At 33.8% G+C, this 72,089-nt stretch overlaps 5 protein-coding genes across 5 annotated transcripts; 1 reads left to right on the top strand and 4 right to left on the bottom strand.

The window, feature by feature from the left end:
* Window positions 1-7,784: 7,784 nt before the first annotated feature.
* On the bottom strand, window positions 7,785-10,497 carry LOC131598037 (probable F-box protein At4g22030). The gene is made up of 3 exons (XM_058870685.1): window positions 9,279-10,497; window positions 8,199-8,314; window positions 7,785-8,075 (listed from the first exon to the last, which is right to left on the bottom strand). Exons 1-3 carry the CDS (start codon window positions 10,495-10,497, stop codon window positions 7,785-7,787), a joined length of 1,626 nt encoding a protein of 541 aa, XP_058726668.1.
* A 14,613-nt stretch (window positions 10,498-25,110) lies between these two features.
* Window positions 25,111-26,433, bottom strand: LOC131599899 (probable F-box protein At4g22030). Its single transcript, XM_058872138.1, has one exon. The coding sequence runs from the start codon at window positions 26,431-26,433 to the stop codon at window positions 25,168-25,170; it is 1,266 nt and encodes a 421-aa protein (XP_058728121.1). The 3' UTR covers window positions 25,111-25,167.
* Window positions 26,434-31,193: 4,760 nt separating this feature from the next.
* LOC131599898 (probable F-box protein At4g22030) lies at window positions 31,194-32,522 on the top strand. Its single transcript, XM_058872137.1, has one exon. It carries the CDS (start codon window positions 31,234-31,236, stop codon window positions 32,497-32,499), a length of 1,266 nt encoding a protein of 421 aa, XP_058728120.1. The 5' UTR covers window positions 31,194-31,233; the 3' UTR covers window positions 32,500-32,522.
* An 8,616-nt stretch (window positions 32,523-41,138) lies between these two features.
* Window positions 41,139-43,002, bottom strand: LOC131599895 (probable F-box protein At4g22030). Its single transcript, XM_058872136.1, has one exon. The coding sequence runs from the start codon at window positions 42,916-42,918 to the stop codon at window positions 41,653-41,655; it is 1,266 nt and encodes a 421-aa protein (XP_058728119.1). The 5' UTR covers window positions 42,919-43,002; the 3' UTR covers window positions 41,139-41,652.
* Window positions 43,003-56,788: 13,786 nt separating this feature from the next.
* LOC131599894 (probable F-box protein At4g22030) lies at window positions 56,789-58,259 on the bottom strand. Its single transcript, XM_058872135.1, has one exon. It carries the CDS (start codon window positions 58,173-58,175, stop codon window positions 56,910-56,912), a length of 1,266 nt encoding a protein of 421 aa, XP_058728118.1. The 5' UTR covers window positions 58,176-58,259; the 3' UTR covers window positions 56,789-56,909.
* Window positions 58,260-72,089: the final 13,830 nt, after the last annotated feature.

Below are 72,089 nucleotides of genomic sequence, written 5' to 3'. Positions count from 1 at the left end.
TTGGAGACTTTTCATTTGTACAATTTTCATACTATTCATTCTTTTTTGCATAACTTGCTCATGACTTGAATCACAATTAGTTTTTCCTTTTTACCATAAATGTGAGGTGGCTTTCCATTGTGTATATATGTGAGTGACCGACATTTCTTGTTTTAACTGGATATTATTATGTTTAATCTTTCGTCTGTATTGATTTTGTGAATGCACGAAAGTGATCAAGGCACTTGTTTGATTTTGAGCACAACTACCATAAGCCAAATGTCATTTTACCTTGTGAGTGTGTGACCATTAGTAACCCCTTTTGAGCCTTTTTGTCAATCTCCATACTGTTTTTGCTTAATGCTTGTCTATGAGCGTTTGGTTTTCATATGTGTATGGATGTTTGATTCTTTGTTTTCTTGAACCCGCACCTATGATGTTTAGATGGATTTTTACCTTGCCTTAGAAAGTAGGGAGTATTCGCTTTATGTTATGGTTGAATTCAAGTTGGGGAGAAGGTGTTTGCCTCTTTATGTTGTGATTGATGTGAGGTTAAGAAAAGAAAAAGAAAAAGAAAAAAAAAAGTGAGAAAGAAAGAAAAGAAAAAGAAAGAAAAAAAAGAGAAAAGCTTGAAAAAGAAAAGAACAAAAAGAGTTTTGAATAAGAGTGTGCTAATAAGTTTTGTGTTTGGTGTGAAATTTGTGATGAAGAGAAAAGTTGGATTGAAATTGTATTGTTTGAAACTTTGTGGAAGTAATTACTCCCTTAGGTTTAGGCAAGTTTTTGTTTCGATTAGCTTTAGGACTTATCACTTGTTTGTTAACCGAGCCACATTACAACCTTGAAAGCCCTTGTGATTCGTGCCGTTGCATTTTCGATACTATATTTGGATGAAAGCATAATTTTGTCTATTGTTTGCAAGATTGTTGGATGTGTGTTCAAAGTCCTCACCTTTCGGTGTTTTTCATCTACCGATGAGTTTTTGCTAGGCGTGATTCATTATTGAGCTTGTTTTGTTTTAGGATGTTTTGTATGATTTTTGTACTTAGGAATCGTTTCATTTTCATGTTGTCGTTGTAGGATAGTGGTAAGTGTTTACTTTGTTCGTACGTTTTTGTTTGAACCGTACAACTGTTTCGTTTTTCTAAACTTTGTTGATTCTTGATTCTTTGGATTTTTACTTTTGCGATTTGAGTGTTTGGCCCTGTTTGAGGACAAACAGATTCTAGTTGGGGAGAGTTGTTAAGTGCCAAATTGTAGTTATTTTGTGGATGTAAATAGTGGCACTTATCAATGCTTTTTGTTAATACCGTTTGAATAATCCCCCGTTTTTGTGTAATTACGTTTACTTTACGAATACTTGTATTTTCATATACTTTTATACCGTTTGATAGTTTTGTTGTATTTTTGTAGGTATTCTTGCGTTTTCGGAGCCTTGAGGAATAAAGTGTCGAAGACACGGCTGCGAGAGCAAAGAGAAAATAATTCTGCTGTTCTGGTGCAGGGCGCTTCGCGCGCTGTAGGGCGCGTCGCGCCCTCTTTGAGTTTGAAGAACATAGTCTGGCAGAAGTTAGGGCGCGTCGCGCCGGGTTAGGGCGCTTCGCGCTCTAGGGCGGTTTGGTAAATTTATATAGGGCGCGTCGCACTGAAATAGGGCGCGTCGCGCCCACTGCGAAACTCAGTTTTGTATAAATAGTTAATAACAGATTTTTTAGGTTTTTTATCACCTCTTCTTGACAAGTTGAGCTCTGATCCTTTTTTGGTAGTTTAGAGGCTTAGGAAACACCATTGGGTGCGACGTCATGTGGATTGATCATGGATCTGACTCGATTTCATTGTACCGGTGAGATCTTTCCGGTTCATCTTCTCTCTTCCCTTTGTTTCATTCTAATGGTGGGTGTTGTATGTATGTTTCTACTCTTATTGTATGTATATTTGTGGATCTTGGGATCGTTTATATATTCGCTTTACAAATCATCATTGTTGTTGTTCTTGATCTTTTTGCTTAAATGCTCTGGATTTGTGTTGTTGCAGACATGGACACCATAGATCTTGATTAGGAATGATAATTGTTAGTTTCTGGGTTGCAGACATGGATTTAGGACTAACAATCGTAGTGGGTATCGAGTTTAATGCCTTCGTGTTGTTTGTGTTGGTGGAGAAATCGCTGATGTGAATAGTACGGTTGAGCTTTCGTCGGTGTTGCAGACATGGGCACCGATGTGGCATCTCGAGTGATGCCCGGTGATGTTGATGCGTATTGTGAGTGTCGAGCGATAGATCTTCAGATTTAAGTATTCGACGGGTAGAACGAAATGCAATTCCATAACTATTTCTCTTGGACTATTGAGATTGTTTATCTGCTTTTATTTACTTTTCCCGCATTTACCTTTCCGCACCCAATTCATGAAACTTAGAACACGAGATAGTCGAACGGCAGTTCTTCTCACCGATCTCTGTGGACACGATAATTCCCGGATGAATACTTCCAAATCTTTTGTTGCTTGCCGCTCTACCGCTCCAACAGTAGCTCGGCTAAAGATTTTCTGTTTGTTTTTGTGTTTTTTAATTGGGCGGAGTCAACGTTCACGTTCTTGCATAAGGGAAGACCTACGATGCGTACGAACGGAAATGACATTGCCCTTAGGTGCCAACGAGGCAAAAGAAAAAGAAATGATTGGTTTGTGTCTTTTAGGGTAGATGGGTGATGAACAGTTCCCAATACCGGGCCACTCACCACTTTCTCTACTTTGTTTTAGTCTGAACCATTGTTAGATGTTTTAAAGTGTTTTTGTTTGTGTGTTTTTTAAGGGAATTTACTTCGCGATTCGAATCACATAAAATGTATAATGATCGAGAAGCAGATTAGGGAATGAATCCCACTCACTTCCATCCCATTATGTAATGTTTGAGAAACAGATTAGAGAATGAATCTCACTCATTTCTCTCCCATTAATTAATGTTTGAGAAACAGATTAGGGAATGAATCCCACTCATTTCTCTCCCATTAAGTAGTGACCGAGAAACAGATTAGGGAATGAATCCCACTCGTTTCTATGCCACTAAGCGATTGAGAAATAGATTAGGGAATGAATCCCACTCATTTCTCAATCACTTGCTTAATGTGATTCGCATCTTCCGTTTATTAATGTTTTAAAGAGTTGAAAAAGAAAAAGAATGCAATAGGGGACTAATCCTAAATTCTAATCTAAGTTATTCTAATTCCTATTGTTAACTTGGTGATTAAATCCTAAAAGAAGCATACAAGTGGTATTAACAACATAGGCCTAAAATAAGGCCAAAAGTACAAGCGATAAAATCACAGAAGCATCATACAAAAATAACATGGAAATAGCACAAAAACAATTCAAGTACTAATGCAAAATTACACTAAAAATACTACTATTTTTATGGTATTTTTGTGAAGGAAATTAAATGTCAAAGTTAACCTAGAAACTACCATTTTTATGAGTTTTTAATGGGGATTCCTAATTCAAGTCTAAATATGTTAAAAACCATTAACCCTAAAACTAACAATTTTATTGTTTTCTACGTCATTTTTATTACCTAAAAATCAAACCAAAATTATGATTCTAACTATTGTTATTACCTAAAAATCTAATGAGAAAATTATGATTTTACACGTTTTTTATTATCTAAAAAGATTAGAACCAAAACTATGTCAAAAACTCCTAAATTCTAACAAGAAAAAAACATGTGAAAAGGGGGTTTAAAGTTGAAAATGGTAGTGTCAGAAAGTAGTAAGGCGCAGGGTCCAATGGGGAATAGCCCAACAGCATTGTTTTTGTTATAGACTTCTCTCATGTGCCAAAAATGATGGAACGGGCCAAGGGGGGTGTGCATTAGCAATTCGTGGCCCAGTGCATTCTTCTATTCAGATTTTCTAATAGATCCAATTGACTCAAATCTTATGCTAATCTCTAATTAACATCAATCAAATATCAAATTACTGTTGATTATCCCAATTCAGATTAATTCAATTAACAGCATCATTATATTCCAATTAACACTAAACTATATACTAGCCAAATATTTAAACCATATGTTAATTAATACGTTAATTGAAAAAAATAAAATAAGAGGGGATTAGGGTTGTTACTCTTGTGACGAATCATCTTCATTCACGAGTAAACTCTTCTTCTCTTCCTCAACGAAATTCGCGGCGGTGGATCCTTCCTTGCGCGACGGCGATTACCTCACCCTTTCCGGCGATACTCTCTCCTGCACTCTCTCGATCTTCCTTCACTCTTCCTCTTCGTCTGCGATGAAAGGCCGTCGTGGATGTGAAGCCGATGATGTCGTTGTTTGTTGTTGATGGACGATGGACGTTATTGCGAAGCGTTGACTATTATGATGATGAATGAACACGGTGGTTGAAGGTGATGCAGGGGATACTCGATGATGGATCGGTGACGATGATGAACGCAGTGCTGTTGCTCGCGGCTTTGAAGAATCGATGTGAAGGAAATGATTGATGATGGTGCCGTGTTAATTGGAGCAATGAAGATTGAAGAAGATCGAGCCTTAGGAATTGTTGGAGGTTGAAGAATGATTTGGAGAAAGTTTTGAAAATGGAGGTTGTATGAAGGAGATGGTGAAGGAGATGGTGAGGAATGAATGAAGAGGGTGAGTGAAATTGAAGGTTGTGAATCGATTCAGAGTTCAGAGAGTGTCCATGGTGGAAAGCCAAGAATGGTGAGCAAGAGGAATTGAAGAAGATGATCGAACCCCTGAGCAATGGTGAAGCATCTGTTATATAGATCTTCTCAGGTCAGTTTTCTCTCTGATTTTCTGTTACTGATTCTGTTATTTCTGTTAGGATTCAATTAACTGAATGTTAGGTTGTTAGGAATTGGTTGGAAAGTTTGTTATGGGTGTTTTGAAAGTAGTTATAAGTTTGTTAGGAGCTGGTAGGTAGTTAAGATGAAATTGTTAGGACAGTTAGCTAAAAGTTTGTTAAAACTGTTATGTGGTTAGAAATCGGTTAGAGGTTATGCTTGTTATGTTATGGGACAGTTGGTGGTTGCTTCTGTAGGTTTTTTTTTATGGCTTGAAAGGTTTATGCAGGGCTTTTCTCTTTGAAGGGTTTGATTGTGTACAGGCTGTTTCTGGATTGTAACTGTTAGCTGGGATTGTGGTTTTTGATAAGGCAGGGACTGAATGGTTTATGTAGACATGATGACTTTGGATGTAACTTTTTGACGGCACGAAGTCTTTGTTGCAGACCAGATTATGTAGCTGATGGGTGGCATAGTGTGGTTTTATGGAAGGTAGATTTTAGTGGGTATCTGAACTGATGTGAATTAGAACATGTATGAATAGCCTGAATTTGTATGCCCATCTTTTTTGAATTATGCTGAAGTTTAGTAGCTCTTTAGGATTCTTTGTACTTAGCCTAAGTCCTGACAATGAACAATCGTGGAGTTTTGAATGGTATTGTTAAGTGAAAGTTTCTGAATTTTTGTAATGATATGTTGCAGGTTTATTTGGCTTGAGTTTGCTCTGGTATGTCGCAAAAGCTTGCGGAAGAACACTAAAGAAATGGAGTCACAACACGGAAGACGAAGTCACGGCGAAGTTGAATAAAGACATGGCTTAGAATAACATCCAAATTTTGTGTCTCTGTTTTGTATATGATGTAAATGGTCCTGGTACTTGTAATGACTTGTATAGCTTTCTTGTAACATTTGAGAAAATGCATTTCAAAGTTTAGGTACAGAACTTGAAAGGTTCTTGTAGTTTCAAAGTTGAAGATGTATTCTGAAGTTTTTTATGTTATGGAACTTACATTCTTCTTGTATCTTGATGATGTACCTTAATGATGAATGATGAACACTAAGTGTGGATGTAATTTTGCTTGTATAACCTTTTTAATCAACTTGAGTGAACTTTGAATGGATGTTTGAATGAGATTCTATGGCAAGCTTCGCTTTTGCAACTTGAACTACGGTTCACATTTTAATCCCATCAAACTTGTACATTAAGAACTCATAGCCCCACATAATCACTTGAAATGAATATTTCACACAAATGAATCCAATTCTTGATTCAACTTCCAATAGCCACTCGCATAAAAACAACGAACAAATGCCTTAACAACAATGAATTCACAACTCCGTATCTTGTACCACGACAAAGTTCTTCCTTAATTGATGCCCTTAACACAACCGTAACGCCCCGAGGACTCTCTTGATGGAAAGGTAAGGATTGAAGCACCTGATCTCTTACCACCCGATCCAATTACCTTGGTGAACCTTGTAATTTGACGAATAGGATTCCATGAATCAAAACCTAATTTCGTGATCCCAATGCTCGAAGAACGACCAGATGGATCAAGTTTATCCCAAGTAGGAAACTCCAGCCAATAGAACCCTAATCCACTGGAGGACCTCTTATCCCATGCTTTAAATTATTGGTTAATGATGCATGCAGTGTTAAATGACCTAATGGAGGTATGCAGATGAAATGCGAAGCTAAAGCCAGTTAGAAATCAAGGGGTAGGACAAATTTGGGGTATGACAATGTTCATAAAGCTTGATAGTTTGCTTGTTGCTCAAGTCACCATGGAATTGGGTGGCTAAACCTTCTTGGTGTCAAGATTAGAGGTAGATGATTTGCTTTTAGTTTGTATTTCTTTTGATCTTTTGTATGTGAACAAGTGATGATATATATATGGTGAAAAACCTTGTGTTAATTTATTTATGAGATTTGTATTCTATTTGAGAAAATGTTTTCAAGTCTTGACCTAGGTTTTTTATCTATCAACAAGTAAAGTTTAGAAATAGCCTTGTGAGTTGATATTCACCTATATTAAGCTTTGAATGTTGTCATTTTGATAGTTAGGTTGAGAGATCATTTAAGGATCAAAATGGCAAATCTCACAATGTGGTTTAGACATGAAACATATTGAGAGGATTCTGATTATTGTATCATTCATGAGTTCACATATTTGATCAAGAAAATATCTTAGAAGTAAATTATCAAAAATCTAATCTTGACATTCTTTTACCATCTTTTAAAACCACATACCAAGTTTAACACTTTTTGCATGAGATCGAAGAACTACGTTGCCAAATCAAAACCAAACCCTATGTTAACTTTAACTCACGACAAAATAAACTATAGAACGGCGGTAATATCGCTTCAATCCCTATGGAAACGATAAACAAAAAGTACCACAATACTCTTTCAACAAAATGGCGCCGTTGCCGGGGATTGTTGTTTAGATATTGCAAGCATTGCAATAGTTTGTTTTGTATTGAATCTTATAATTAAATCTCTTATTTCTTAGCTCTTATCCCTTTGTTAATTTGCTTGGTTAGTTTTTCAGATTACAGTTTATGCGAGGACGTACACCTGCAGATCAACTCCTTTTTGATCCTGAGATTGAGAGGACTGCACGTAGAGAGAATAGCAAAACTCGTAGGAGGAGACAACTAGCTAGGGAAAGAAGACAACAACAAGAAGCATCTTCTTCTTCAACTCCGGTTGAAAATTTAGTTGAGGAAGAAATGGCTGCGGATCCAAATGTTCCACCTCGAGGACCATGTGTTAATAGCCCTCGACTCAATGCACAATTTGCTCGTGACCAAGCCAATGGAAGAAACTCCGAGATGAAAACGGGGTTACTTCAATTACTTTATCAGAATCCTTTCACCGGAGCAGATCATAGAAATTCTTCAAATTCAATGGAAGATTGTTTTATAATAAACCACCAGTTATTCTCCATTAAATAATAATAAAAAATATTTAGATAAAATAGTTATACCTCTCCCTGCCATAGTCTAAATGCCACATGATTGATATATGCGGAGGAAGGAATTATCACTACACTCTCTAGGGAAGCCCCCATATATTTGTACAATCGACTCTATATTAGCCAGAGCAGTCACTCCCGTCTCAGCTTGAGCCTTCACATCCTCACCAACCTGAGTCGTCGTCTCATTGTCAACATGGGTCTCCATCTCAGTGTCAGCTTGAGTCTCCACCTTAGTGTGTGCCTTCGTCACCTCTAACTCAGTTTGAGCCTCCACCTCAGTGTCAACTTGAGCCTCAACTCGAGTCTCTATATCCTCCTAAGCGTCAAGTTTTGCATCAAAATCTCTATCAGTGCAATTCTACCTCCCCATACGCTGGAAAGTACTGGGTGCGCATGACTGCTCAGCCATCCTCCTCTTGTGATAACTAGTGAAAACTACTCTACCCGTCCGGAGTTGCGAATCTTTCCCATCATCTGCCCCTACCCGACGAGAGCTCTCTACAGCTCTGTCAAGTCGTCTATAAGCAATCATGTCGTCTCGTCGTCTAGTTCCCACTATAAAAAAAAAAAGAAATATGAACTATCATATTTTTTAAAAACTTTAGAGATAATCATGGCTTATCGGATTTTTTGAAAAATCCAATCACCATTACCTCTTCTACCGGAATCGTTGAAATATCGATAAAAATATAAGCGGTTTAACTGGATTTTTCAAAATCTCCCATAAAAATGCATGTAATTATAGGTTTTTACCGAATATTCAAAAAGACGAAAAAAATGCATAATTTTCGTAAATATGCAATATACAACATTAAATATCCGATTTAAATTCAAAGAATGAAGATAAAAACGAACTTGAAAAATACAGTAGAATGCTAAAAATATCTAGTTAATTGAACAAGCTTTCTCAAAATTCTAAAATCTAGCTAATGATTTGGGATTTTTTTCAAATTTAAGTCAAGAATAATATAGGAAAGACAAATTTTTTAGGGGTGCTCGATAAAATTTTGGGTTAAATTCCCCGATAGTTACTTTTATCATAATATCTTCCTCTTCAGCTAGGTGCTTGCTTGGAAATGCACTGCCTATAAAATAATTCTTATTAAACAGGTTTCTCAGAGATAAAAATGGGTTTTTATTTTGACGCATTTTTTTTTTGTTTCATTTGTGTTCTTTTTCCGACAACAATTATCTCTTGAGTGTACGATAGCATGAAAAATTTATAAAAAAGCTTAGACTCTTTCATAAAGTGCTTAACTAATACAAATCCACGGATACTAGAACTCCTGATCTGCATGCATGCATTGTAATTTATAAAGAATGAAGAAAAACAAATATACAAGACCCAATCAAGAAAAACAAAAACAGAACAGTAACATGCATATGCGTCTATAACAATTTCTTTTCTTTAAATTATGTCAGATAAGTAACTACAAAGAATGAAATAATAAAAAAATATAAACAAATGACTTAATTGATATGTCTTAGAATATTTTGCTGGCAAATTCATCCATGTCACCAGTAGCTGATTTTGATGCAAGTTCTCTCAGATTTGATATACTTCTTCCCAACTGCAAAGCCATCTTCATTTCAAACAACTCTCCATTTTCTCTTTTCTCTACATCTTTCTCTCCCAGTGTTGATTCAATAGAGGTTTCTAACATCTTAAAGAAGCCACCAGAAGTTCTGTACATTTCAAAAACCATCCCAACTTGTCCACCATGCTCAAAAGTATTAACTGCAGCAGCCAATGAACCAGCCAAAAGAGGTACAAAAGCAGCCAAAGAACTTCCATTTCCTATGAATGAAGATCCAATAGCTGCCATTCCCGTGAGCAATGGCCCTGCAATTGCCAAACTCTTGTTTATCTTCAATGCTATGTTTCCGAGTCTGTCATAATCTTCAGCATCTTTTCTCTTTATCACTTCAACAACCTCCCTCATTTCCATTTCTAATTCTTCACTCCATCCATTATCCATTTTACCCATTTTCTTGCTTTGAGTTTTTCCTTTTTTGGAAGGCCACCAAACTGCAGGTTCATACTTTGCAGGAAACTTTTCAAGCATTGCTCCTAATAAGGGAAGTGGATAGGCTTTGTCAAGAGCCAAAACCTTCTCCATTGCACCCTTCACATCATCCTCAGTGGGATTTCCAATAGCAATTGTAGTTTGGATTTGTGTCTGAAGTTGTTTGAACAGTCTTGTAGCATTTCTTTGTTCCTCAGTGAGTTGAGAGGGTTGGATTTTGTTCATGATAAGTAATAATCCAGTTGCAGCTGAGAATAAAAGAGCAGAAGATAACTTCAGAGCCAAAAGTGGTGCACCTTCCCCACTTGTGACAGCAGCAACACCAGACATGGTTGTAGCAGTTAGAGTAATCATGTTGATTGAGTTTAATAGAAGGTTGTTCCAGTTGTTACGTTGTTCACCAATGTTTTGATGCATTTCAACTCTGTCGGATACAGCTTCTAAGACAGCATAAAGTTGAACTATGACTTTAGAATTTGTAGAATTCTCTTGTTGTTGATCATGTAATATCTGTGTGTTGTTTTTGTTATTGTTGTATTTTTCTAGTATTAACTGTTGATGATCAAGTAGTTGTTTTCTGCTGGTTTGAATCTTTGTTGGTGGCAATGAAATATTTGGGAGTTTGGGAAGATGGATAGCTGCATTAATAACTCTCTTTGAAGATGTTAAAGAGCAAGAAGTTACAACTGAAGTTTTTAACATTGAAGCCATAAAATATATGGATTATAATTCTAAGGTGATTCTTGGTGGTAAGGTTGTTTAGGATAGTGTATATGTATAAGGTTTGAAATGAATGTTTTATATGTGTAAGGTGGTATGAAATATGAATATTTATATAGCAATGCACCAATGGGATAGGTAAGGAAAGGGTCAAAATGAAATGAAGGAAACCCTGGTTGACCAGTTTAAATATTTGACATATTCTCTGTTCAAAATTTAATGCTATAGTTTGTGCTTTGTTGGGTCTTAAATCTCAACAAGCGACTTAGTAAAATTAAAACCATGATATAATGTCTGCACAACAATGTGGTAATTAGCCTACAACAAATGGTATGTACTTTTTCTATTCATTCACTAATTTTAGAAATGTCTTTCATATTAAGTTACTTTTTACTTTTGTCAAATATATGCAATATGGCTAGTGCTCCATTTTAGATTTAGAAATGTCTAATTTTTGTCTTTGGGTTTGACCGTACCAACTAAGTCTTAAAATGTTCAACATTTTAGTTTTAAAAATGTGAAGTTTCAATTCGTTATTATATCTCTTTGGTGGACTTAATTTCCTTAAGTTAATACCAAATTAATAAGATTTAAAGCAACTACCATCAAAATCATTTTTTTTGTCAAATAAAAACTATCAAATTCAACTTTTGATGCCAAAGATTATTATCATAACAAATTGTTTGAAAATATCAAAGATTAAAAATAACAAGGAATAGAAACAAATTTCATGTTTGTTGCTACCGTAAAATATAACAGAGTTGTCACTAAACATATTTATCCCATCAGGAGAAAGGAAATGCCAGCAAACCTCAGATGAGTAAGAACAAGGTCTCGCGACAAAGAAATGGATACGGAAGTCAGTTACGCGAGGGAAAGGTATTAGCACCCCTCACGTCTAGGGGTACTCCACAAGATTCACTCTTGTTGTTTCTACTCAAAGAGTGTGTCTAGAATACTACTTACTTGCTGAAGTGGAATTCAATGCATGAATAAACAGGTTTTAATAATTATGCTCGCTAGAGTATCATGAACTCTATGCCTACGTACCTCCATTGTACAAAGGAGAAGTCAGAGCGTCGTAGTTCTCCCAATATTTTCTGTTTTTTGTTTGTTGTATGTTTTTTTAGTGGACAACTGTCCTTATAAAACTTGCAATTGGTTGGTGTTTTCGTTAGGGGAACAATCTCAAGTGATTCTCTTAAATAAGAGAGACTTGAATCTTCTCTCCTTTATTTTGAAAATGTTTCACCTTTTTATGTGTTTTATGTTTTGCTTGAGAAAAGAGATTCTAGTCTTATTATATGCAAATGGGAAACATACAAGCTAAAGGAATTTTTTTTTTTAATAGACAATGGAATTCACTAAAAGGAGTATAAGCGGTACTCCACCCTATTACAAGAAAAAAGACGGGAAATCTCTATCTCCTAAAACATAAGAGAGGAATAGTATGCCAAACATAAAAGTTGCTATTGCCTAAAGGGATCTCAATCCTACTTGTTGTCATGCAAATAAATGGTGTTACATAAATTTTTTTAAAAGAGATGTTATAAAAGAATTTAATATGGCATATTTTTAAAAAAATTAATTAAGTATAAAAAATGGGTAGCTAACTTACCTTCGAATAAAAAACGTGGGTTTGAAAAATTTTAAAAATAAAATAAGAATTTATGTGATAAAGATAGTTTTAAGAAAAAATAAAATAAGAATTCATGTTTTTTTAATAAGAAATATGATATATTGAAACATAGAATCGAAGTTCTCAAAGAGAAATACAGCCAACGGTGAAAAAAACTCCGAAAGAAAAATTACATATCAATTGAAACTTATGACAGATAAAACTAAGAGTTCTTGCTAAAATCATAAAAATAATAATTTAGTTGGTTAATTTTTCCCATATACGCCCATTTCCAAACTAAAACTTTAATACCCTAACCAATGTCGCGAATATTCCATGTATCACTTCTAAAAACAATATAGTTCCTTACGGTCCACAGTTTCCAACATATGGCCAACCAAATAACACCTTCCTTGCCTTTTTATTTAATTTATAGGCTTTGCAAAAAGATAACCACTTCAAAAAGCTATCCACCCGGCAATGTATTTCCATACCAAAACAGAACAGTAGCAATCCAATAAAGAGTGCAAAGATGAATCGAAATTGATGCCACAAAACATACAAGTTCTGTTAGAGATTGAGCTGATACCTCTAGCCACAAGTACGTCCTATGTCGGTAATCTATTGATGAAACACTTCCAACCAAAAGCCTTTACTTTGTGAGGACCTCCAATTTCCTAATTTAATTCAAAGCAGAGTCGTACCTTTCCATCGGTCAAAAAGGAATTTGGCGCCGGTAGAGCATTCTGCAACAGGTGGCTACCCTAAAAAAAACCATCTGTACCCTAAAAATCGGGAACTCCTTCCGTAAGAACCAAATAGTGCAGCAGGTTGCAGATTTACGCAAAAGATACAACATCTATGTTCTGCATTCTGCTTGACAGCGGAATCCCCAAGTCCCCCCCACCTCCAATCACCATTGGTCCACCCTCTCATAGCTGCAATTGAAACATCTTGTAGTAAAGAAATAGAAAAAAGGGTAGGGAAACGATCCTTAAGAATTCCCTCCTCCAACCACCTAGTGTGCCAAAAAGAGGTTGAGAAACCGTTTCCTACACGAAAATGGCAGCCGCGAATAAAGGAATCCTCCCGATGTTTATGATCCATAGAAGTAATATCCAACCACCAAAAAGATTTACAAACCTTCTCTATAACCTTACTACATCCGTTCGCTACCTGAAACTTTATATAACCATACCAAGCCTTCAAGACTTTAAACCACAACTCTCTGTTTTCCCCCAAAATTCTCCACTTCCACTTACTCAAAAGAGTGATATTAAAATATTTGATTCTTCTTAAGCTAAGCCCTCCTCTCTCTACCGGAAGAAAAACCTCCTTCCAACTAACCCAATGAATACAACGATTCTCCTTCATTCCACCCCTTAAGAAATTACTTTGTATCTTATCAATCTCCTTCATAATTTTCTTAGGAGCTTTATAAAAGGAAAGAGTAAAAATCGCAAGACTCCCCAAAAACGACTTTATAAGGGTAATTATTCCTCTGAGGCTAAGAGAACTACCTTTCCAACTAGACAACTTCTTTTTGAGTTTGTACAATAGAGGATTCCACGTAGATAATCTTCTTGGATTGGAACCAATGGGTATCCCGAAAAACAAAAACTTTTTTCCTCCCTCCTACATGAAAGAAAAGTAGTAGCAATTTTTAAAAAGAGCGTTAATATTGATACTAATCAATTTTCTTTTGTGAAAGTTGATTCCAAGACCCGAAATAAGTTGAAAACCCCTTAAAACCGACTTGATAGCCCATAAATGGTTCCAACTTCCATCTCCCACCAAATGACTGTCGTCCGCTGTAACACCTCATTTCTACCCGGAAATTATTCAAGAATCAGAGTTTCAAAATTTCTCGACAAACAAATGAGGCGTCACATATTCATTTCGCAATAAATCACTTAATCGCATTTAGCGGATACATAGCACTTTCTTTGATCAATTAAACAAATACTTAGCATATAATACTTTTCAAAACGGGGTAACTTCTTTTATTAGAACATGGCAGAATCGTAGTCCTCAATATTTAAATCAATAACATCTTATTCAGCTAAGATAAAACAATAAACAACAACATCATAAACATCATAAATCATCCCCCCGAGTGCTACGTATCAGAGCGACAACCGACTCGATTAACGACAACTAAATCTTCATACTCGAACACCTGCACGTTACCAATATAAAGGCAACGGCGAACAAGAAAAAAGGGTGAGATTTCAAATCGTATAAGTGAGCGCATCATAAATTTTATATTAGGATTCATACATATATGGTTATCACATCACAAGTATTAATATTTCCATGCACTTCATACTTTCACTAACTCAGAAATCTCACATACTTTTCATCGCACCACAAGTCACAACACTTCATATTCACATCAATTACGTATATATCTCATTCATTTACTTTGCAAGTCAAGTCACGATACATAACAAGTATAAGTCACAATTCTAGTCACAAAACATCACATATAAGTCACACATCTAGTCATAAAACATCACATATAAGTCACACATCTAGTCACACCAAACAACATGAGACACGACTTGTGCATATGCATGTGGTACCAATCGGAGCTTCATCCCCCATCACCAATTTCCCAATTCAGAGGCACAAGGCATAAGCCTTCGTCACTAATTTTGCCAATTCAGGCCGTCCCAATATATATGCAAATGTATGCGACTCGATGAACCGGACATCAGACAACATCATCATCATCATCATCATCATTTTTACTTCACAAAATATTCGTCACAAGGCATACGCCTATATCACAATTATTACCGATTATTAAAGGTAATAACACTTCACACATATTCCAACAACTTCATATAAACAGCGGAGCAATTCCAATAATTCACATAATCAACGGTCGATGCCATTAATAAATAATCACAAAGATATCCACAACAATTCATAAGATATAATCACAATTCGATACCGGTTAATCGGATACAATTCAATTACTTCACCGATTATCCGATTCATTCGGTTAAATTCACTACTTACTGTCATACCATATTCCTATGTTATTTACTAAATCCCAAAGCATGATCACGATCAAATTCTCAAGATACCGTTATTTACCCACAAACCGAAAAATTTATCTAAGTCCAAGTATTTTCCAATTAAATAAACTAATTGAAATTAATTCATCTATTAATTAAATCAACCAATTAATAATCCTATTATATTACTTTCAATTCACTACTATTCCTATTCCATTTCCAATTTTTAGTGTTCTGCTGTTAACTAGGCATTTGTTCTACTCATGCTACATATTTCACAATTCCTTAATCCTACTGTTTCACTTATATTGTACCATAATATATAAATGTATCTTAAGTAACAGTGACAAGCAACATGGAAAACAGAACAACACGGTCATGTATGGAACAACAAGAAAACAATATACAACACACATTGAAAATTGCATAAAAACGAAAAGATAATGTAGCTTAATGGGATGTGTCGATAGGCACCCCCTTCACACACCTGAGGCCGCCCGTCAAGGCTCAAGCTGTCGGCCGTCGTGGCATGAATTCCGACTGTCATGGTCATCTCCGTCGGACGACTCACCTTTGTTTCCTCATCGTTTCCAGCACGCACATAATTAATATTCCCAATTCCAATTTTCAATGAACAGTAACATTAATTTCAACGGTAATAGAAACAAAATTAACACAACCCAATGACCAATCTATACCCTAATCCCCAACATACAAGGTTTTATGAGCCCCATTATAGGAAGAGAACCCCACTCTTACCTTATTCAATTTGAAGCAACTTGATGGGTCTCCGATTGCACTTCTGATTTGGCACCATGGATGTAAATCTCTAAGCTTGTTCCTCTTCTCCAAGACTTGCCTTCTTCTCTTCACATCTTGTTTTCCCCCAAAATGATAACACTACCCTTCTCATTCTCTAAAACCCTAATTTTATCATTCCAATTGGGCTTAGTCTTTAACACTTCCTCTTTATTATTCTTCTCAAAACAATTTAGGTCCATTAAGATAAATAACCCAAAATAACCAATACATCACTTTTAATAATATTCTATCGATATGATAATCCATTTGCCGACATAACCACTTATTCACTAAAATATACTTCTCAACCGATAATTTTCCGAAAATAAAATAATAATATTTAATTAAATAAATAATTAAATAATCGGGGAGTTACATACGCAAATTGAAGGATATCTATGAAACAATTACTATTCATAAGATACCCCGCACAAGTTCCGTTTTCCACCGCTTTATTGACTAAAGCCTTCAAACCTTCCGCCACGATAACAAAGAGAAAAGAAGAAATTGGATCTCTTTGTCTCAACCCTCTCTCCACCTAAAATTTCTTAGTAGGACTCCCATTAACTAAAGCCGACAAATTACTTGAAAAAATCAAAGCTTCCATCCATTTCATCCAAACGCTAATGTAATACGGTGGGAGAACTGACTTTTTTGAAATGTCGCGGTTAAGCAAGAGTCGCCAGCGACTTTTATTTTATCCAATTTATAGAAAGGCTAAAAGAACAGGAAAAAACATTTTTAAAAGACTTTGAGTTCAGGGGGTAAGTTATACAAAGGGAAGGTGTAAGCACCCTTTGTATCCATGGTTATCCATGGGCTCTTAATTGCTTAGCTCACTTTTGTTTTCAAAATGTTTGAAGTGTCGTGTGTGAATAATAAAAACTTTGTTTAAGGACTTTAACTTGTAAATAAGCGTAGCCTTGTTTTGAATAGATTTGAAAATAAGTGGGAAAAAATGTTTTTGAATTTGAGTAGAGTAAGAAATTAGTAGCACGTACCCTAAGTTAGAAAAATTGTTCTTTTAGCTTTTCAGTTTGAAAGGGCTATCCATACCATATGAGGGTAGGAAGTCCTTTCATTGGATGTAAAGGGTCATCGAGGAAATATCGTTCGCCATAAAACTGTCCCTACCATGTAGAGGGTAGGTAGTCTTTAGGGAAGGATAGAATAGTCTTTCTTAGGCAACCGGCGAGGATACCTTAGCAATTGGGACAATCATCATTTACCGAGGCCACATCGAGGGACAAGATCATTTTTCTGTTAGGCAACTTCGAAGGGACTATGATCTTATGATGATTTATGAACCGAGAGCGACATTTGCTTTAGGTATCCCCGTATTTGAGGGACTTGACTATTTTAAAATTCAAAGGCAACAAGCAACTAAAGAGGTTACCCTAAAGGTGTGTGTGTGGCACAATCAGGTGATCAATATTCAGATATTTTATCTTGTAATTAGAGTGATACTAGGTTAATTTTAGCAAGGCTTGTACTCCTTAGGATTACTAACCACAACAGAAAAATAAAGGTAGAATTAAAAGTTCCTACGCTATTACAATAAACACCTGTAGGGCAGAAAAATAAAGGCAGGAATAAAAACCCTAATTAAACTATTACATCCTTTGAGCAGTTACATAATATGGCAAAAACTTGCGGGAAAACCACAAGAAATAATTAAGTAGATGATAACCCTGCAAGACACTACAATAATAATAGTAAAGTAAACAATAGTAAAGTAAAAAATAAAGGCGAAACTATAAATAATAAAGTAAAATAAGAGGGCAAAATAAAGGAAATTAGTGTTTTAAAAGAATTATGGGAAAAAACCTAAATCTATGGTTAATGGGCAACACCTACCAGTAATTACTAAGCCTAACTGCACTAAAATAACATGGCAAGGGAAAGTCAATTGATTAAATGAAGCTAATTAATCTAAATTGTTTAATCTAAATTTAAATTAATTAGCCTAAAAATAATTATTAGCCTTAAAATAAATTAATTAGCCTAAAGTAATTATTAGCCTAAAAATAAATTAATTAGCCTAAAAATAATTAATGTGATAAACTCCTAACCCTAATTCATGAAAATGGACAACATCTACCTAAGGGAGAAAATTTAAGGTTTTGGTTTGTAATTAAATATTAATAATAAAAGATGGTTAATTAAAGGAAAAGAAAAAAGGAAGAAAATAGAACCAAAAGGAAGAGGCTGAGATTTGATGTGGCAATTCTTGAGGATGCATTATGGGAAAGTGGCCAACAAAATGTTTGGCCAAAACAGGGTTAATGGCCAAAGGAAGTACCTGCAAAAAAAAGGTAGTAATAATAATGTTAATAATACGAATAATATTTATTAATAGTATAATAATAATAATAATAATAATAATAATAATAAAATAATAATATAAGATAAAAAAAAAGAATTGGGGTTTAGAAAATTAAATTATGGTCAAAATTACTAATAACCTTGATTTGTCAGAAAAACCTTTTGAATAACCTTGATTTGGCCAAAAACCAAAAGGTTCTTGGTCAAATACGAATAACCTTGATTTGGCCAAAAGCCAAAAAGGTTTTTGGCCAAAAAAAAACTTGGATACTCCTTGAGGTCAAGGGATAAAGCTCCTTCCAGTTGGCCAATCCATAGAAAAACTGTTCATAAACCATTGTAATGTTACGATTAAGAAAACAAATGGAAAAATATAAAAGTGATCTAAATAAAATCAAAAAAATATAAAAACCTAATTATAAATCAAATAAAATAAGATAACGAAGCTACAAATTTTTTGAGATTTTTTTTGAAAAATATAAAAATAGAAATTAAATCAAATAAAATAGAAAAACGAGAAATTTGCGATTTTGAGCGTCAAAATCCTTTAGAATTCTATTCTAAAGGAATATTGTTCCTCGATTTTTTTCTGAACTTCTGGAAAAAATTCGGAGCAAATCGAAACAGTAGTTTCAGAATTCGGCTGATAGGCTGGAAAATTTATCACTCTGTTGCAACTGAAATTAGAGTGACAGAAGATTATTCGTAACGGTCAGAAACGACGGTAAAGGTTTTTTGTGGATGGGTGTAAAATTATGAGAGTTGTTGATTGCTAGTGTATGGGAACAGAGAATTTGGTAGAGGTGAATGGTTGGTGAATGGCTAAAAATAAGGGTTGTTAGTTATTTATAAGAAAATATTAGGTTAAAAGGAAAATGGGCTTGGACCTCACTAAGAGCTTAATTTATTTTATTTTCCTCATTTTGAATTATTTAAATGAATAAATCAAAACAATTGAAAAAAATAATTTAAGAGGTGATTGGATTGAAACTATGGCCCATAATGAATTTGCTCAATTTGGACTTTATGCACCGACTCAAAATTTCCCAACTTTCACCAGCCATAATTTTCTCAATTTTCATTATTTGGGAATAATTTTGAATTTGTCGGGAAGCTTAGGATGTCCTCTTCAATTATTTTCGAACTTGAAGATTTTTATCTTTAAAAATGAGAGGGCAAATTTTGGGGTATGACAGCTACCGAACCCCATCTTATCAAACAAATACCTATAAGAAAAGACCAACTAACTTTGTTGTAAGCCTTTTCAAATCCACCTTGAAAGGTAAGCATGCTTTCCCCTCCTTATTTCCATGATACACCAATTCGTTAGTGTGAGATATTGGATCAAACTCTAGTATGGTCGAAGGGTAGCTTCTTGGTTCGACAGGATTAAGCATGAAGTCGAAGGTTGTTCACATGCTTGTGTCGAAGATGCTAGGGTTGTTAGCATGTTAAATTAGGTTTAATGTTTAAACTCTAATTTGTTAAGTTAGCTTGTTTATTAAGTTGGCTTGTGTAGTGGGCCTTAAGGAAAAAGCCCATTAGTTAGTATGTTAGGTTTTATTATAAATAGCATACTAGTCTCTCATCATTGTAAGCTGCAAATCCTAATTTAGGGTAAGAGAGGTTATTGGTTATTCTTGTAAACTTGTAATCTTGTTTTAAGAGAAAGTAAAAGAATAGCAGTTATAACCAATTCTTGTGTTCTTCTTATCTTCCCTAATTCCTATTATATTTTGTTCTTGACATCGTTTTTTACAACAAATTGGTGCGGTGAGAAAGGTGTCTTATAGTGGCGAAGCATCTGGTATTCGATGCTATCATTGTAAGAAGGAGGGTCACACGAGAAAGGTGTGCCCTGAACGCCTGAAAGATCATGGAGGTAAGGATAATGGTAATGCAGCCATTTTCAAGATGCTTTCGAATCATCTAACGTCCTTGTGGTTTCGAGCAGTGACTCTAGGAAGGAGTGGATTATGGATTCAGGTTGCATTTGGCACATGACTCCAAACAAAGACTTGTTCGAGGAATTATGTTATCAAGATGGTGGATCAGTACTGCTGGGAAACAATAAAGCTTGCAAAATTGCAGGTGTTGGATCTGTGAGATTCAAGCTCCATGATGAGTCCATAAGGTTATTGACTGAAGTCAGGTATGTTCCTGATTTGAAGAGAAGTCTACTTTCTCTTGGTGAATTCGACAAGAAAAGATATGTTTTCCAATGAGAGAAAAATGTCCTAAGAGTCATGAATGGGTCGAAGAAAGTCTTGAGAGGCGTGAAGAAACAAGGCTTGTATACCCTTGAGGCTGAAGTTGTAAGTGGTTCGACAAATGTTGCATCCACGAAACCTTTGTCGAAGACAGAAATATGGCACATGAGATTGGGTCATATCAGTGAAAGGGGTCTGGTCAAATTAGGGAAACAAAATCTGCTTGGTGGAGACAAAGTCGAAAAGCTGAAGTTTTGTGAACCCTGTGTACTTGGAAAATCTTGCAGAGTGAAGTTTAACAAAGGAAAATAAAGAACACATGGATCCCTTGATTATATCCATGTTGATCTTTGGGGGCCTGCAAGGTGTCCATCACATTCAGGAGCAAGGTATTTTCTATCCATAGTTGATGATTATTCCAGGAAGTTATGGGTATTCATCCTGAAGACTAAGGATGAAACTTTTGAGAATTTCAAAAGTTGGAAGACTCTGGTAGAAAATCAGACTGGCAGGAAGGTCAAAAGGTTGAGAACTGATAATGGCCTTGAATTTTGCAATGAGGCGTTCGACAGTTTTTGTGCGGGCTCTGGTATTGCAAGGCACAGAACTACTGCAGGTACTCCACAGCAAAATGGTTTGGCTGAAAGGTTTAATCGAACTATTTTGGAGAGAGTCAGATGCATGTTGACTAGTGCGGGGTTAAAGAAGGTGTTCTGGGTTGAGGCTGTTTCAACAGCAACATATCTGATAAATAGATGTCCTTCAACAACGTTAGATATGAAGACACCTGAAGAAGTTTGGTCAGGATATCCACCAGATCTCGACAAACTGAGAGTATTTGGCTGCGTAGCCTATGCTCACATTAGGCAAGACAAGGTCGAACCTAGAGCTCTAAAATGCATGTTCATGGGATACCCTAAAGGAGTCAAAGCTTATAGGCTATGGTGCCTAAAGCCAGGTCACAGGAGGTGTATCACCAGTCGAGATGTAGTTTTCAATGAAGCTGAAATGGCTTTCAAGAAAAATGATGATGCTGATGATGGTTGAAGTGCAGAAGAGCTGGAACAGGTAGAGATTCCTGTTGAGGTGGAGCATGTTGATGCTGAATTACATATCCCTGATGAAGTTGAAGAAGAGTCATCAAGCCACCTCAGAGACTTGGGTATGCAGATCTTATAGCTTATGCATTAAACTCTGCTAGTGAGGTTCTTGATGATGAACCTAGAGATTATAAGGAAGTTATGAGGAGTCAAAATAAGACTAAATGGCTGAAGGCCATGGATGATGAGATGAAATCTCTTCATGATAATCACACCTGGAAACTGATCAAGAAACCTGCTGGGGCAAGGTTAGTCAGCTATAAATGGATTTTCAAGGTTAAGGAAGGAATCAAAGGAGTGACGTCGAAAAGATACAAGGCAAGGTTAAATGCAAGGGGTTTCACTCAGAAAGAAGGTGTCGACTTCAATGATGTGTTTTCTCCTGTTGTGAAGCATAGATCCATTCGAATGTTGCTTGCCATGGTGGCACAGTTCGACCTTGAACTGGAACAGATGGATGTGAGGACTGCGTTCTTGTATGATGATCTAGATGAAACAATCCTGATGAGGCAACCTGAAGGGTATGTCGACAAGGGGAAGGAAGATTATATGTGCAAGCTAAAGAGATCTTTATATGGACTGAAACAATCTCCTCGACAGTGGAATAGGAGATTCGACAAGTTCATGGAATGCATAAGTTTCATTAGAAGTCAGTTTGACCACTGTGTTTACTTCAGATTTCGACCTGGTAGTTGATTTGTTATTTTGTTGCTTTATGTGGATGATATTCTCATAGCAAGCAACAATGTCGAAGATGTAATGAGGGTGAAGGCTGAACTCAATAAGGAGTTCGATATGAAGGATCTAGGAGCCGCTTCCCGGATTCTTGGAATTGACATTCAAAGAGATAGAAAGAAGTCGAAGTTATGCTTGTCTCAAGAGGCGTATCTACGAAAGATTCTCGAAAGGTTTGGTATGTCGAATTCGAAGCCAGTTGTGACTCCGACAAACCTTCAATTCAAGCTGAGTATTGATCAGTGTCCCAGTACTGATGTTGAAAGAGCCTATATGAATAGCATCCCATATTCTAATATAGTTGGTTCTTTGATGTATGCTATGGTCTGTACTAGACCCGATATAGCATATGCAGTAAGTCTTGTAAGCAGGTACATGGCGAATCCTGGAAAGGCTCACTGGCAAGCATTGAAGTGGATTTTAAGATACATAAATGGGTCTCTGAACAGGGTCCTAATTTATGGTGGATCCTTGGGTGAAGATAGTAAAGCAGCAATCGAAGGATATGTCAACTCTGATTATGCAGGTTGTATGGATTCTAGAAAATCTATTTCTGGATATGTTTTCACTATGTTTGGCATAGCAATTAGTTGGAAAGCAACACTTCAGAAGGTTGTTGCTCTATCAAACACTGAAGAGGAGTGTATTGCCCTAACTGAAGCTGTGAAAGAAGCATTGTGGCTTGAAGGTTTTGCGAAGGAGCTGAAACTTTAAGGTCGAGGTATCACTGTTAAATGTGATAGTCAAAGTGCAATACACATGTCGAAGAATTCAGCCTATCATGAGCGAACTAAGCACATTGATGTGAGGCTGCATTTCGTCAGAGGAGTAATCGAGCGTGGAGAAGTCCAAGTGTTGAAGGTTTCGACTGAGGACAATGCTGCTGATATGATCACAAAGACATTGCCGAGTTGCAAGTTTTTCCACTGTATGTAGTTGATAAAGCTGCATGAAGATAACTAGTTTGTTCCCTTAATGTTGTAGAGTTAGGTCCAAGGTGGAGATTTGTGAGATATTGGATCGAACTCTAGTATGATCGAAGGGTAGCTTCTTGGTTCGACATGATTAAGCATGAAGTCGAAGGTTGTTCACATGCTTGTGTCGAAGATGCTAGGGTTGTTAGCATGTTAAATTAGGTTTAGTGTTTAAACTCTAATTTGTTAAGTTAGCTTGTTCAATTAGTTGGCTTGTGTAATGGGCCTTGTGGAAAAAGCCCATTAGTTAGTATGTTAGGTTTTATTATAAATAGCATACTAGTCTCTCATCATTGTAAGCTGCAAATCCTAATTTAGGGTGAGAGAGGTTATTGGTTATTCTTGTAAACTTGTAATCTTGTTTTAAGAGAAAGTAAAAGAATAGCAGTTATAACCAATTCTTGTGTTCTTCTTATCTTCCCTAATTCCTATTATATTTTGTTCTTGACATTGTTTTTCACAACAGTTAGCCACCAAAATCCCATCAAGAAGTTGTCTCCCCGGGAAGAAAGCACTTTGGCTATGAGAAACGATGCTTCCAATCACTCTCTTAAGTCTTTCTACCAACAATTTAGTAATAACTTTGTAGATGCACCATACCAAACAAATTGACCTATAGTCGTCTAAATCAATAGGATTATTCGATTTTGGAATTAGAGTCAAGAATCCTGAAGAAATAGATTTAGATAAAGTTGCACCCGAATAGAAGTCTCTAAAACACGCCATGAAATCCTCCTTTAGAAAATACCACCACCTCTTAACAAAAAGAAAAGAAAACCCATCGGTACCGGCACTTTTTGATCCGTCGCAATTCCATATAGCCTCTTTTATTTCACCTTCCATGAATGGAGATTCGAGAAAATCCCTATCCTCCTCCCTCAATTTCTTGAAAACATCTCCGTCCAAGATCCAGGATAGGCCTTCTAGGAACACCCTCCAAAAATTTAGAAGCAAAATGATTTAGAACCTCCCCCTTAACCTCGTTAACCGAGCTCACCATACCCCTCTACGTTAAAATAGACCCGATATGATTACCTCTCAATCTCTCTTTCATTACCGAATGAAAATACCTACTATTAACATCTCCGTAGTTGAGCCACTTAATTCTCAACCTTTAAATGAGCATGTTTTCCTTAATTTTGAGGTTTAACCATAAGGTCAAATGACACTAAGGTGTCAAACTTAGTAACGTGCGACACCTCCGATAACTCTTTATCGCATATTCGTATAACAAAATCTACCATTAGATTGAACTAATATTATATAGATCATGTCCATAAAATTTAACATCAATAAAAAATAATTTGATATGTTAAGGAGAATGATCAAAATTAGCGGTTTTGTTGAAGTTTTATAAGATGTTCGTTTTTGTGCATCTTGTTGATATATCAAATGATTTCCGATTGATATTAAATTTTATGGGCATGATCTAAATGATATTAGCTTTCAATCAAACAGTGAATGATGAATTTTGTTATACAGTTATGCGGTAAAAAATTATCGGAGGTGTCATGCTATATTCGAATTTTGTTGATAGCCTTCAACCTAATAATATCGGTTTTTATTACTAGTTAACCTAGAGTTGCATACCAACTCTATATTTATTTATTTATGCTTAGAGTCAGAGATAAGCTCATGATAAAAGTCCATGCAAATTAAATACAGCTTAAATCAAGCAAACAAATGAAAAGAAGATATGTGTCATCGATTCTCCTACTGAATTACATAATGAAGTTAGAAGTTCTATATGCAGATCAAATCAGATTCCAATGGTCTACATTTACATTTGCTTTCTATTTGCCTAAAAGAATAAAAGAATGTGACATGTATACATGAACGAACAAAAGAATGTGTTTTCTTATGAAGATTATCTTAGAAGAGTTTGCTGGCGAATTCATCTATGTCAACACCTTCCATTCGAAAGGAAGCTGATTTTGAAGCAAGTGCCCTCAACTCCGATACACTTCTTCCCAACTGTAAAGCCATTTTCATTTCAAACAACTCTCCATTTTCTCTTTTCTCTAAATCTTTCTCACTTAAAGTTGATTCAATTGAGGTTTCTAACAACTTGAAGAAGCCACCAGAAGTTCTGTACATTTCAAAAACCATCCCAACTTGTCCACCATGCTCAAAAGTGTTAACTGCAGCAGCCAATGAACCTGCCAAAAGAGAAACAAAAGCAGCCAAAGAACTGCCATTTCCTATGAATGAAGATCCAATAGCTGCAATTCCTGTGAGCAATGGTCCTGCAATTGCCAAACTCTTGTTTATCTTTAATGCTATATTTCCAAGTCTGTTATAATCTTCAGCATCTTTTCTCTTTATCGCTTCAACAACCTCCCTCATTTCCATTTCTAGTTCTTCACTCCATCCATTATCCATTTTACCCATTTTCTTGCTTTGTGTTTTTCCTTTGTTGGAAGGCCACCAAACAGCAGGCTCAAACTTTGCAGGGAACTTTTCAAGCATTGCTCCTAATAAGGGAAGGGGATATGCTTTGTCAAGTGCCAAAACTTTGTCCATTGTACCCTTCACATCTTCCTCAGTAGGATTTCCAATAGCAATTGTAGTTTGGATTTGTGTCCGAAGTTGTTTGAACAGTCTTGTAGCATTTCTTTGTTCCTCTGTGAGTTGAGAGGGTTGGATTTTGTTCATGATAAGTAATAATCCAGTTGCAGCTGAGAATAAAAGAGCAGAAGATAACTTCAGAGCCAAAAGTGGTGCACCTTCCCCACTTGTGACAGCAGCAACACCAGACATGGTTGTAGCAGTTAGAGTAATCATGTTGATTGAGTTTAATAGAAGGTTGTTCCAGTTGTTACGTTGTTCGCCAATGTTTTGATGCATCTCAACTCTGTCGGATACAGCTTCTAAGACGGCATATAGTTGAACAATGGCTTTAGAGTGTGTAGAACATTGTTGTTGTTGTTGTTGATCGTGTAATATTTTTGTACTGCTGGTGTTGGTGTCATTTTCAAGTATTAATAGTTGATGATCAAGTTGTTGTTTTCTGCTGGTTTGTATCTTTGGCAATGAAATATTTTGTAGTTTTGGAAGATGAATTGCTGCTTTAATGACCCTCCTTGAAGATGGTAAAGAACAAGAAGTTATAACTGAAGATTGTAATATTGAAGCCATGAAATATATGGATTATAATTCTAAGATAATTCTTGGTAACGTGTGTTTGCTTTGGTTTATTTGTAATGTTTGAAATGAATGTTTATTTGTATAAGGTGGTATTAAATATGAATATTTATAGTAAGAACCAATGGAATAGGTAAGGAAAGAGTCAAAATCAAATAAATGAAACCCTGGTTGACCAGTTTAATTAATTGACATAGTCTCTGTTCAAAATTTCAAGCTTATGTTTGTTCTTTGTTTGTTCTCAAATCTCAACATGCGACGTAGTAAAATTATGGCTACACAACACTACGTTGCATGCAAGAAAGGGTATGGACTTTTTCTATTCATTCACTGATTTGTTTTTTTTTTTTTACTCTTGTCAAATATATGCAATGGCTCGTGCTCCAATTTAGAAATGTCTTTGATTTTAAAGTCTCTTTGGGTTTGGCCATACCAACTAAGTCTTCAAATGTTTCAACATTTGAATATTAGAATTTTGAATTTTGAATTCGTTATTATATCTCTTCACGTGGATTTTATCTCCTTAATTTCTATGGCATTAATGTTTAGAGGATCCGAAAAATAACTTATTATTTAAGTGGACTGAATAAAAAATAAATGTTTTCGAATGGAAACAACCATGTCAACTGAAAAAAATCCAAAGAGAATAGTAATCTAAATATAAAGCAACTATCATAAAATTCATACTTTTTTGTCAAATAAAAAAACTACCAAATTCAGCTTTGGCCGTTGAATATTCATTTATAAAAGAAAAGTTAAAGAGAATTGAGTTCTGATCATCTATTTATAATTGTTGGTGGTATTCTAGAGGTGGTATGTTATAAATTATAGTGTTACAGAATTCTGCAGAGGAAAACTGGTTTTTGACACTTTTTGCACTATACTTCCACTGGTGGAAGATATGCTTTAAAACTGCACTGGACACTTTTTTCACTATACTTCCACTGGTGGAAGATATGCTTTGAATATGCTATTTTACTGAATTCACCACCAACTGATATATCTTTCTTAACATTACAAAGCCTTTATATAGGCTTGAATCAAAACTGACTTAGAAGACAATAAGATGCTAATTAAGATGAGGACTCTTTGGTTCTCTCAATCTTAATGATACAATTCTAACATAACTCTAAATAAAGACAGTAATTATATTATGATGGTTACAACTCTTTTGCACTTCTTTCATAATGCTTACTCATAGTGGTGGTTACAACACATTAATTTTAACAATAATTTATTAAAACCTATGTTTAAACTATTTTATTAATATCTCATTAGTTTTGTGTCCCATAACATTCATTTTCTGATGTGTCATTTTTTATAATGCTTTACCGGCTACAACAACTCTTATTCTTAATTTCATTCGTTTCTCTTTGGTGCCATACTTCAAACAGCTTCAAAAATCAACATACATGATTACTCGTTCCTATGAGTTAGCTCTCACCTCAAACTTATAATATACTTACTAGAGTTTTGAGTCTCTCTGGTCATATAGGGGAAACATGCACACACCTGTATTTTATGGACAGTACAGTGGCGCCTACTATGGAGTTTGGTAAAACTAATCTGGGCCACACCTCTTGTTAACAACCATCACATTTTTATATCGTACCCTTAACTCCCACATCTAAGCATTGTTGGACATGGTGAACAAAAGAGTTCCACCCCTTACTTCCGAGGGTACCAACGGTACAGGAAATGTTGACGCCATGGCAGAGATGCGAGTCGCCATGGAAAACTTACGAAACCACAATTGGACGTTAGAAGACCACGTCCAAAACATCAGACAATGCCAACAGGAGGTCAACCCTCAGAAGAGGTGGATTTGTTGGATCCCCATCCACTCTTGGACGAAATATAGGGAACCCTTGTCCCTGAAAGGTTCAAACCTCCATACTTGGCCGAGTTTGGCGAATGCACCGATCCCTACGAACACGTCGCCTCAATCAACATGCAGATGACCATCATATGAGCATCAGACTCTCTAATATGTAAGTTGTATTCATGCATCCTTAGGGAGGCCACCCTCATATGGTACATGGGCCTCCCTTGTTCCTCTGTTAACAACTATCAAGAACGGGTAAAGAAGCTAGTACACCAGTTTGTAGCATGTCACTATAGAAAGATGTCAACAAACAGCCTTTTTAACATCTGCAAAGGTCTGTAAAAATCGGTGAGGGACTACTGAAGCGGTGAAATTTGTGAGACTAAAGCCATATATTGACTTAGCTCATATGTTTTAATTAAACAGAGTTGCCACCGCGCTTTATTGTTTCCAAAGGAAATGGGAGAAAGAGCAAATAAAACCCACAGAAGTTTTTAAAAATCAAAACTAATAAAATAAACAGAGATTTGGGTAAGGGGGTTTGTTATGCAAGGGGGAGATTTTAAGCACCCCTCACATCTATGGTACTCCATAGGAACTTCTTTGAAAATATTGTTTTTGTTATTAAAATTGTTTTTGTGTTTATGGGTTTTGTTTAAATAGGGTGGGGGATGAGAGAAGAAGGTTTAAAAAGTGAGCTCGGTAAGATACCGCATCTTAGGCCTACATACCCCTTAAGTGCAGTAGGTAAGTCAGAGCTTTTGTAGTTCCTCTTAAAAGGAAAATAAAAGAGGCAAGTGGTAAAATCTTTTTAGGTATTGAGCTTTAACAATACTCAACGGGTTTTTAAAATGTTAGGCTTTAACAATACTTAACAAGTTTTAATAAAAGGAGCCAAGCTTTAACAATACAAGGCAAAGGTTTAAAAGAGGTTGGTTGAGCTTTAACAATACAAAACCAAGGGTTGATTTACAAAGTTTGAGCTTTAACAATACAAAACCATTTTCAAAACAATTGGGGTGCAAAGCTTTAACGATACTAAGCACAAAGATAAAAGAGATTGAGTACCTTGACAATTTTAGTCAATATCATTCCCATTCCTTTGGATATTTCAACAACAACTTAAGCATTCATTTAAAAATGCCTCAAGTGTGTGTGTGTGTGTGTGTGTGTGTGTGTGATAACATGTGTCACAAAAGTAAACAAGTGAGTATAACAAAGAGATCAATGCAAACTCAAATGATAATGGATAAAAGGGTGTTTGTACCTTGGAATCATTTCATGTATGAATGAAATATGATGGATGATGGATGGATAAATATCTCATGCATATGGTTAGTAAACAAAATATGATAATACCATGGATAAAAATTATGGTGGAGGTATGTGTTAGGGTTCTTGATGAAATTATTGTGCATATTTGGAGAATGAAAGCGCATCGAACTCTCCATGACTGAATCTTGGTAGTACAAGATCGTGGAGTGAATGATTGGATGGGAACTTACCAAGACTGAATCGTTTTCTACTTGAGGAGGAGGAAGCAGATCTTAACAACTTCGGTTTTTGTAGCATTGACTTGTCGTTGAATGAGGGAGCGGGTGGCTTTGCATGCCACCATTGTTGATAGCTTTGATGGAGGATCTGTTGAAAGGAAGTTGAGATTTGAGGAAAAAGATCAAGAAACATAGATATGCACTTTAAAGAGTGGAGATGTGGATCTTTAGATTGTTAGAGATATGATCATAGAAGTATGTGGGCATTTGAGTGCATTCCCACATACAACATCACTATTTTGTTCAAAAACTGGAACTTTTCAATTGATTGATGGAGTAGTGTCTGTTACGGTGGACTTGAACTTCTGCTACGATGGAGATGGGGCGTATCTGTAAGGTTAGGAATTCGACACCCAAGTTAGTAAGAGAATGAAAAGTGATTTAAGATTGAGAATGTAATTTTAATACCTATGAAATGGTACATATTTCCTCTTAAATAGGAGAAATTGTTAACAACAAAAAGTGTGGAGTAAGGTCTGGATCGCGGTCATCCATTAGATTGATTTGGACTGACAGTAAAGCTCCAACGGATGCAAATAATAGAATCCAATTTAAAAGCCCATATCTCTCTTTCTTTCTTCTTTTTTTTTTTGTAAATTTTAAAAGAAATGAATCTAAAGTATCTTTTTTCTATTGAATTGAAATAAATAAAAAAACTAACTTAATTATTAAAAAAAGAATTAAACTAAAAATAAAACTCATTGTTTTTTATATTTTTGAAATGATAATATGAAAATAAATATCTATTATTTCTAGGAATGAAAAAGTCGGATAAATTTTTTTAACCCGAATAAGAATATACAACAATGCAAATAAAAGTTAATTTTGTTGAGTTTAATAAAAGTTAAATTTTTTTCAAAATATACAAAATGCTATAATTGAACGATGAATGCACACGACATATCTAAATAAATGAAATGGATGGGATAAAAATTAGAATATGACACTACTAATTTTGTGTGTTCTACTACATCTAATGTATCATTGGACTTTTCGTCTTAAGCCTTGCGGACAACGCAAAACCATAATTAAAACTATCTAAAAATAATATAATATATCTTTTAACAAATTAAGATATCGTAGGCATGCATGAGTCCAACCAATATTCTATAAACAAAATTCAACTATGAGGAATAAAGGAAACCAAGTGGACATGAGTAGTTGGTTGGCTTTACTAATTCCTAGCACCTCTTGAAATTTATTAATAACAAGAAAGTCAATAAAAAGACCAAGTTAGTTATGACTATTCTTATTTTGATCCATTCTCTTCCGTTGCTCTATGCTCTCTCTATATATAACACCAACAACATATTCCATTTTTCATACAATTTAACACAACAATATTCTTAAAGCTCACAGTTCTCATTAACAAACAACTTTCAAGAGACAGACAACTTCAACTAAATTAATCAGCACATGGTTTCTTTACAAATATTTTCAGCAGCTAGTTTATCTTCTTCTTCTTTGAAGACAGTTAATGCTGCTATCCATCTCCCTAAACTCCCACGTCTCCCTAATTTCTCCATTAATCCACAATTACCAAAAACAACAAAACTGATTGAAGAATTTAATGTATCCATAGATCATACAATTCAACTTGAAAAGAATCATGTTGTCCTCACCAAACAATCACACGACAGACACAACAAGAAGAATACAGATGATATTATTATTAAACTCTATGCAGTCTTGGAAGCGGTTTCCGACAGAGTTGAAATGCATCACAACATTGCCGAACAACGCAACAATTGGAACAATCTTTTATTAAATTCCATCAACATGATTACTCTTGCTGCTACAACTTTGGCTGGTGTTGCTTCTGCTGCTGCAACCACTTGCTCTGATTCTTCACTTTTGGCTTTGAAATTATCTTCTGCTCTTTTATTCTCTGCTGCTACTGGTTTATTGCTTATCATGAACAAAATTAATCCTTCTCAACTCACAGAGGAACAAAGAAATGCTACCAGATTGTTTAAACAGCTTCAAACACAAATCCAAACCACTATTGCAATAGGAAATCCGTGTGAGGATGATGTCAAAGATGCAATGGAGAAGGTTTTGGCTCTTGACAAAGCTTTCCCACTTCCATTATTAGGAGCAATGCTTGAAAAATATCCTGCAAAATTTGAGCCTGCTGTTTGGTGGCCTTCTAAAAAAGGAAAATCACAAAGCAAGAAAATAGGGAAAATGAATAATGGATGGAGTAAAGAATTAGAAATGGAAATGAGGGAAGTTGTTGAAGTCATAAAGAGAAAAGATGCTGAGGATTATGACAGACTCGGAAACATAGCATTGAAGATAAACAAGAGTTTGGCAATTGCAGGTCCATTACTCACAGGCATTGCAGCTATTGGATCTACTTTTATAGGTAATGGTAGTCCTGTGGCTGCTTTTGTTCCTCTCTTGGCTGGTTCGTTGGCTTCTGCAATTAATACTTTTGAGCATGGTGGACAAGTTGGCATGGTTTTTGAAATGTATAGAGGGTCTGCTGGTTTCTTCAACTTGTTAGAAACCTCCATTGAATCAACATTGGGAGAGAAAGATTTAGAGAAAAGAGAAAATGGAGAGTTGTTTGAAATGAAGATGGCTTTGCAGTTGGGAAGAAGTGTATCAAATCTGAGGGAACTTGCCTCAAAATCAGCTTCCAATCTCATAGATGAATTTGCCAGCAAGCTCTTCTAAGTTAATTTTCACAAACAACACATTTTTTTGCTCCTTAATGTATAGATATCACATTCTTTTATTCTTTTATGTATATACATTGTTAGGCATCTGACATAGAAAGCAAATGTAAATATAGACAACATATATCTTATTTGATCTGCATATACAATTTCTTTTCCTTTGAAAAGTGTCATAGTGTTTCGTCTGCAGTCTTGATGTAATTTGATGATCTCGCACAATCCTTGTTAGAAAATTGTTTAGGATTTTGATGTTTTTTTTTTTTTTTGAAATCAAGAAATTATATATAAAACCAAACGTTCGAAATACAACACCGGAAAGCCAAAAAAGAAAATTACAAACCGATTGAAACTTAACTTAAGTAAAACAATGGGTTATTGTTAAACTCAAAGAAGTTATAATTGGAATGTGTAATTTTCCCAATAATTTGATGTTATGATTTTCACTGACTCTTAATTTTTATGAAAAACAATAAATCGTATCTAGATTCAGGATGTCGGTTTCTTGCGTTCTTGATTCAGATTGTTCTTTTCTCTCTTCATTCTCCTTGATGTATTTTTGGGCATGAGAATGAGATCACGTGGGTTCTTTCCTGAACCCTCTATTTATAGACCCTTCAGAATTAATTTTCTTCATTGGTCCATATGAGAATGTTTAGGTAACGACTTCTCCATAATGATCCAAGGTGTTTGAAAAACCTCGTATTTGGTTGTTTCTATACGCTGACATGTTCAGGCATGGAGTTGGGTGCCTTTTCTTTTTTGTTATGGTGATCGCTCATACTTGGGTTGGAGTTATAGATCTCTTGGAATTGGGGTTTGGGCCCGCTAGGGGTGGCAGTTAATCTTGCACCATTCTTCTACCTAGCATATCATTCTAGGTCTTGAGTATTGGTTCAAGGTCCATGTATGTTCAACCTTACTTAGTTGAGACTTATGTCCCTCTTAGGTTTAATCTAGTCCAGTAACCCTCTAAGCACGACACATTACGAATAGGGTATTAATGGTGAGGTCATTACTCCCCCTCCCCTTTTGTGACAAAGATTTTTCCGCTATATGTTATTCCCATTTTAAGGGGAAAGGTGGTAGTATGAATTAGAATGAGTTTTTTAGGAAGATTTTATGTTTTAGCAATCTATCTAGTAGTTCTAGTGTTTCCAATGAGGACATTGAAAGTATTCATGATAGTGATTACGATATTATATTTGCGTGGAAGTAAACAAACCCTTTTGTTGTGTTTGTCTCAGTAGTTGTTCTTCTATTTTAGATTACGTGTGTAGTTTGTGCTACCTTGATGATGATACCATAAGTGTGTTTAGATTTAATCGAGAAGTGTCGTCCACCAGTTGTGAAGAGGTGTTATTTTGGATCTTGATTTCGAAGGGGATAAGGTTGTCATTCGTCCTTAAGAGTTTAAGAGTTCAATTCACGTTTCACAAAGTAAATTGTAAATAAATCTACAGATGGCCAATAAATAACAAAATTAAGTATGTATATTAGATAATAATAAGGAAATTGCATACGAATGTACAAGGTTATTCCCTAAGATTAAAAACTCATCTCGCGCAAAAAAAAAATTATTTAGGTAGTCATGATGCAAATACCGCTCTTTGACTTCAAAATCAAAACCCCTGCTATATGTCAAAAGTTTAGCTTATATACTAGGGTTTCTTATTATGCATTCACGCTGCGGCCAATTCCTTATATGAAGTTGAGTAACTTCACAAATCGCGCCACAATCTAAATCCAATATAACTGAGACATAATATTTCAAAGGGCTTATTCCAATGTTGGCATCATGTATCGCGCCATGATCCATTTGATCGCATGTAGATTGGTTGATATATTCATTTTTATTTTTTTCTTCATGTCTTGTATGTCATTATTGCCCCATTTCTTTTCATTGTAACTTCTCCCATGTAAAACAATGTAGAATTGTTTGGTTAGAGTTATTTTTAGTTTAATTCAGTTTTTCCATAATACATTGGTTCGTGTGATAATTTTCTTAAGTTCATGCAATGTTAGTCATAAAAATGATTGGACACTACTACATTTTTGGCCTACGGCCACACTAAATTTTTCCACAGTTCTAGAACTGTTGCCAAATACACGCTTTTGCTATGGTTTTCAAATCGTAGAAATATGTTTTAAAATATTGAATCCGGAGTGTAAAACTGTGGCTTTTACCTCAGTTGTCACGGTTATGTAACGGTAGATATTTTAAGCCGCAATCAAAAAACCGCGGCCTTATAATTTTCAGTTCAAACTGTGGCCAAAGCCCAAAAAAAAACCCCTCCATAAGTTCCCTCTTTTTTTTTAGTTTCCCTCTATCTTTTTATTTTCTTTTATTTTTTTTAATTAAAAAAAACAAATTGAAAGAACAAAAACATGCATCCACGATCTGAATTGTAAATTCCAAAGAAGAAGACGAGACCCTAACTCCATCTCCATCTCCATCTCGCTGCGCCGCTGATGCCACCTCCATCTCCGCTTACAGGTTAACTTCCTTTCACCTCCATCTCCGCTTCACCTTCATCTATACTTCCCCTTCATCTCAGACTTCTTCTCTGCTTCACCTTCATCTCACTAACCTCAATCATCTGTTCATACGAACCCTAACTCTCTTCATCCCTTCACCTTTTCCCAAATCTTCTTCAAGATTTCATCGAAACCCTAACTCTCTTCATCCCTTCATCCTTCTCCCAAATCTTCTATTGGTTTAGGGTTTATGTGTTTACAAATTGATGTTAAGTTCAGATAGTTTAGATAACGTTTCTCAATAATTCGTATCTTGTGATTTGTGAAGCACAAACACCATACACAACACTGAAATTGACATGCAAACACCATTAGTAATTTCAGAAAATAGAAGTGATTTAATATAACCATATGTGTTCTCGTGTAATTTTCAGGTATGTTGCAGAGAGGAACCCCAATTGGTTTAAGAAGTTGAAAGAATATTTTGACTCTACACCCTCTGCTGCAGTTGGAGAGGTATTTTTATTCCATGGATAGAATATCGGTCATGTTCTTCTCATCTGTTTGCACTGTTCAACAACTATAATATCTCGCGTTACAAAATTTTCTGTTAAATTTAAATTTTAGAATGATTCTGATTTTTACTATTGAATGCATATTGAAATATGTTTATAAAATAGTACAAACACAATACGTACAGAAATAGACATAAGGTTAGTCTTATATTTATTTGTATTCATTGGTTAATGGCTGAGTTGACTTGTAAAACAGTCTGGATATGTTATCAACAGTCCCATTTCCTATCATCAGTTAAGATTGTCACTTACTTTATACTCGAAAGTGAATTGAATTGTTCGCTCTAGAGAAGTTAAATCCTGATTTTCCAAGCTTGATTGTAGAATTTCATTGTGATTGGCGTTATCTTTCTATTGACTTTGTAAACCATCAAACTTCAAAGGTACCTGAAAACTCAAATCACAAACAAGACAATGTTTAAATTGTAGACAAATGATGCCGCAAGTACACTTATTATTACAGTGCGGCACAACTGCACTTAGAGACTTCAATTTTAAACCTTTGAATTTGAAACTTGAAAGTGCAATAAAGGATAAAAGAACATGGCTCTATCAGTACATAGTACCAAGATAGCAAGTTTTCATGTGTGGAACATTATAGGCTCTGTTTTCATTTTTCGAACATTGGCAGGTACCAAACTTGTAATATACATACTGGTTCTGTTTTTCACTATTAGATACAGAAGATGCCATAGCTTATGTGGGTGGCTTCAATACATTGTACATGCTGAGATGCATGTTAATAGTTTCTTTTTCTAAATTTCTAAATGAAATTGGCTTTGCTCTAATTTCCATGCATCACATGTATAGAATATTGCGTGCTTAACATAAAAAATGAGTGAATTGTTTGTTTTGTCTTTCATAGATTGGCTTGGACAAAGGATCACACGGCAAGAAGATTGATTTTTCTGAGCAGGTTTTAACTCCTCTTTTATTTTTGGCTAATTTTGGTTGATGATTTTGAAACTGTAATCATTTCACCTAAAGCAATAAATAGATGCACTTTTTCCTTGCTATTGTTTATCTGCATACTACAGTAATCAGTAATCATGTTAGTGCTTTTCTTACCTAATTAGTTGTAAATTAGGTATAATGTATATACAATAATTCTTGCAAAGATTTTGTCCCTGTCTTGTGGCCAATGTGATAGTTTTATTCCATTTATATTGTTAAAATTAGGATTGGGTGGTACTGGAAAACCTGTTGTTGAATAAAGTCTTGTTGGATATGTTGTTTGATTTAGTTCATAGTTCATACATTGTTTGATTGAGGTATAAAGAGACATACCTCATTAGTCTTATGAAATTTTATATGTGAGTTTGTTTTTGTTTCTGACAGTTAACAATTACATGTTTTTGTAATATTTTTTGGTTCTGTTTTTGGAAATTAAAGTCATTGCAGCACATGTTTTGGTACTGTTAGTACATTTTTTTTGTATGAATTCAGTTTTGAATGTTTTATGTGTTTTGAATGTGTTATGTGTTGTGTTTCAAATATTTAGATTATCAAGTGATGGACAAAGAGTGGACTAAATTTCCGTGGTTTAGTCAAGTGTATATCAACGGTGTTACTCGATTTTTAGACTTTGCCTTCACTAATGGAAGACCTCAAGGAGATGAGCTTCTATGCCCTTGTGCTAAGTGTAAAAATTTGTATTGGAAAACAAGGGATATTATTAAGGATCGCCTAATAGCCAAAGGTTTTCTAAAAGGTTATGACGTTTGGTTGCACCATGGGGAGAACCTACAAAGGTCTATGGAAATTGGTGATGGGATGGAAGATCATGAGGGATCACATGATGACATTCCTGGCTTATTGCATGATATATATGGAGATAGGGCAGAAGCACACGGAGTTCATGAAGATCCCAATGACGGGGATAGAACGTTTTACAATTTGATTAAAGAGGCGGAACAAGAACTGTACCCTGGATGCAAAGACTTCTCTTCGTTATCATTCACGATTCGACTCTACTTGTTGAAATGTCTCCACGGCTGGAGAAATACGTCATTCACTGCCCTATTAGAATTTTTGAAATAAGCAATGCCTGATTTGAACATTTCAGTTAGGGGTGGAAATAGGCTGGGCCGAGCTAGGCTTTGCCAAGCCTAAGTCTGGCCTGTCAAAAAAACTGAAGCCTAAGCCTGGCCTGTAGCCTGTCGTAGGCTTATTTTTTAGGCCTGAGCCTGGCCTTTTCGAAGGCCTGGTTAGCCTGTTAGCCTACATAAAAGCCTATTTATTTTAGACATATATAAATAAGCAATTAAAATAATATTTAAATAGACTAACTAACTAAAAGAACTTATGAGAACAATGTTCATCCGGTGTTTTCATCTTATTTTCAGAAGTTCTTCAAAATAACCAATTTTTATTTATGTATTTTAATTCAAAGTACAAAACATAACATAATGAAATTAAAAATTATTCATACATATTTAAATAGGCCGGCCTGATAGGCTTAAAAGGCTTTTTTTAGAGTCTGGGGCCTAGCCTTTTTAACTAAATAGGCTTATAAAAAAGCCTAGGCCTTTTCTATTTAAAAATAATGTGTGGTCTGGCCTGAGCCTATATAGGCTAGCCTGTAGACCCCTGTTATTGGCCTGGCCTATTTCCACTCATAGTTTCAGTATCATTTTACATATAGCCTCGATTTCTTGGGCGTGGCAGGAGACCTTTTTTTTGTAGTGTCTTCAAATTATGAATCAAAGAACTTCAAAGAAGTTGTGCTAAATAAAATATGTAGAGATGCAATGGACGATAAAATAAAAGTCATCAAGAATAATGATATGTGACAACTTTTCTCACATTTAAAAGAGCATAAGGCTGTCGATACCAAGAAATAGTGCAAGGAAAATAAAAACGTAAGGGGGAATAAAACATACAAGATTATTATCAAACGACTAAGATTGATTATGATGAGGCATTTTGTTATAATCACTCATATTAATATGTCAAACAGCTTACACAAACCATAAGAAGAAGAATAAGATAAAATACGATAATACAAAATTTGTTTATCTAGTTCTATCAAATTGATCTACTCTTGGAAAGAGCGGATATCTTATTAATTATACTTTAAAAATTATTATAAGATATTACAAGATGTGTTACAAAACAATAGTCTTCAAATCAAATTTCATTACACAAGTGGTTTTTAATCTCTCAAACTCTTAACATATGAATCACACAAATCTAAGGTATCTAAAAGTGTTTCTTAGTCCCTTTAGATATACTTAAAGGTCTTCTAATTCTTAGAACAATAAACCACTAGAATCCCTCCTTTTGTCTCTCAAAGTTTCTCTCACAAAAATTTTACCACACTCAATTTGATACCGAAAAAAGGCTAAGATTGTCTTTGATATGTTGAAGAGGGGTGTTGCTCGCTTCCATGAAACAAATTGTGTTTATGAAGAAATGAATGAGCGTATTTTGTTCACCCATGATGTATTGTGTTCCTAGAATGCACTGCATTTGTGCCAAACATGATGCCTTAATGCGAAATCACAAATTGGTTTTTAAGTCAATCACCACAATTCTCCACCGTGGCTTTGAAATTGATGTTGATTTCAATTTACCCATTGAACATCATGTTACTCTCTCCAAAGCTTGACTCACTCTTCAAATAACTTGAACAAATCCAAGAAATGTTGAACCTTGATTTGGGCAATAATTTAGTGAACGTATCTGTTAGATTCTCTTATAAAGCCACTTTATGAACCATAATATATTTCAAATCTATTGTGCCTCATATGAAGTGCAAATGAATGTCAATATGTTTTATCCTCTTATAATACATTTTATGATTGGCCAAAAGAATGGAACTTTAATTATCACAATTTATCTTTGCACTTTCTCGAATAATCCCTAACTCCCCAATCATTCCTCTAAACCATATAACTTCTTTGACCCTTTAACAAGGGCAATATATTTCACTAGATTGGAAGATAATATGACCAATGATTATTGATATTCCTTCTAGCCTATAGTTGTTCCAAACAACTAAATTAAGATAAGAATAATTCACTCTTCTTGTATCTCCTCAAGATATCCATCCTCCGGGTCATATTAGCTTCACCAATATCTTTCATCTCAAATTCTAAATTCAAAGTATCTAATGCATTTCCTATCTCTTTTTTGCTAGAGCTTGCCATCAAGACACCATCAACTACAAAATAAGGAAGAAAATGAATTTCTCATTGCTTTTGAATATGTATACATAGCTATCATAATTTTTTCTCATAAAACATGCTTAAAAAGAAATTCATCAAACTGATGATATTAGTACCTTGAGATTTATTTTGACCTATACAAATACTCTTTCAAAAAAGACATGCCTTAGACTTATCGTCGAAAAAAATATCCAGGTTTCTCCGTGTAAATTATCTCTTCAAGGTCTCCATGTAAGAAAGTTATTTTGACAATTTTTTATCCTCTAGGATCCATCTTCCAAATCTTGTAACCTTTCACACTTTCAGGATAACCAATATAGAAGCACTTCACATCCCTAGCATCAAGCTTGTCTAACTTGATGTACGCAAAGTTCAAGGCTCCAAAAACCTTCAAAAATGATTAGTTTATTTGTTTTCCCATTCAAACCTTATTGATTAAGTAGGTTGTTGTAGAAACGGATTCGCCCCATAAATTTTTGGTGACTGATCTCCCAACAACATACATCCTACCCTCTCCAAAATGGTCTTATTCATGCATTCTTCTAAGCCATTTTGTTGAGGTGTTCCATCAATGCTTCTATGCCTCTTTATATTATATTTCTTGTAAAACACATTAAACTACTATAAAATCATCTTCAGACCATTTTTAGTTCTCAACATACTAATTGATTTCATAGAAGAGTATGTTATTCCTTGAACTTTTCAAAGGTGCCATTTTTATTTTTAAAATGTACACTCATACTCTTCTAGAAAAATCTTCAATAATTGCGAGAAAATAAAAAACTACTCCTATGAGTTGACACCCTTACCAGACCTCGTAGATTCGAGTGAATATATTCAAACAATCTACTAGAACTTTGCACACCAGTCACAATCTTCATCATATACTATTTTCTTGGTATTCAATTAAATTTTTATTTATTTAATTTCTCACTTTCTACCAAACCTTGTTTAGCTAGGTCAACCAAACTCATATTATTGACATACCCTAGTTTTAAATTTTTATTAGTATTGTCATAAAAGTCTTGAATAGCTAATGATTCATGAGCAATAACAATGGCAGTAGCAAAAATACACAATCCGCCATTTTAGACCATTATTCTCTAAAGCACAAGATAATGGTATTTCTTTCATTATCCACGTTCTCGGTTTTCTCTACTTGTTTTAGGCTTGCAAAAATCAATGTTTTACCCTTCAATGCTTCTGCACACTTTCGTTAGATTAAAATTGTTTGTATTTTCACTTTCCACAACCTAAAATTATGTCTCTAAGAAAAATTCCTGATATCACTTTTAGAATCCAAGGTGCTCACTTATATATTTAAACACCTTTTCTCCACGGTGGATGGCACTTGTGGTAAAAATTGAATTAGTTCAAGGTTTAAACACACTAAAAATGTTGATGTGTAGGATAAAGAACAATAAAAAAAGAAAATGAGCTTCAGACAAAATTAATCTGTCAAACAGTGAAAAAAAACCACATTCAGAAAAAGAAAATAAAAGACGAAAGCACACATAACTTGTTTATAAAACTCCATCAAATTGATCTACAATGAGCAGAGGTCAACTCTCTTATCCACGCGAAATCTCAAATCGGTTTTTAAGCCAACGACCACATGTAGATATGTCTTTCGTTCACTTTGTTGAAGTTTCTAGAATAATCAAGGAACTCTCCCTTGGAGCTCATAAATAGGGGAGAATTTATTATTTGTAAATCAAAGAACTAAGGAAAAGTAGATAGATATCGTGAAAACTCAACAATGTGCTGAAGTTAGAGGTTGTATATCAATATTTGCAGATCAAATAATCTGTGGTCAATATTTACATTTGCTTTCTATGTCAGAGGCCTAACAATGTATATGCATGAAAGAATAAAAGAATGTGAAATCTATACATTAAGTAGCAAAAGAATGTGTTGTGTCTGAATATTAACTTAGAAGAGCTTGCTGGCAAATTCATTTATGCGACTGGAAGCTGATTTTGAGGCAAGTTCCCTCAGATTTGATACACTTCTTCCCAACTGCAAAGCCATCTTCATTTCAAACAACTCTCCATTTTCTCTTTTCTCTAAATCTTTCTCACTTAAAGTTGATTCAACTGAGGTTTCTAACAAGTTAAAGAAACCAGCAGAGCCTCTATACATTTCAAAAACCATTCCAACTTGGCCACCATGCTCAAAAGTATTAATTGCAGAAGCCAATGAACCGGCCAAGAGAGGAACAAAAGCAGCCACAGGACTACTATTACCTATAAAAGTAGATCCAATTGCAGCAATTCCTGTGAGTAATGGCCCTGCAACTGCTAAACTCTTGTTTATCTTCAATGCTATGTTTCCAAGTCTGTTATAATCTTCAGCATCTTTTTTCTTTATCACTTCAACAACCTCCCTCATTTCCATTTCTAATTCTTCACTCCATCCATTATTCATTTTCCCAATTTTCTTGCTTTGTGATTTTCCTTTATTGGAAGACCACCAAACAGCAGGCTCAAATTTTGCAGGATATTTTTGAAGCATTGCTCCTAATAATGGAAGTGGGTAAGCTTTGTCCAGTGCCAAAACCCTCTCTATTGCATCTTTGACATCTTCCTCACTAGGATTTCCTATTGCAATAGTGGTTTGGATTTGTGTTTGAAGTTGTTTAAACAATCTTGTAGCATTTCTTTGTTCCTCTGTGAGTTGAGAAGGATTAATTTTGTTCATGATAAGCAATAACCCAGTAGCGGCAGAGAATAAAAGAGCAGAAGATAATTTCAAAGCTAAAAGTGAAGAATCAGAGCAAGTGGTTGCAGCGGCAGAAGCAACACCAGCCAAAGTTGTAGCAGTAAGAGTAATCATGTTGATAGAGTTTAATAAAAGAGTGTTCCAATTGTTACGTTGTTGGGCAATGTTGTGATGCATTTCAACTCTGTCGGAAACAGCTTCCAAGACTGCATAGAGTTTAATAATAATATCATCTGTATTCTTGTTCTTGTGTCTGTCATGTGATTTTGTGGTGATGACAACATTATTGTTTCCAAATTGATTTGTATTAATATGATCTATGGATACATTAATAAAGTCATCAAGAAGGGGCTTTGTTTTTGGTAGTTGTGGGATTGAGAATACACGTGGGAGTTTAGGGAGATGGATAGCAGCATTAACTGTCTTCAAAGAAGAAGAACATAAACTGGCTGCTGAAAATATTTGTAAAGAAACCATGGGCTGATTAATTTAGTTGAAGGTGTCTGTTTCTTTGAAACTTGTTTGTTGATAAGAAATGAGAGGTTTAGGAATGTTTTTGTTGAATTGTAGATCAGAGTTATGAAAAATGGAATAGGTGTGGATGGTATATATATAGAGACCATAGACTAGAAGAAAGGAAAGAATGGATCAAAATGAGGATAGATGGGAAGAAGTCATAACTAACCGTAAGATTAGACTTGGCCTTGTTATTGACTTTTCTTTGTTATATTTCAACGTCCAACAGAGGCCACTAAGCAGTAAAGCCAGCCAACTACTCCTGCCCACATGAATTTATTTTTTGCATAACTTAGGATCTGGTCCACACTATGCTATATTTCAATTTTTAATTTGTAGTTTTTTTTTTTTTCATATCCTCGTATTATATTCCCACAGGTTATAATCCAATTTTCAGACAGTTATATTTTACCTATCCTCTTATAATATTCCTAGTCATATACTTCAATGGATGAGCGTGGCAATATTTTAGGGATGAAAAGGCACAATGTATTGCTTTTTTTATAATGGAATACGTAATGGTGATGAGAAATTTTCATAGAGAGGAGAATAATAATAATATATGTTTTAGGTATCTCAACAGGATGATGTATAGATTTAAAAGATATATTATTAATCTATTTAAAGACTAGTTTTGTCCTTTCTAATTTTTTTATAAAATAATATATGACATGAGATGATGCATCATGTTTATTCAAATCTTAAAAAAAAATACTAATGTTTAAACTTTAAATATTTGCTCCAATCAAAGTTTAGGAACAAATTAAGTATATAAGTACCAATCGCATCACCCCTTCATCCTAAGTGTTTTTTTTTTTTTTTGACAAACCCCTTCATCCTAAGTGTTAGCTATACGTTATTGATGATGAGATATTTATAAACAAAAATATATTTTAAATGAATAGTTTATTTAAGTGTTAACATTACACCACTATGAGAGAAGAATTTTATCAAGGTTGAAAGTCTGCGATAATAAATGATGTGATGGTAAGTGACCTACTTTTCACTTAGGCCTAGTAGTCGTGGTAAAAAATTGGATAGTGTGTCGCATTTCAGCATAGTTTGAATATCCAACATAGTGAAAAGTGACATTGTCATGGATTCGATATCTAGCGACAATATTTTAGCAATTTAAAATGGCGCGTATCACTATATTTCTTCACGATTGTAGCTTTTAACCGATGTGATATATATACAATTGGTTTTATTATATCTTATGTCAAATGTGTGTTTCAGCAACCCCTCAATGAACATATAACCTCTCAAATTGATTTAGAAAATAATAATTTGATAAACTAAGTTAAATTTGTAGGAAAAACTTACGCTATTTAATGTTTTCCAAGCTTCTTAAAACTCATTATCCATCACTCGCTCTTTAAGAGTTAGAATTTGGCTCAATAATGCTTCTAGTTCTTCATGTGAGTGTGCTTGCTCATTAGGTGTTTTGAATGATGCCAAAACTAAGAAAACTTTAGTATTTCTGTACATTGAACGTATCTCTGAGTCATCATTTACACATTTGCATTTGGGATTTTATAGTGCACCTAGAACATGTTTGAAAAAGGCATCATGCATCAAAAATGAATTACATAGCATTAAAAATCAGTTGCAAGCTTGAAAAATAATTTGTTAAAACACAAGTGTATGTGTTGACACATATCATTCATAGATCGACATATGTACTACAATAATAAATATTGTAGCTTCTGTTTGCATACGTCGACACATAAAATATTTTAGGTCAACAGATACTAAAGAAATTACTTTTATGTGTCGACACGTACGATTTTCAGATCAACACACACTACAGGAAAAAAGGTCTCCCGCCACGCCCAGAAAACCGAGGCTATATGCAAAATAACCGTGGCGTAACGCTTAGGCCACGGTTTGGCCACGGAAATCCAATTGTGGAGTATACGGCCGTGGCCTAAAGTAAAGTCCACAGTTTTTTGGTATAGACCACGCATTTTTTACAACCGTGGCTTTTTTAGGCCACGGTTTAGGTAGCTTGATTAAGGCCGCGGTTTGAATTTGCCATGACTGCAGAACTGTGGCTATATGGTAAAGCCACGGTTTTAATTTAACGTTTACGATACAGTTTTGGTTCAAGATATAGCCACGGTTTGGTTATGACCACATATTTAAAACCGTAGTTATATTTTGTACATTCTAAACCATTAATCTTGTCACGATCTTGTCACGGTTTATTTCTGTGCCATTACACAAAGATGTCATTATATATATATTTATATATATAAAATATTCTAGTAACCAATCAAAAGTTTTCCAACTAAGCTAGCTATAATACATTATTAATATACAATAAATAAAAATAATCACAATTATAATGTACTAGTATGTGACCCATTATAAATTTGATACGTTTATATAGAATATCTATTAGCATTCTAATTACAACCCTGAAATATTTAAGAACTATTTAAAGGCACATAGTGTAAGATTGATTACATATTGAAGTGCCAGCAGGTTTATCCAAAACTACATATGATTCCTTCACAGCTATAATCCTTGATCTCCAGTCAATCTCATAGCACCTAAAAAGAGCTTTCAAATGTCAAACATTATCATAATTCATCTCATGCCTCTATAACAAAAACAAAAATGCAAATCCAAGAAACATTTTAACGTACCTCCCCATTCTGATTCCAATCGAAACCAATCCTCCTCCATGTTCAACGAATTCACCGCCTGCATCGAAATGGTTAGAAGCTTCCACTGCGTAACTAATTCATTCATTCAAACAAACAAATATCATTATTCATTGGCATATCTTTTGCTTTCCATATACTAGCAGCATTGTTATATATAGCCTGCGTAAGTTACAAGTTCAGTGAAAGCTGAAGAAGAAAAATGATAATGGAATCAACAGAGTTTATTAGAAAAAGGAAACTATAGATTTACCTTTTTAAAACTAGGATATTTTGAGTCAGATACTTCATCAAAGATATTATATACACAGTTTTTCACATTCCTGAATCAAAGCTTATAGATAATTAGCTCTGAAAAACAAACAAAAATACTATACATCAAAGCACCTCCATCCTCATCCTTTACCACATAAGAAGAGCACATCCAAAATTGTAGAGGTAGAACCAAAACAGAGAAAGAAAATGAGAGATACAAGGGAATATAATCCATAAAATTTTTGGTCAAGGTGGACATCAATAGTAATGAGTTCATAAAGAAAATGTATTGAATAAAGAAAATGTATTGATAATCTAGTAGAAAATGTATCGTCCGATGAGCAAAGAGTATTTTCGTGTAATGGGTGGAAGTCCAACGATCTTACAGTCCCTCTATGTCTAAGTCCTTTCTCATGTTTCTCATAGCTCAACTTTATATCATGAAACATGAAAACATAATGAATTAATCAATCCTCAAGTTACACAATTAATGCACAGAAGAATGAATATAATAAAAGGGATATGAAAAGAAAGAGACTCACAGTTGTTGCATTCCATAGTTTTACTGTTGTATCAACAGAAGCGGTTGCAAACAGATTTGAATCTTGTTGAAATCTAACTTCTGTGATCGTTTCTCTATGTTTGTCTTGTGTAGTAACAGAACGCCTAGTTCACGTGTAGCAAATGAAAGGATATATATATGAAAGATAAATACAAGAATGAGTAAAGACATAAAAGCTAAAGCCACCAGGTTCACCATTAAGCCAAAGAACAAGAAGATCCTGAAAAGTATTACCTTGTGACTCAACAATGCATATTCATGTCATATTCTTGATGTTAGAACCTACTACATTCAGAAAAATCCATTACAATTAGCATGCTCACTAAAAATATTTGCCATGACCATAAAATCAAAACCTATAAATTAAGACATTTTTCCCCTTTTCATCCAAACCTATAAACTGAACCAAAACAAGATTATATAATAGATAAGCCTCACCTGATTTTCAGGAACCAACAAGACCAGGCAATACACTTCATCAATCACTTCCACAGCCTGTCAAAAAAACCCATCTCAAAAATGGTACTGAAAAAACCCATCTCAAAAACACACTCTTGAATCGAATCTAGCGAATCTCATGTCGGGATTTGTTTTCAGTTCAACATTACTACTAAAACAAAAAGTGTGAAGAACAGAAAATGACTAGGGTTTGAGAAGACAAACCTGTTCAGATTCGTGGTGGTGGTGGTTGCTTTGACGGTTAGGGATTTGAAGCAACACATGTTGGGTCGGCGGATTCCAATCGGAAACAGAATAAAATTGAAAGATAAGGGGTTGTGTTAAGGAGTCTGAATAGAAGCAGGGAGATAACTGAGTAGGGCGATAGGAAAATTTGTTGTTCTCTGGTGACAGCGGCGATAGGAAAATAAAGAGAAGGAGGGAGTGTGTCGTTTGCGTTTGCAAAAGTGAGAAGAGAGAGTTCAGAGTGATTGAAAGCACCAACTTGAACCCTAATTTCCCTTTTTCTTTTTCTTTTTATTATTTTTATTTATTATTGTTTTTAATTGGTTTTGATTTTAATTTATTTTGATTATTGAATTTTAATTAAGAATAAACTTGTGTTGCTCATTGGACGTGGTGTTTGAAAAATGGAAATTGATGGAAAGAGATTTTGTGTCGCAGTTTTTTTTTTTTTTGATTAAAAAAAATAGAAAAGAAAATATTAAAAGATAGAGGGAAACTAAAAAAATAGGAGGGAACTTTTGGAGGGGTAATTTTTTGGGGCTTTGGCCACAGTTTGAACTGAAAATTATAGGCCTCGGTTTTTTAATTGCGGCTTAAAATATCTACCGTTATATAACCGTGACAATTGAAGTACAGGCCACAGTTTTACACTCCGGATTCAATATTCTATAACATACGTCTACGCTTTGATAACCATTGCCAAATCATATATGTGGCCACAGTTTTTGAGCTGTGGACAATTTTAGCGTGGCCGTAGGCCAAATTTCTAGTAGTGACATGTGCATGGCTACTTTTGTTCCTCTTTTGGTTGGTTCATTGGCTTCTGTTATTAATAATTTTGAGCATGGTGGCCAAGTTGGCATGGTTTTGAAATCTACAGAGGCTTTGTTGGTTTCTTCAACTAGTTAGAAACCTCAATTGAATCAACTTTAAGTGAGGAATATTTAGAGAAAAGAGAAAATGGTGAGTTGTTTGAAATGAAGATGGCTTTACATTTGGGAAGAAGTATATCAAATCTAAGGGAACTTGCCTTAAAATCAGCTTCCAATCTCATCGATGAATTTGCAAGCAAGCTCTTATAAGTTAATCTTCAGACACAACACATTATTTTGCTTCTTAATGTATAGATATCACATTCTTTTATTCTTTTATGTATATATATTGTTAGGCATATGACATAGAAAACAAATGTAAATATAGACCACAAATATAATTTGATATGCAAATATTGATATACAACTTCTAACTTCATCACATAGCGGAATAGGAAAATTCATGATATATATCTTCGTTTCCTTATATTCTTGATTTACAGATGATAAATTTTCCTCTATTAATAGGCTTCATGGGAGAGTTTTGGATACTTTAATAGATTGTTCTAGACACTTCAATAGAGAGAATGAAATACAATTCTACATGTGGTGGTTTTAGTCGTCCATCTAGTAGTTCTAGTGTTCCTGGTGAGTACATTGAAAGTAGTCATGACATTTGTCTTTCTCGGGAGTTATTCAGACCTGTCTATTGTGTTGTCTGAATGGTTGATGTTTTTGTTGCTGATTACCACTGTAGTTTGTGCTACCTTGATGATAATACCATAAATGTTTAGATTTAATTGAGAAGTTTCGCTTGTTGGTTGTGAATAGGATTTTATTTTGGATCTCGTTTTAGATGGGGAGAATTTTTTTATGACACGTCCTTAGAAGGTATGTGTCGAGGCTTTCTATCTCTATGGTTGTGTTATTGAGGTCCTGAAGGTTAGAATTCCCTTTACTATGTTAGAAAGTGAGGTCCTTAAAGATTTTATTGTAGTCATTTCTCAACTTTTGAAGATATTAGAAGTAAAAGGATCTTGACACATACAAGAAGTATTCACGATATCTTTAATTCTACACAGTTATGTATTTCTTCATATTATGAATCAAAAAACTTTGAAAAAGTTGCACAAGATAAGATATGGAGAGGTGCAATGGACAACAAAATGAAAGTCATCAAGAATAATGATATGTGGGAACTTTTCTCACATTTGATAGAACATAAGGTTGCTGATACCAAGAAAGAGTGCAAGGAAAAGAAGAATATCAGGGGAATAAAAAATACAATATAAGAAAATTTGCAAAAGGCTAAGATTGATTATGATGAAGAATTTTATTTTGATGGTATATTAGGATTCTCATAGTATCCATCTCAGGATCCTCTTAATTTCACCAAGATCTTTCATCTTAAATTTTTTATTCAAGTCACTTTGAGTTTACTAATATTCTTTTTGTTATAATTTCCCATCAATATATGATCAAAGTATAGAAGAAGGTATAGAATGACTTTATCACTCCTTTCGGATATGTATACACAAATGTCATAATTGTTTCTCAAAAAATCATGCTTAATAAAAAAATTCATTAAATCGATGATACCACTGCCTTGAGATTTTTTTACCCACCAATTTTTTCTTCAATAAACTTACCTTAGACTTGTTCAATACAAAGCATCCATGTTTCTTCATGTAAGAAAGTTGTTTTGATGTCCATATGTTTCCGCTCAAAATCACGTTGATTCACAATTGTCAGTAATACCCTTATAAAATCATATTTTACCATAAGTGACAAAATTTCATTATAATAAAGGCAAATTCTTAGGTACCCGTGAAAAGCAATTAGGAACTGGAACCTTTAGTGTAAGTTATTTTTAAATTTTATTTTATTTTAAAATAAATAAAAATAAGAAAATGACATGGCATTGAATTATCCTATTTGATTGGTTAAAAGTACCGGTACCCAACTAAATTAAAAGGTACCGGAGTGTTCACCGAATTCCCTCCACTTGAGTAAAACCCTTTGTTACAAGTCATGCCTTAAACCTTGGTTCTTCAACACATGGATTATCTTTCTTCTTCTATAATCCAACCATCCTTTGTTTCTTAGGTAGTCTCACAAAATTTCAAGTATTATTCTTCAATAATGAGTGCATATCATCATTCACATCCATCAACCAACTATGACTATTTTTGCTTTTGAATGTTTCCATGAAGATCTTTTATTCTGAGTCTTGTAACCCTTCATCTATAATCAAAGCATAACAAATAATATCAAAATAGTCATACCTTTAAAGGTGGTACAATATCCCTCCTAAATCTGTCATGTGCAAATTCATAATTAAGAGCCTTTATAGGTTACACCTCAATAAAAATAGAAACATGAGTGTAACTACCTCATCGTATTTAGTATCTCTAGTAGGTACATCCATCTCAAAATAAGTATTATCCATCATAGCTTATGATTCTTTAACCTTCAATTATTTGCCCTTCATCCCCATAGGGGTCTCATAAAAAGTTAAATCCCTGCTTATGATAAATTTTGATCTTTCAGAATCCATCTTCCATGGCCTATAATCTTTCACACCTTTAGGATAACCACTAAAGACACACTTCACGTCTTTAGCATCAAGCTTGCATTGATTGATATGCACAAATGTTAAAGATCCAAAAATCCTCAAATTTGAATAGTCTATCAGTCTTCCACTCCAAATCTTAATAGGTTTCTTGAAGTCTATTTTTGTGGATGAAATTATTTTGATAATGTAAGTTGTTGTATAAACAACTTCACCTCAGAAACTCTTTGGTAACTCTGCTCCCAGCAACATTCATCTTATTGTCTCAAAAATGGTCATATTCATGCATTCTACTAGGACATTTTGTTGAGGTATTCCAAAAACAGTTTTATGTCTCTTTATATCTTATTTAAGAAAAAACTCATTAAACTCCTCTGGAAAAAAATTGATTCCATTGTCATTTCTCATCACATTCATTTTAGTTCCCAACTGATTTCTTATAAGAGTATGTTATTCCCAAAGATTTTCAAAGGTTTCACTTTACTTATTAAAATGTAAACTCACACTCTTCTAGGAAAAGCATCAATGGTAATGAGTAAATAGAAATCATCTCCGTTAGTTGACACCTTTGTGAGACCACACATATTCAAATGAATGTACTTAAAAAGTCTTCTAAAATTACACACACCACTCTCAAACTTCACCCTGTGATGTTTTCCTAGTATTTAATGGTCACAAAATTCTAGTTTACTCAATTTATCAATTCCTATCAAATCTTGATTAGGTAGCTCAACCAAACTCATTTTACTGGCATGCCCTAATCTCAAATGCCACCTTAGTTTTTCATGAAAGTCTTGACTAGATAATGTGTTGAGTTATATTGGAAATATACACGTTGATACTCTTTATGATGGAGTATGATTGTCGATGAAGACAATAAAAGTTAATGTATTATTTTCAATCAATGAGGAGAATGTTGGTATTGGTTGGAAATATACATGTTGAAGAAGTCTCACATCACTTAGTTTTGTGAGGGAATAAGGAGCCCAAGACTATATATAGGATTAAAGTTCTTCTAAGTCTCACATCGCTTAATTTAGTGATGGAAGTGGAAATCCAAGGCTATATATAGGATTCAAGTTTTAATTTACAAGGTGTACCAGTCAAAAGCACTTTAAACTTATATTTGACTTTCTTTGTTCTCTTATGTTCTTGTATTAGAGTGTTGTGAGATGTAGCTAAATATTTGTTTTGGACGGTGTGGGTGAATTGGAGGCCTGTTGTAAAAAAAATTTCACTTAGTGTTATTCTCTAATTGTCATTTGACAACGGTCGTGGTTATTTCTCCGGTTTTGGAGTTTCTACGCTAATCTTTTTTGTTGTTATTTTGTTCCTCTTTTTCTCTATGTTTGTTATTTTCCCAACAACTAGTATTAGAGCTTTGCTTTGATCCATGGATATGAGTTCTTAGTATGCTATGTGGTTGCAGATTTGTTTGATCTTCCAAATTAGAAAAGAAGGGTAGTGTTATAAAGAGTTGTTGAGTTTCAGTCACACGTTCTGTTGTGCAATTTGAGCTAGAGAAAATCGATGGAAGAATTATTTTTGACTTGTGGAAAGTTCAAGTCAAAGATGTGTTGATACAATCAAGATTTCACAAGGTGGAGGAATATGTCGATGGTTGAAGAGCTTCTTTCCAATAAGGAAGTTACACCATAGGTTTTTAACCTTGTTTTTGACATGTGAAATTCTTGTAGTGGTTTAACTTCAAGTCGAATTTATTCTTCATGATAAAGTATATGATTGTCGATGATCACAATGTGAAATCTTTGAAGTGGCTTATCTTAAAGTAAAATATATTCTTTATGAGAGGGTACGATAGTTTTTAAAACTATGATTATCGGTAAATACAATGTGGAAATTCTTATAGTGGTGCAGCTTCAAGTAACTATACTCTTTACGGTAGAATATGAATGTCAGTGAAGACAATGAAAATTGATGTAATATATTCAATCAAGGTGGAGATTGTTGAGTTTGGTTGAAAATATACATGTTGATACTCTTTATGATGTAGTATGATTGTCGGTGAAGACAATGAAAGTTAATGTGTTATTTCAATCAAGGAGGTGAATGTTGGGATTGGTTGAAAATATACATTTTAAAGAAGTCCCACATTGCTTAGTTTTGTGAGCGAATAAGGAGTCAAAGACTATATATAGGATTAAAGTTCTTCTAAATGTCACATCACTTAATTTAGTGATGGAAGTGGGAATTCAAGGCTATATATAGGATTCAAGTTTTTCTTTACAAGATGTACCAGTAAAAAACACTTTAAGCTTGTATTTGACTTTAGGAGAGAGAAAAAAAGAATGACATATAATTTCCACCATTTATTTTAAAATCTAATGGTTCAGATTTATTCTCACATTCTCATATAATTTATCCATTCTCATATATATATATATATATATATATATATATATATATATATATATATATATATATATATATATATATATATATATATATATATATATATATATATATATATATATATATATATATATGTTTTTATTAATTTTATATCAATATTTATTACTTTTTGATATTTCATTGTTTTGATTTGTACAAAAAAATTTAATATTTTCGTTTATATTAAATTTAAATCAAATTTTGTTTTTCCAAATCAGAAAAGAAGGGTAGTGTTATAAAGAGTTGTTGAGTTGCAATCACAAGTTTTATTGTGCAGTTTGGGCTAGCGAAAATTGATGGAGGAATTGTTTTTGACTTGTGGAAAGTTCAAGTCAAAGATGTGTTGATACAATCAAGATTACATAAGGTGAAGGATTATGTCGGTGGTTGGAGAGCTTCTTGTCAATAAGGAAGTTACACCATAGGTTTTCAACCTATTTTTTGACATGTGAAATTCTTGGAGTGGTTTAACTTCAAATGAAATTTATTCTTCATGATAAAGAAAACGATTTTCGGTGAAGACAACCTGAAATTCTTGAAGTGGTTTATCTTCAAGTGAAATATATTCTTCATGACTCATGAGAGTGTATGATAGTTTTTAAAACTATGATTGTCGGTAAAGGCAATGTGAAAATTCTTAGAGTAGTGCAGCTTCAAGTAACTACACTTTTTATGGTAAAGTATGACTTGTCAGTGAATACAATGAAAATTGATGTATTATTTTCAATCAAGGTGGAGATTATTGAGTTTGGTTGAAATATTTCATCTTTGATATCTCCTTGGACCATGAAGTCGTTCGGACTTCATTCAAGGTGATTATACATTCATTATCATAAAGAAGGGAATCCATGAAGTGCTCAAAGAATTTGAATAATGAGCTTAACAAGAATGAGTATTGTCCTTATCCTAAATATTTACCCCCATATTTTTCAAGACATCAATGTTCTTGTGAAATTTTGTGAACTACTCCACAATGAACTCATTCTATAACATAGAGAATTAATGGAGTTGTTGTTTTTTTACAAAATTAGAGATCCAACGACTTGATCATATATAATGATTCAAGCTTGAACCACGTCTTAGTTGAGATCTTCTCTTTAGAGATTTCACTTCAAATTTTATTTCTGAGGCATAAGATAATGAAACTTCTAAACATATTCACCATCTCAGTTTTATAGGCTTGTTTTAGGCTTGCAAGCGTCATTGTATCACCCTTCAATACTTTTGCACACTTTTGTTGCATTAAGATTGTTTATATTTTCACTTTCCCTGATATAAAATAGTTATTTCTAGAAATTTTCTTAGTGTCATATTTATAACTCATGATGCTCACCTGAAAGCTTAACCCCCTTTGCACCATGGTGGACGACACTTGTTGTGAAAATTGAAATATTTCAAAGTTCAAACACACTAAGATTGTTGATGTGTGGAACAAGTAACAATGACAACTAAAAAATGGGCTTCAAATAAAATTAATTTGTCAACCTATGAAAACAAATTAGAAGAAGTAGAAAAAAATGAAAGATGAGAACACACATGATTTGGTCATCCAGTTTGATCAAATTGATCTACAATAAGGTAGAAGTCGACAACTCTCTTATCCACTCAAAATCCCAAATTGGTTTTTAAGCCAACCACCACGTGTAGAATTGTCTTTCATTTTGTGTCTAGAATAACCAATTGATGTATTTACAAATCTCTATTAGAACCTAGAAATAAAGGAAAATGTATCATTTGGAAATCGAAGAAAGTAAGGAAAAGAAGATATGTATCATGAACTTTCCTACTCAGTTATCTGATGAAATTAGAAGTTATATGTCAGTATTTGCATATCAAATTATCTTTGTAGTCTATGTTTACATTTGTTTTTTATGTCAGATGACTAACAATGTATACACATAAAAGAATAAAAGAATGTATTTGGTGATTATTTATATATATATATATATATATATATATATATATATATATATATATATATATATATATATATATATATATATATATATATATATATATATATATATATAATTCTAGATTTTGTATCAATTAATCAGATTTTATTCAAATGTATTTATTTGAATCTTGTTATCATTGTTTTCCTTTGTACATTAATTCGATCCAGTGATCTCTTTTAAAATATTTAGTTTTCTAAGGAAAGATCTATTTAACCTATTTGTAGATCATTCTACATCCATATTCAAACAAACGAAAAGCCTAAGATCTAGTTTTTTGATCAAGTCTCGCGACTTCAAGTGTTAATATGAGTAATGACGATTCGAAGAATGAGTATTGTAGAGCTCTCATATTCAAGGGAGAAAATTATGTGTATTGGAAAGAATGCATGTGTTTGCATTTAATGTCAGTAGGTAAAATGCTTTAGATTTCTATCAAGGATAATCCATTTGTTCGAAAAATTATCGTCGATGGTGTTTCGGTTAAGAAATCCCCTAAATTAAAGGCTAAACTAATGATGAAATTAAAAATAGTTGTATGATCAAAGCGCGAGGAATATAATGATATCCGCCTTTAGTACTGATCTATATTTTTGGATTTCGCATTGTAAAACATCTCAAACAATGTGACATGCACCTCATGTAATCGATGAGGGTACTAAAGATGTAAAGCAGTCTAAAGTTAACACTTTAACTAAGGTGTTTGAGCTTCTGCGTATAGAACCCACTGAGCATGTGGCTCCCATTTAGATGATGTTTTCTTATATAATCAACAATTTAGTAATTTTGAGAAAGACTTTATCTAATCAGGAATGTGTCAACAAAATATTACGGTGTATCTATAGGGAATGATTAGCGAAGGTGACTTCCGTAAAAGAGTCCTAAGATTTGAAAACACTAGGCATATGTTCTCTTTTCGGAAAGCTTAAGAATGTGAACATGAGCTTAAAAGACTCGAAGCAAGTGAAGCAAATATGAAAAAGAAAGAAAGGCTAGAGGAGAAAAAAGAATCATCTTCTTGAAGGCCTCTATTTCCAAGACAAATGTAAAGGATGATGAATATAGTACTAATGAGGACTAATCGAAAGAAAAAGAGATGGGTTTGTTTATCAGGTGGTACAACAAATACCAAAAGAAAAATGGTCTAAAACATTCAAATTAAAACTTAGTGAAGTTTTGAAAATGTAACCTACCAAAAAATGAAAAGATAAAAAGAAAAAGAAATGCAAGTGACCTGTTACGAATGTTGTAAATTCAAACACTACAATATTTATTGTCCAAGTTTAACAAAGTATAAAAGCAAGCAATCGTTCTAAAAGACGAATGGACATAAAGCTAAAGGTCGTAGAACATACATTAGTTGGAAAGAAAATGAAGCTTTTTTCTTTTCCAGCATAAATTCGGGTGAAAAAGAAATAGCAAATCTTTGTTTGATGGTGCATCACAAGGAAAATAGCTTTACTCTCTTACATTGAGTTGTCTAAAATTTTTCATGAAATGCATGTTGAAGCCTTAAATATTTCAAGAAAAATTGTCATAGAAAGAAAACGATTTTAAAAGTTGAGAGAAGTTTTAAAAATTATAGAATCCTTAAAAGATAAACTTGCTTTACTCTCTCACAATGGCGTATCTTTAACACTATAAGGAAAAAAGATAAATTTAGTTAAGTGTGATATCTGTCCTAGTCTAAAACTTAAAATTGACAATTTGAAAGAACAAATAACACATCTCTCCAAATCACTTAGTATTACATCTATTTGTTCAGGTGATAAAATGCAAAGCTGTAGAAATTCAAATAAAAAAGTGTTTATTTCACTAGGAAGAATTGAAAGAATAATTCAGCTAAAGTAATTTTTTAGTTAGAAGTTGTATTCTATATCAGTATTTGCAGATCAAAATAAGATATCTGTAGTCTATATTTACATTTGTTTTCTATGTCAGATGACTAACAATGTATATACATAAAAGAATAAAAGAATGTGATATCTACACATTAAGGAGCAAAAACATGTGTTCTGTGTAAAGATTATCTTAGAAAAGCTTGCTGGCAAATTCATCCATGTCACCAACACCTTCCATTCTATATGAAGCTGATTTTGATGCAAGTTCCCTCAGATTTGATATACTTCTTCCCAACTTCAAAGCCATCTTCATTTCAAACAATACTCCATTTTCTCTTCTCTCTAAATCTTTCTCACTTAAATTTGATTCAATTGAGGTTTCTAATAAGTTGAAGAATCCAGCAGAGCCTCTATACATTTCAAAAACCATGCCAACTTGGCCACCATGTTCAAAAGTATTAATCGCAGAAGCCAATGAACCAGCCAAGAGAGGAACAAAAGCAGCCAAAGAATTACCATTACCTATAAAAGTAGATCCAATAGCTGCAATTCCTGTGAGTAATGGCCCAGCAATTGCCAAGCTCTTGTTTATCTTCAAAGCTATATTTCCCAGTCTGTTATAATCTTCAGCATCTTTTTTCTTTATCACTTCAACAACCTCCCTCATTTCCATTTCTAATTCTTCACTCCATCCATTATTCATTTTCCCAATTTTCTTTCTTTGTGATTTTCCTTTTTTAGAAGGCCACCAAACAGCAGGCTCAAATTTTGCAGGATATTTTTCAAGCATTGCTCCTAATAAGGGAAGTGGGTAAGCTTTGTCAAGTGCCAAAACCTTCTCCATTGCATCTTTGACATCTTCCTCACTAGGATTTCCTATTGCAATAGTGGTTTGGATTTGTGTCTGAAGCTGTCTAAACAATCTTGTAGCATTTCTTTGTTCCTCTGTGAGTTGAGAAGGGTTAATTTTGTTCATGATAAGTAAGATTCCGGTTGCAGCAGAGAATAAAAGAGCAGAAGATAGTTTCAAAGCCAAAAGTGAAGAATCAGAGCAAGTGGTTGCAGCAGCAGAAGCAACAGCAGCCAAAGTTGTAGCAGTAAGAGTAATCATGTTGATGGAATTTAATAAAAGATTGTTCCAATTGTTACGTTGTTGGGCAATATTGTGATGCATTTCAACTCTGTCGGAAACAGCTTCCAAGACTGCATAAAGTTTAATAATAATATCATCTGTATTCCTGTCGTGTGATTGTGAGGTGAGGACAATATTATTGTTTTGAAATTGATTTGTATTAATATGATGAATGGATACATTAAAGTCCTCAATAAGAGGCTTTGTTTTTGGTAGTTGTGGGATTGAGAATACACGAGGGAGTTTAGGGAGATGAATAGCAGCATTAACTGTCTTCAAAGAAGAAGATAAATTAGCTGCTGAAAATATTTGTAGTGAAACCATGGGCTGGATAATTTAGTTGGAAGTTTCTGTTTCTTGAAATTTGTTTGTAGATGAGAAATGTGAGGAGGGTTAAGAATGTTTTGTTGAATGGTAGATGAGAGTTATGAAAAATGGAATAGATGTGGATGGTATATATATTGAGAGAGACCATAGCATAGAAGAAATGAAGAGAATGGATCAAAGTGAGAATAGATGGGAAGGAGTCATAACTAACCGTAAGATTAGACTTGGCCTTGTTATTGACTTTTCTTTGTACTAGTCTTAATATATTTCAACGACCAACAGGGACCACTAAGGAGTAATGCCAACCAACTACTCCTGCCACATAAATATTTTTTCGCATAATAACTTACGATCTGGTCCACATTGTAGTATTTTTTTCATATTCTCGTATTATATTCCCACCTGTCATAATCCATTTTTCAGACCATTAGACCGTTTGTTTTGCCTTTTTTTTTTTTTTAATGATTTTTATAGGGTTATAAAATTTTGTGAAAAAAAAACTTTACAAAGAAACTTTTTATAAAAACTTCAAATAAAAAATTTGTTTGAATAATTATTCTTAAAATGTAATTTTAGGTATATTATCTATTTATGAAAAAAAATTAATATTAAATTTTTAAAAATTTATTTAATTTTGAAGCTATTTCAAATAGATTTTCATAAAAACTCATTTTTGAAATATAACTTTTTGAAAAAATTGTGATTTTGACTAAGTTTTGGTCTTCAATAATCTATGTTTATGTTCTATGAAGTCAAAATTAGTGTTTTATTTTAAAAAAAACAAATATTAAAAAACTTGTAATATTTTGAAAACCGTTTTAGAAAGTCTATTTTCAAAATACTTTAAAAAATCTATTTTTTAAAACTGAAACAAACAGGCCCATAATATTCCTAGTCATATATGGATGAGCGTGACAATATTTTAGGACTGAAAAAGACACAATATATTTCTTTTTAAATGGAATACGTATTGGTGATGAGAACTTTTCATAAAGAGAAGGATAATAATATTTTTTACTATATATCTTTTTATTGAGTAAAATTTATATAATCTAATTTTTATCAGAGAGTGTGTTTAAACTTAAAAAGGAAAAAAAAACTATACAACTAATCTCTAGAAAAACCGTCCCATTAGCAATTCTATCTGTCAAAGTCTTGATAAAATTCGGAGCATTTTGACGAAATATCTTATCATGCAGGCTATCAATACCTGTTTTTTCTAAGGCATCGGCTCAAGAATTCGCTTCTTTATACGAATGGACCACTTTCACTTCCTCACGCAACTTCATACAATTTTGAATTTGCTTAATCAGTGCATACCCTTCCATGTCTTTCCTTATTCCTGTCTCGATAACTTAAGCAACCGTGTTCTAGTTAACACAAAGCTCAATTTTCAAAAAAAACCAAGCCTTTTAGTTAACCGTAATACTTCTAAAACTCCCCAAAGCTCTGCTCGAAAAGCACTATATTTCCCAACGCTTTTATAGAATCCACCTAAACATTTTCCCTCTTATCTCAATGATACCACCACACCCCACTCCTTTACTAACATTACTCACTCCATTTGTATTAAGCTTAATCCAGCCATCCTCTAGAGCTTTCCATCCCACCAAAATATTTACTAGTTAAGGCATAATCATACTCCTTAATTCTCTCTTTGCACAAAGCTCCCTTAACAATAGGATCTATCATAATGATCATCGTGAAGCTCCTTGTTACGCCACCACCATAGGCTATGACAACCTACCGACCCAACTCTACTCCTTATTTGTCTTAAATTTAAATTGATCCAATCATTGAGCTCCATATTAAAGAATTCCATCTTAATATTTCTAGGAACGCTATTATTCCAAAGATGCATAGCTTTTTGACAATCTCTAAAGATATGCAATGTAGTTTCATAAACATTTTCACAAAGTTTTCAATCTGTCCCATCCAAACCTTTCAAACTCTTTTGATGATTGGTTTGCAATTTATCACGCCTTAGTAACCACATAAAGCTTTTAATATTGTCTTGAATCATACGAGTTCAGATAGTTCTCCAAACATCATCATTTTCTGCTTCGTCCAAATTAAATAGTCGGTCATACATGGCTTCCACTGATACCCCACTAATTTTAGTTCTATGATTGCGACTTCATCTCTTCAATTTTTAGAATTAGGTGGAAGAAGCGATTTGATCTTCTGTAAAATCAACGTTGGCATTCACTACTTCTACACGTTCCAATTCCAATCATCGTCTTCACCAACCTACTGATTAATGTCCTGAATAATTAACCCATAATCTATCCATACCTGACCTTGGGCCCGGACAATCAGGCCCACAGCTCGGGACCTTCATAAAATAGGGGCCTCAAACTTATTTTTTTTATAAATTATAAATCTAAAATAAATATATAAGTATTAGTTGTTTAACTTACGTGAATTCCATTCAAGAAAATTTGACATACTATACTTATTCTTCAAAACAGCATAATGCGACCTGCAAAAGAAAGTTGATTAGTTTTCTAGCATGTTAACTTTGTCGTTAGATACTCCTAGATATAATGATAGTCTCTTCTTCTCAAAGATTTGCCACTCAAGAGCACTCCAAAATATTTTCCTAGTTCTCGAGTTTCACAAAACTTAGACATTTTCTTTAACCTCAACTTCACACTCCTGACAACATTGCTGGAAAATAACACACAAATTTTCTCTTCACTAACTTCCTAGGCATGTACTTGATAAATTCATATAATTTATTAAATGACTTAGAGTTTCACATCTACTATCTATCATTTACTAGAAATTTGACCAAACTTTCATTATTGCCCTTTTCTAAAAAAATTTGCACTACAAATTGAACTAAATGGTAACTAATAAAATCACCCTACCACTTTTCTATTTTCCAATCAGTATTAAACATTTGACACAACTGAAACTTCTACCATTCATTCTCACTTTTCTATATTCTCTCTCTTACTTCATTATATTCCCACTCTTTCCCTATTCTCGGGTTAGGTTGATGTGCATAAGGTATATCCTTATGCACGGTGCATAAGTTTTGTACGACTAATATTTAAATTGTTCCAAGTAACATTTTAGTTAGAAACGGATGAATAATATATGCATTATTTGTACACATCTATTAATTATGAGTAATTATTAATTTTGAGTAATGAGTACACTATTCTGAGTAATATTTACATCATTCTGAGTAATATCGAATTTTAACTATTTTGAGTAATATATTCATTGTTCTGCGTAATATTTATACTATTTTAAATAATCTGTACATTATTTTGAGTAATAAATATAATACTTTGAGTAATATAAATAATATTTGAGTATTTATGCACCGTGCATAAGGATATACCTTATGCACATCAACACATCCCCCTATTCTCTCTCTTACATTATTTTAAAATATAATAATTCAATATTTTTTATCATATTTTTTGTTTATTATCATTAAAAATGTATTTTATCAAATTGAATAATACTACATAGTCATTCAAACAACTAACTTTTTATCTTATGGGTCACTATAAAGTTATTACCTTTATTTGAAAATAAAATTCTTATTTTCAAATGTCAATTGTTTTCTTTCTCCATGTCACAAGTTTTTTTATTATTATTTAATACAATTGAGTTTATATAGTAATTGTTTATTTTACAATTATGTCATTCTATTTAAGTTAACATGTGTATTTCAATATATCAAGTATCAAGTTTATCATTATATTTTGTATAATCATATTATTTGTTGTAATATTTTGATTTCATAATTTTTCATTGTACTTTCGCAATAAAAATAAGTTTTTCATATGTATATCTAAAATAATTATTACGTCAAAATTAAAATAAATTCACCCGTGCGGACGCACGGGTATCTTCTTTTTTGATGAATACAGTCTGAGAAATTAGTGCACAATTGAATAAAATATTTTTACCATTGGAAAATGATTTCTTTTCTGAATGAATAAAGTAGATTATCATGTCTTTTTGAAATATTCACATGTGAAATTATTTTAACTTGGAATCTAATTTTCATACTACTAATATCTTACTAGTAAAAAAAATTTGTGAATATTTTAACTTAGAATCTTTTTTTTTGTGGATCATTATTTTAACTTAGAACCTAATTTTCATACTAATAATATCTTATTAGTAAAAAAAATTAAATGGTTAATTTCCATTTTATAAATACAATTTGGTCAAACTTCTTTACTTCACATTTTTCATATCGTTTATAAAATACTACACCACAAATAATGCACTCGGGCGACAGCACAGATCTCTAAGTAAAAGTTTATAACTTTTAATAATAAAAAATAACACATTAAATAATTTGTGAGAATAATATTCATACACTGTCAGTGTAAAATTATTTTACACATTCAACCAATAAAAACTCAACAAAATGCCATGTCATTAAAAGTTTTTAAAATAAAAGTGGGGTGTAATTGAATGCATGGTTGTGATTGATTGACAGTGTAAAACTATTTTACACTGTCAGTGCATGACTTCTTTTCTCATAATTTGTATTAAAGAATATGTGATTGGTATTATTTATATGATAAAAAGGGATATGCACTGACAGTGTAAAATATTTTTACACTGTTAACCAATCACAACCATGTATCTAATTAAAATACAATTTTAATTTTAAAAAACTAATATGACATGACAAATGTAAGGATTTTGATTGGTTGTATGTGTAAAGTTAATTTACATTGTCAATGCACTACTTTTAAACTCTATTTATATAACGATAATTTCAGCGATGTGATAATTTCTCATAATTTGTATTAAAGAATAGGTTTTTTTTCCTTAAAAAGTTGTTGATTTATAGGTATCTCAACTAAACATTTCATTTTGTCCCTTCTAATTTTGTTTTATAAAAATATATGTAACGTGAGAGAAAGAATCGGGTTTATTCCATTCTAAACATAATGTAGAAAATTTAAAGATTTGGCCAATAAAAATTTAAGAACAAATCTATCATATAAGAAAAGTCTCCCTTTTCCTCAATCCTCATGCCATCCACATCAGCATTTGTTCCCTCAAAAATCCACACCAGCTTCTCTTTCAAATTCTCTTTTCGTTTCCTTCTTTCATCATGGGTGGTTAAGATACAACCCTTCCACTACCAACGTCGGTTACGAAATTGAAATCGTTCCACCTTCATCTTCATAAACCACCCCTCTCAATCATCCCCAAATCCAAAAACGGTTCCTCCTTTCAATTCTCTTCACCGCTTATTTTCCTTCCAATTTTTTCTGATGTGTTTTGTGATGTTACTGTGCTAATTGATGATCGATTTCGTTACTCTCGATTTTGTAGGAGTTTCGTAAATCTATGACGATAAAATTTGGGAAAATATCACTGTTGATTAGTTTCAGTGTTTTGTGTTATGCAGTGGTACTGTACCGATACATTTTTTCCACTATGTATTTGTGTGTATGTTATTGTTCAATTTTTTAGATTTGTTTTTGTTAATGGATATCATATTGTTGTACCTGAGACTTGTCCTGCTACTAATGTTGGTAAATGCGGGGATTCAGATGATTGAGAAGGGGAGTTTTTTCCTGGCATTTCCAAAATTAAATATGAGGTTAACTTTTTTATCACTATTTTTCCTTTTTTTCAAACTTCTTTTCAAAGATTAGCATGGGATGGTTATGGTGTTTTCATGATAATGTCCAATTTTGTCCTACTTGAGAAATCTTAGATGCCCTTAAAGTTTGTTTAGTGAATTTTTGCTTCTCTCTTTAAAATGAGTTGTTCTGTAATTTTATAAAATTGGTCATTTGTTTGTTGTTGTGAATTTCGACAGTCGAAAATTGATGGATGATGTCAGGGCTGCATGGATAAATAATAGGGAAATTCCAAGGGTGAGTATTGTTTGTCTGCTGTTGTTTGTTTATGAACCATCACAATATCATTCATTGTGAACTGTTATGACATGTGAATTGTTTCTCTTATGTACTGTTTGATTTTGTTAATAAGTATGATATCGATCATCTGTGTAAGCATCTTGTGTTTTTTATGTGCTATGCAGATGAGCAGTAGTCATCCAAAATAAAAAGTCGATTCAGATTACAAAGCCTTCCCGATCATGTGTGTAAGCATCTTGTGTTTTTTATGTGCTACGCAGATGAACGGTAGTCATCCAAATGAAAAAGTCGATTTAGATTACAAAGCCTTCCCTATATTTCAAACTTTCTTTCGGCTTACATGTACTTCAATATTTTTCCTTTCAGGAATGTGAACGAGCTGGTAGAGATGGTCAGCCTACTTCCTGTGTATTATATTAATGCTACAGTGACTATGTTAGTACTAATTACGACACTACTACTTAAATATAAATTTGTATCTTTTTTGGAAACGAATATATCATTCTTATCACTTGCCAGCATCATATGAAGTATGTTAACCATTGCAGGGATTTACTGAGGGCTTACTCTAAATGCCAAAATAGTGCAAAAATTATTTTTGTTCAAAATGAATGGCTATCACAAGCACGTCAAGTTATGCTGGTGAGTTTTCTGTGCTTTTGTGATGCGTATGTGACTTTCCATTGGAATTACAGCTATGTTTTCTGTGCTTTTAAGTTGACTCAGAGTGTTTGTTTACAGTAATTTTTGCTTTCTTTGTTGTAGATATAGTGAAGATCTTAATGGAGGCTCATTCTGAAAGGGTATCCCGCTATTTACGATATACCAACAATTTGTTTTGGTTATTATGATTAGTATTTATCTGAGATTATGCAGATTGATCAGTTCTTTGTAGTATTTTGATTTTGTTTATGTTTTGAATTTCAGGTTTTTTTACCTAAATCATATTGTTTATATGTTTCATATTTATTTTAAATTTAAAACAAATTATTAATATATAAAATTAATTGACTCATTCAATTTGTAATTATGTAATTTATTATTCATTATTTTTGTTGATACAATATTAATTTGCACTTAATAGTATTTTGTAACACCTCATACATAACTGACTAGTATATTATGCATGAAACGTTAAAATTGATATTGAGTACATACACAAGTATACAAACAATATTTGATCAATATAAAATACAACATGAAATTCTACTAAGTAGCACAATACATGAGTCTTTAATGGATCTTACACAGCGGAATGTCAAAACCAACGAGGTCTTCGAGCCAACACCACTTCAAGCCATCAATCTGAACCTACTATCTATCAAAAACTACTAAACTGCACCTGAAAAAAATAAGTTGATTGGGGTGAGATTACTAAATCTCAGTGAGTCCGCCTATCCTATGGGTCCACTCGGATCTACAAGGTACATGCATCACAAAACGAATCCACCATTGATTTGGGGTTTATCCTCACATCCAGTACACAAACGGAGCAAACACATTAATCATCCACCATAGGAGTCACCATATCACAAATACACAAATAGTACAATAAACACGTATGCAGACCCATACCCATGTACGGGGAATCCAGAAGCGCGTTAATGCCTCGACTAGGTTATAAAATACATACCCTCGATGAGTTACACCCATGCCTATTGCCAAGTGTGGACCTCCGATTTTTTTTAATACCGGGCCATACCTCTGATCTGTAGAGATACGTGAACTGACTCTTTTTTGTCGCTTAATGCTTTCGCATTTTTGAAAATATCACAGAGTCGCCACCGACCTTTTATTTTATCCAATTAAGGAAAGGTTTATAAAAGAAACAGAAAAAAGACCTTTAAGAAATTCTGGGTAAGGGGGTAGGTTATACAAAGGGAAGGTGTTAGCACCCTTTGTATCCATGGTTATCCATGGGCTCTTAAGTTTGCTTAGCTCACTTGTTTTTCGATCACTTTTCAATTGCTCTGAAATTGCTCATATGTGGTTTCAAATACCTTTGTAAATTGAATTTTGTAATGATCCGTGTGTGGATGTATACAAAATGCTTGTTTATCTTTCGAAAGATGTTTTGAAAAGAACGTTAACTTTGTAATGATCCGTGTTTGGATGTATACAAAGTATTGTCTTTTTTGAAAGTTTTGTTTTGAAAAACAACAGTGTATGAGAATTTTGTTTGTTTTGATTTTGAGCAAGCAAACTAGGAGGTCTACCCTGAGTTGTAAGGTCTTTATCCTATTTCCTTTAAAAATCTATCCTTTTACCGGATATAAAAGCAAGGTTCGATTTTGTACTCGAAACAGTTGAATTTGACTTTGATTTTGAAAGATTGTAAAAGGGATTACCTGGAGAGGTGCAAGTGTGATTGTGATTGGATTCAGATATTTATCTTTGAAGTTAGTGATCTAACGGTTCAATTTTATCTTTGACATACACGCAGTTTATATGTGCTGGAAATTAAAATGCGGAAATGTAAAGTGCGGAAAGTAAATCTACGCTATTACATCGATTGTGCAGGAAATGTAAACTAGCCTATTTACATGAATTTGACATCCTATACATTTATCTAGGAATTTAAATTGCAAGAAAAATAAAAGGCATGTTTTTGGACTTTTTATGATTTATTTTAATTATAATTAATGCAAGATTAATTAAATTAAAATGAAGAAAAAAGATGAAAATGGATTTAAACCTAGAAATTAAGTTTAAAATATGAACAAAATATTTGTTAATTAATTTTAAAACAAAACTAATTTTTTTGGAATTTTTGGAATTGATTTGAAATTGATTTAAGTTAATTAAAACATAATTATGCAAATAATTATACAAATAATTAAAACTTAAAAAGAAAATTATTCAAAATATGTACAAAATTAGTTTATAATATATAAACAATATTTAACACAAAGAACAAAATTTTTTATGATTTTTTGATTGGTTAGAATAATTAAAAAGCAAAAATATAAATATATACTAATTAATTATGCAAAATATTGAAATTTTGAAGAAAAATAAAATATTTTTATTTCAGAAAATAGTATATTATTTTAGAAGTCTAAAAATATTTTTTGTGTATTTTTTGGATTTTTAAAACTATTTTTAATTAATTTAACAAAGAAATTAAAATAAAAATAGAAAATAAAATAGAAATAAAGGATACTGATCCTGTGTGGTTGTGTGTGAGGGAGCATGGTGTGCATGCGTGATCTGGATCATTGGATGATTCATTAAATGAGATCAGGTGGTCCAGATGGTGAGGCACGTGGTAAAAGCTACACCTGCAAAGCACAGAATCAGAGGACAATTTAAAAAAAACGCGCGCGTCTGAACCAATGAGGTGGGGACACCTCATCATCTTCAACCTCTCGCCAGGGCTTTTTACAGCGTTTTTATGAAAAAACGCTATAGTAAGTGAACCTCCAACCTGCAAAATAGCGAATAGGGGTAAACATGCAAAGATTTTTGGCGCGATGGTCCCATTCGTTTCGTCTTGTTCATGCGAATCTAATGGTGCTAATCAGAACTTCTAATTTTGCCTAATTTGGAAAGCCCTAAATTTGAAGCTATGAACCCTAAAATGGTAGTTTCGTTTATACATGTCCAAACTTCAATTAAGTTTCCAGAAATGATCTACACCTCAAACCAAACTCAATAGTATGTCTACATCTTGTTAAACATGTGTGAATAACCAGATACGAATTGATTTTAGTTTGAACAAAATTTGACCTGTGTAGCTCGATTCAGTGAGCTTCAAGGCTTGTAATCGATTGAGATAGTTTCAGTGATGTCTAAGGAAGGTATATGAATGCTTAGTTTGTATTGAAATGGACTGAAATTACAAATTCGAATTTGAGTTTTTCTTTGAATTTTTTGAAGTGATTACAAGTGTTATATGCTATGCTATGCTTCTGGTCTTGCCTCTTCTTGTTACTGAAGTGCTATAGCCTATTTATAAGCATTTAGAGTGCTTAGAAACTAAGCCAAGAGCATTGATGAGTTTTTTGGAATCTTGACTTTTTCAACATTGGTAGCTTTGTCTTTAAGCCACCATGGCTTGATTTTCCTCTTCTCCTCTGCTGTACTTTGCTTTGGGACAGAGTTGAATGAGTCACATTGATGAGTCATGCTTGGAATGCAAGCTATCATTTATCCATGCATTTCTTTTTTAATTTAATCTTAAAATAAGAAAAAATCAAGCAAACATGGATGAAAAATGTTATGGGCTTAGTCTTGGTCGTGGGAGGCCCATAATAACATGGCAAGGATGTTTGAATGCTGAAAACTTGGCCCCATTTGGAAAAAATGCAATTTTGAACAATGTTGATTTCATGTATTTTTCCAAAATTTAGCCAACTTCAACAAGGTGTAAATCCTTCAATTTTTGTCATATGAAGGAGATCTTGCACTTTTTGGAAACCTCAAAGAGTCCTCTAACCAATGTCTTTGGTCTCATGTCAAAATGATTTTTGAAGCTCCTTGTGTGTCCTTTTGAAAAAAGTGTCTTTTTGTTGACTTTGAAAATGACATGTAATGTCTTTGATCATATTTTTCAAATGGTGAATCCAATGACCATGGGATCAATGGCATTTGAAAGATAATTGAATTTCCTTCAAAACAAGCTTTGGTTTGAATTTTTTGGATGAAGGATGAGAGAGTTATGATCAGTCAAAGTTGAGTTGACTTTTCAGGTAAAAACCCTAATTTTGAATCTTAGGGTTTTGTTGATTTTTGATCTTTCCTTGATGAATTATGATCATCCAATGATCAAATGATGAATCCTTTGACAAAATATGGACTTTGACAAAAAATCTCATTTTTGACTGTCTGTTGACTTTTTTGGTCAAACGGGTCGTCTGTTGACTGTTTGAGCTGCTGACGGTGCGTCTGAGTGAATTGAAGTTTGAAAATTTGTATGATGGTACTTTGAGATATATGGATGTGTATGAAATCCATTTGAGCTCTCAAAAACTTGTTGCTCCTGTAAAAACAAGAAAAACCCTGATTAGGGACTGTTTGTGTAGGAGACAGTTAAGCGTACCTGATTTTTGTGCAGTGCTGAGTTTCTGCTAATCGCGTGATATTCAGAAGACTTCTAACACAAAAATCTTGGAAATTTGAATTGTGAAAGATTGATTTGATTGATGGTACAAAACACTGTGAATTGTACTGCCAGCAGTTTGGCTGTCAACTGACTGTTCAGGTATTGATGTAGCAGTTAGAGTGAAAAATCAACAGTCAAAGTTAATTTTCTTTTTTGTTGTTTTTTTTGTTTTATGTAAAAAAAATGAAAGTTTATCTACATGACTTGTTAGAAAAACAAAGACATAATAAATAACTAATATTTACGGTACGCGGGCAAAATTACCGATAATAACCCTGAAAATCATTTAATGCACAGAAATAGAAATATTTGACTGGCAGAAAACACACAAAATATTATCTTAGTAATTAAGCAATATTATGACAAATAGTACAACATTTAATACTGACAGTACAAATATTACATACTATATTGAACAGTACGACGAATAAACGGTACATTTAAGAAATAAGAAATACTGCAAATTTTAAGAATGACGATTATTGACCCATGCTATGAACAATAACATGTAGATGATTGGGAGTGCAACCATTGCAGGTCCACACTCTTCAGGACTATGCAGGCAGAAGAAAGTCATGATCACCGTAGCAATGGTGATGACTGTAAGGAACAGTGTCTCTATCCACTTTGCCATTCTTGTTAGGGAAGAAGAGAAAATAGATATGAGGTAGGAATTTGAAAGATGAGTTGGAATTTGATGTGAGATTTTATGGAAGAATGAGAAGTATTTATAGAATGGAAAGAAGGAAAGAGACGTTGGGGAATGATGTGATTCCGTACAAAAAGGAAAATTTGAGTGGAAGTAAGATTTGAAAGAAAGTGTATGATAGTGTTGGAAAAAAGAGAGATTTGATTTTTGAAAAAGAGATTTGAAAAGATTTTTGCAAATAATGGAATATAGTACCAAAATTAGTGGGAAACAAAAGATAATAATAATCTACTTGTTACCAGTACAGTCTGAGTTTCCTGATTCTGCGCCTGCAAAAAGATTTAACTTTGTACCAATTGTGTCAGTACTATTTATCTGTAAATAAATAAATAGCATGTGTGAAGTAATAAACAGTATTTGGCGTTTGCGTAAGAATAAATTCAACTGCAAGCCAAATTACTGTATAAGAAAAATTCTAAAAACTAAGTGTTTCATATGTCAGGATATTTGTTGAAATAAAAATCCATGATTATATGAGACCCTTAATTTTCAGATTGGAGTTTTCTTGAAAAATATATGGGCAAATTTTGGGGTATAACACCAAGAGACTCGTACAAGCACACTGCAAGAGTAGTTAAGCGGGTTCGCACAAGCCTATTTGGCCGCGAGATGACATCAGCCGAAATGGCGTCATTGTCCCTGTAACCACCTTACGCACATGTGTTCACACCAAGTACCGAACCGCCATCTTGACACATGAGCCCATCGGGCGAAAGCCTAGTGCTTAGTCTACTTGACTTCACTAGAGGTGGGTTACCGATTATGTATTAGCCTACATGGCCACATAACCCCACCATACCGAGCATGCAAGTGTGTTAACACCAAGTGGGAAAGCCTCCAGACCCTCACAAGCACACTACAACGGTAGCTCAGGTGTGAGCCCAAGATCACACGATCGGGGCTGTCCCATTGATCACAAAGCCCGGGACGACTCATCGATCACAAAGCCCGAGTCATAAATCAACCTAGCCCCTGGCCCGCATCGATTCAAGCATACATACGCATAACAAGTGCAAGGTCATATAAGACAAACAAATCCAAATGTTTAACCGAAACATTGGACATCAGCACATTTTCATATCTTGTCTCATCATAGTATTCATAATCATTCACAAAGGAATAGACAAGAGTTATTGAATAAACATACTTAATATTATGCATAACATGCAACATAAGTAATCGAATGGAAAAGACAATAGTATGCGTTGTAAAGCACCACGCAAGAGTCAAACAGAAGCATACTATTAGTCGGAGAGGAGCTCGGTTCCAAACATGAAGCCAAACTGCACTCAGGGGAAAGAAACAAAATTCTGCTATCAGCAATATCCGCTTAGCGGCCTGGATCCGCTTAGCGGAATCATGATAATTCATTTTTCACCAACAGCATCCGCTTAGCGACCTTGGTCCGCTTAGCGGGATCGCGAATTTCTGGAAAAATGTTCAGCATCCGCTAAGCGGCCTTAGCCCGCTTAACGGACCATAGCAGAATCAGGAAAATGCAGAATACACCAGTTCCGCTATGGGGGTATTCTAACCCCTAGAATTCACCTGCATGCAGCAATTTACGACATGTATTGACAATAGGCATCACAAACAACCAGCAATTATCATATAAACAGGCTTTATCATCATGGATTTATGAAGTATATCTCACAATCCCTAACCCCAAATCTAACCCTTGCATGCAATTTTCGCAAGCCACTATCTAAGGACTCACCTTGGATCAAATGGAGGTTAAGATGGTGTTCTTGCTAGCATTAAGCTTCCTTCTTGATCAAAACTTCCTCTTTAACCAGAACAAACCCGTAATCCCTCTCTTCACACTTTCAGCATTACTGACACAACTTCAAGCTCGGTTTTCTCCTTCAAAACAGAAGCTATGAACGCGAACCATATATGCAAATCGAAGAGAATTTCATTAGCTTTCCAACGAGATCAGAATCGTTACAATCGGAGTTACGAGCAGAGAGTTATACCTGATTTAGTGGAGGCTGCCATTGGAGTACAAAAATGGAACTTGAATGGAGATGCAAGGCTTCTTCTACTTCTCTTTCCATTTCTCTTTCACAAAAATCTAAGTTTGGAATGATGTGCCTCTACCAAACATGTCTTAAGTCCATGCAAGTGTTACTCATAGTCCATAATACCCTCCAACTAAGTGGTAATTACCAAGATGCCACTTAGTTGGATTCTAACTAATCCACTAACTTTTCTTAATA

This window comes from Vicia villosa, linkage group LG4 (assembly GCF_029867415.1).
Source record: "Vicia villosa cultivar HV-30 ecotype Madison, WI linkage group LG4, Vvil1.0, whole genome shotgun sequence".
NCBI classification, from domain to species: Eukaryota; Viridiplantae; Streptophyta; class Magnoliopsida; order Fabales; family Fabaceae; genus Vicia; species Vicia villosa.
Note: the sequence above shows the minus strand (reverse complement) of the source record. Positions and strands in the feature narration are given on the sequence as shown.

Excerpts from the sequence above, each read along its gene's own strand:
- LOC131598037 (XM_058870685.1), bottom strand. The coding sequence starts at position 10,497 with ATGGCTTCAATGTTAAAAACTTCAGTTGTAACTTCTTGCTCTTTAACA. Across the intron at positions 8,315-9,278 it reads TGCATCAAAATCAGCTACTG|TGGGAACTAGACGACGAGAC; the intron begins GTGACATGGATG and ends TTTTTTTTATAG. Across the intron at positions 8,076-8,198 it reads CGCAACTCCGGACGGGTAGA|GAGGATATAGAGACTCGAGT; the intron begins GTAGTTTTCACT and ends CTTGACGCTTAG.
- LOC131599899 (XM_058872138.1), bottom strand. The coding sequence starts at position 26,433 with ATGGCTTCAATATTACAATCTTCAGTTATAACTTCTTGTTCTTTACCA.
- LOC131599898 (XM_058872137.1), top strand. The coding sequence starts at position 31,234 with ATGGTTTCTTTACAAATATTTTCAGCAGCTAGTTTATCTTCTTCTTCT.
- LOC131599895 (XM_058872136.1), bottom strand. The coding sequence starts at position 42,918 with ATGGTTTCTTTACAAATATTTTCAGCAGCCAGTTTATGTTCTTCTTCT.
- LOC131599894 (XM_058872135.1), bottom strand. The coding sequence starts at position 58,175 with ATGGTTTCACTACAAATATTTTCAGCAGCTAATTTATCTTCTTCTTTG.